Source organism: Pinus tabuliformis, chromosome 5_1, assembly GCF_031772625.1.
Source record: "Pinus tabuliformis cultivar Carrire ecotype Pingquan chromosome 5_1, CPIR1, whole genome shotgun sequence".
NCBI classification, from domain to species: domain Eukaryota; kingdom Viridiplantae; phylum Streptophyta; class Pinopsida; order Pinales; family Pinaceae; genus Pinus; species Pinus tabuliformis.
Window position 1 is genome coordinate 124,212,547 of NC_142305.1, and position 72,089 is coordinate 124,284,635.

General features: G+C 38.8%; 1 protein-coding gene across 1 annotated transcript; it reads right to left on the reverse strand.

The window, feature by feature from the left end:
• Window positions 1–24,589: 24,589 nt before the first annotated feature.
• On the reverse strand, window positions 24,590–25,261 carry LOC149163724 (uncharacterized). The gene has a single exon (XM_089429241.1). The coding sequence runs from the start codon at window positions 25,259–25,261 to the stop codon at window positions 24,590–24,592; it is 672 nt and encodes a 223-aa protein (XP_089285367.1).
• Window positions 25,262–72,089: the final 46,828 nt, after the last annotated feature.

Sequence of the window (72,089 nt, forward strand, 5' to 3'; positions counted from 1 at the left end):
AATAAAACATTGAAACAAAATTTGTTTCTTTTAAAATCCTTATACTCCCCTTTTAAAGGCCATGAACAAGAATTTTCAATACAACCTCTATAACACAAGGTCTCTTAAAAATGTTTGAAACAACAGATGATTTTCCCTTTGTTTAAAATGAGACTTGCCAATGAGTTGTCTAGGAATGAGCCACGAAGTATTTGCTTTTACTTCTTTTTTTAATCTTGTACCTTAAAACATATTTCTAGCTTTGTCGTTTTGTCGAATGGAGAGAAATTGTGGAGCCCTCTTTTCCTTTTTTTTAAATGGCTTCCTTGTTTAACGCACTTCATGATAGCTCAGATGAGCTGCATTGAGGCGCTTTTTTTAGTTGTTCTTTAATTTTTCTAAAGTCAACACACATGCTCCTCTAACCATGGTGTGTTGGGGCGCTCCAAAAATTTTACCTTTTTTTGGCTTTCTCAGACACATCTGACAATGAATTTTCTTGGCCCTCAATAGTTGGGTAGCATCGAGCTTCTTGGTAGTTAGCTTTTATTCATTCTTGATTTGTTTTGCTGCTCTCATGGAGTCTTATGCACACTGTGCTCTGATACCATGACAAAGAATGAAAATGAAAGGTAGAGCAGAGATTTCTCTTATCAATATTCAAAATATCTAAATAGTTTACGTTGAAAGCATCAACAATAAATGTTTGGAGTAGAGCTTGACTAAACTGAAATAAAATTGAACTATCTCTGACACCTAGCAAACAACAAAATCAAATGTTATGACACCTCGCAGACAATGAGATTAATATCTCAACATGTTATAGGAGATTTGCAGCTAGCAAGTAAATCATCGATCCAAGTGTGATAAAACAATGATGATGGGAAATCACTATCCCAAACTTTTCCAAAAATATAGCAGAAGTGTTGAGAGGTAAAATGGTTAGAACATTAACATTAGCCAAAATTCTGGATTTCAATTTTTGAATGCACTACGGACTTTATTTCTTGGAGATTCTAGATGACTTTGGTAACCTTGCAATTTTAATATTGAATTGATTTCTAGAAAGTGTGGACAATTTTTTTTTTGTCTTTTGTTAAACATTTAAAAATGATGGATAAAATCGATATTGGAAAAGTTGTTGAACCATAAGGCAATAATATTATGTTGAACATTGGTGACAGGTTATGTTATGACTCCAGCTTTTAGATTGGGATAATTCCAATGGAAAAGCATTGTCGAATGGAAATGTTATGTTGGGAGCAAGTTAATGGAGATTCTCTAGATTAAGGATAATAAATGTTTGGACCATAAGGTTTACTAACCCTACATTAAATGTGCATTCGTTCTTAACTATCTGATGTGTTGTGGAATGGGGAATTTGTACTGTCACTCAGAACTTCTTTTAATCCATGTCCTTTAGCCTGCAAACAAAATTTGCAACCTGCAATAAAAATCTACTTGCTTGATTTACTCATGTACGACAAGTATGGTTGTTGTCAGTGTAATAATTTTAGTGAATAGTGTAAACTTTGAAACAAGAACTGATATTGTTGCACGTTTCGTAGAGATAGCAAAAAAGTGACATGATTTTGAAAAAGGGTGATGCAGAACACGCATGTTTTTTTTAGAGCATAGTTTTTGGCACTTTATTTTTTTTTATGTACATTACGTTTTAGAATGGTAATGATTTTCATGCTGATTTTAAAAAGTGAGTATTCTGCATCACACCCTTTTTTTAAAAGATCTATTTTTTGAATTTAAATTTTCTAATGTATGAAATGTAAATAATTATTTTTTAAATTTGATAGTTTTTGAAGTGGTCGTTTTCTTCATATTTTTTTTTTTTTTTTTTTGTAGTGAGGTTTTTATTGTATTGCATTTTTAAATTAGAAAGTCGATATTTTGAATTTTCGATAATCTACATATTTATACATCCTTAATTAATTTTTCAATCCACATGAAATAATTGTTTCTAAAAAACAATTTTTTTTAACAATGGACATAAAAATAACCATTTTTAACATAAATATAACAAAAAAACTACACATTTTGATAATATTTTGCTAGAATTGACATGTCAAAATCACAATTTCTATACGAAAATTTTAACTAAAAATGGTTAAATAATAGTTTTTTTTATGAATTTCATGTCAAAAAATAATAATAATCACTTTTTTTTTCAAAAAATAATGATTAACTTAAAAATCAATGCGAAAATCACATATTACAAATATTGAACGCATAACAACCTTAATTGATTGATTATTCTTCTCATAAAATGTCAAAGTCAAAACGTTGCAAAGCTTGATTTCCAAGCATAACTTAAATTTAATCAACAATGTCACGTAATCCAAACTTTTCGTCCTCTAGAGTTTCATCATTGCCTTCTTCCACAATATTTTTTGCTTCCTTTTGCTCATTTTCCTCTTTTAATGGATCTTTGATGTATGCGAATCTCCCAATGTATGTCTTTCCAAACATTCCATGTAATGGTGGTTGGGGTTCCTTTGCCTTTTTTGCCACACATGATTCACTAAAGTCCCCTTTCTTCAACCCAATTTCTTGCATTACATCTAGAAGAAATTGAAGAGCATTAATTCTTTGCTGAATGAAATTGCACTGTAATGGATCTTTCTCAATTGCAATGCAATTTCTTCATTTTTGAAGGCAGCATGCTAGTGTTGTATCTAATTATCAAGCACAAAAGAAATAATGAAGTAAATTAGTACAATGACATATTAATTAAAAAAATAACATATTGAAATTCAATTCCATATAATAAAACTTACCTGAGCCAGAAAATAAATCCAGAACCCAATCTCCTTTATTTGAACATATGTCTATAAGATAGTTAATCAATAATTGTGGTTTTTGATAAATGTTAACTATCTCTCATTTTGTTTCTTTGTCTTCATATGTTAGTTTTCTCACAACAGCATCATAAGTCAGTATTTGGCTGTGACTCTTTCCGTCCACCCGATTAAAAATCATAGACATATGGCTATCATCTTTTGCCCAACTATCAATATGAATGAACTCACAGTCATTTATAAATTGTTGATCTTCATTGTTAAGAATATTTGACTTTTGCCTATAACATGAAATAGTAAAAGTTCAATTAACTTGTACATAAATGAATTTTTCAACATTAATCAAATATAAATTTTAAACGTCTTACCATGTAAGCTGCATCCTTGAATTTGTTTTCCCCTTGAAGCTTGACAATATCATTGCCAACTGTGTGTCTGAATGAAATGTCACAAATCTCCATAATGGTGATGACATCACTTCTACAAATCCCGCAACCACTTTATTAAAAGCTTGATAAGTATAAGGGTCACTATCATAGTAAATGTTTGGAATATTGAAACCATGGGGAATATCTCCAATAACTAGGGCATAATCCCTTTTTAGTATGAGTTTAGCAATGTCTTCACAGTCACTTTGTATTACTTAATATTGAACAGTGTCTAGCCCATTCCAAATGAAATGATTAAGAGTTGGATCAAGTTCAACATTCTTAATACGTTGCTTCCTCAGTCTTTCGATCTTTATTTTTTCAATAAAAGTCTTGAAACTGTCTGGTGCTCCATTATCTTCCTTCCTCATCTTTTATAAAATAAACAAATATATGTGTAAGCTATAAATTAAAAATAGTACACAGATGAATAAAAATGAATGTATAAATCAAGATACCTTTTTAAATGCAAGATAAAAAACTTTTAATGTTGATGTAGAACTTGAATATGGATAGTTACGTACAACATCATCCCAACTATCTTCATTCAACAATCTAACCATTTGTTCTTGAATTTTCATGTAAACTTTGTGACTGCATAGATAAAGTAAGAAAAAGTTAATATAATGATATTATAACAAATACTACCAAGAACAACATGTTTTATTTAAAAGATAACTATAATCTAGAAATAAATAAAAATAATTCAACAAATTTACTTTTGAAATTCTTCAAACATTTCCTCCAATGATAATTCCACTGACCTCACACGAGATAATATTGTTTTGACAATTTTTTCATCTTTCACTCCTTGCATCACCCTCTAAGGCGTGATAGTCATATCGTCTGGAAGTTGTTTTAGTTCAGGAGCTGATTTACTGTTGCTACATATCAATGGCTTAGACCTTTTGACCCTCTGATTTTTAATGTCAATGTCTTCCCACATGCTAAAAATCTCATCAATCAACTTCCAAACATCTCCAGTTATAAATACCAATTGGAAAATGTTATAAAAACCTCTGAATAAATCACTATTTTTGTTGCCTTTTCCACCTTTTGAATTGGGTTTCTCTTCAATTTGATAGCCTATTTCCATACAACACTCCTTTCGGAAATCTGCAGTAACATTTATCCTATCCCCACCACATTTTTCTTGAAATTCACTATGAATAAATCCAACCCTTTGGATGAAAGTCATAGACATCCTATATTCATTATCTAAATTATGATCCCATGCCACTAACTTTGCTTCTGTTTCATTTAAACCAACATAAATGATACATTTCATTGTTTCAAAACGTGAGTTATTAGGATATTCCTCGATCAATTGTCTTTGAGCTTCTACAGAATGGTTCCCCCAAGCATATAATAATTGTATTCAAAACATTTTGACTTATCACATCCTTCTTTGTTGGGAACTTGAAGTGGATCAACAAGAAGCACATAACTAACCACATGAGCATATGGATTGTACCTCATCAATGTCTTCAAGTTTTGAACATGCAGATGATGTAGCTTTCTGACTTGATATTGACATCGTCCTTCACTTGCCTTATAGGTTTGTCTGACATTAAGCTTAAATGTACGGCAACCATAAATTAAGTTTCTCTTTGTGAAATTCTGTCGAATGGCATTTTATTTTGTTTTGATAGTGCCATCATCTAAATTAGCTCCTGGTGTAATGATTTATCTGCTTTCTTTTGAAGTTTCACTAGGTTCTTGACTACTGGTAATGACTACTTCAAAATATTCAACTTTACTTTTCTTTTTCATAACATTCTCAACAAATTTATTCTTGGGCATTGTTACTTTTGGTCTTTTACGACTTTTCTCAGTTCCAATATCATTTTCAATAATGGCAACATATGCTTCACTGTCAGTTTCAACTTCATCGTCCTCAAAAGTAACTTGTTTACCCTTGCTAGATTTATCCACCAGAGGCATTTTTTTTTTATTCTTTGGATGTAGTTTTGTAGCATCATCAATTACTACATTTTTCTTGTTTTCCATATCTTCTTCTGACACTGAGTAAAAACTGTTGACAACTTTCATGATATCATGCTCCATGAAATGAATGCCTCCCAACCTAATTGAACAACTTTCAACAAAATTCTGCCAAACAAAATATCATATGTCAATAAAAACAAAGTTAAAAAAATATAGCGAGGCACTTTCAAGAACGTAAAATACAAATATAAATAACAATACTTATGATGTTTTGTGTCATCTCATTTACGATTTGTTTACACAACTTTGTAGATACCTCTCTCATGTCATACAATGAATATGATAGTTGGTATTTAATCATTTCATGTGACTTGGGAGCTTTTGTAAGTACGTAAACAACTTCAATGTTCGGTACCGAACACATATCTATGACTCTTCCCATCACCTCAAAATTTCCATTATCATTCAGTATATCAATATATAGATATATATTCATATTTGTGCTTTCTTTTTCTTTCACATACTAGACTCTTGATGTAAATTTCACCTCTTTTGAATTCTTCCAGTCTGAAATTATCTTCTTATCACTTGAGGCACTTGAAAGATTTGTAGCCATGAGCTCAGGTGGAGTTCGTTCACCAATGTTTTTTAAAGATGCACCTTTAAGAGTATTTGGTCTAGAAAGATTCACAAAAATTTTCTTTGATGCCATTTTCCTGAAAAACAGAAACACATAAATCAGTAAATAACAAAAATATATTAACTTAAATTAACAACGAAAATATATCATAATTTTTTTTATTTGTATAATCAGAATCGCCCAGCCACCCATAACGGGCAGGCGAGCGAGTCGGTGGGCGGGCGAGTGGTCAGGTGAGGGACAGTGGGGCGAGGTGGACAGTCGGGCCGGGTCGGCAGGCCGGCCAGGTGGGTGTGGGCGAGAGGGGTGCACGGGTGTGGGTGGGGGCGAGTGTGCGGGGGCGCCACACCCGGCCCCCTTCCACCCCCACATGCCCACGCCAACCCTCTTCCCTCACACCCACCTGCCTCTCCCCCATCCCTCTCGCCCCCCCTCACCTGCACGCCCTCCTCTCCACCCTCTCCACCCACGTGCCCCCACCTCTCCCCAAACGCGCGCTCCCCTCACCCATCCCCTCATGCCTTGCCCCTCCCTCTGACTCCCCCCTCACCCACACCCACCCCCGTGCCCTCACCCTCTCCACCCACACCCTCGCCCTAACCCCCTCTCCCCCGCCCACGACCCTTCCCCTCCCGCTCCGCACACCCTCCACCCCCCGCCCACAACCCTTACCCTCCCCCCACTCCCCCCACGCCCCCCCTCACACTCCCCATCCTGACCCTCCCCTCGCCCACGACCCTTCCCCTCCCCCCACGCCCCCCTTCACACTCCTCACCCACACCCTACCCCCGCCCACGACCCCTCCACACCCCCTACCCCTTCCCCCTCACCCACGACCCTTCCCCTCCCCCTACCCCCCACTCACACTCCCGCCCCCGCCCCCCCTCACACTCCCCCTCCCTCACCTCGCCCCACTCCGCACCCCCTCTCCCCCCTCCCCCTCACACTCCCCCTCCCCCTCACACTCCCCCTCCCTCGCCTCGCCCCACTCCCCGCCTCCTCTCCCCCCTCCCTCACACTCTCCACCCCCCATCCCTCCCTCACTCCCCACCCTGACCTCCCCCTTGCCCATGACCCTTCCCCTCCCCCTACCCCCGCCCTCACACTCCCCACCCCCTCTCCCCCCTCACACTCCCCCCCACACCTTGCCCACCCCCTCTCCACCCACACCTTACCCCCCCTCACACTCCCCCCCACACCCTCCCTGCCCCCCCTCACACTCCCCCTCCCTCGCCTCGCCCCACTCTCCACCCCCTCTCCCCCCTCCGCTCCCCTCCCTCCCCTCTCACGGCCTCCCTCCCCCCGCCACACACGGCCCCTCCCCACCCCTTCTCCCGCCTCCCCTCCCGCCGCCGGCCCCTCCCCACCCCCTCCCTGCCCTCCCCTACCACCCACGGCCCCTCCCCTCCCCCTCTGCACCACCCCCCCCCCACCCCTCCCCCCTCTACGCCCCCCCTCCCCTCCCTACCTCCCCTCTCACGGCCTCCCCCGCCCCCCCGCCCGACTAGCGGTCGGGCGATTTCGGGGTGGCACGGCCGAGGCTTGCGCCACCCCGGCGACCTGCCCCCCCGCCCCGCCCAACTGGCGGCCGAGGCCTCCACCACCCTGGCGGCCCGCCCCCCCGCCCGGCCGCCGGTCGGGCGGGGGGTCGAGCTGCCCAGGTGGTGCAGGTCTCGGCCGCCCCACCCCGGTGGTCCGCCCACCCGCCCGACCGTCGGTCGAGTGGGGGGGTGGGCCGCCAGGGTGCCGCAAGCCTCGGTCGCACCACCTCGGCATCCTGCCCCCTCGCCCGACCGGCGGCCGAGCGATTCATGGAATCGCCCGACCTGCAACAGGGCGATTCCAAGAATCACCCGGCCGCCGATCAGGCGGGGGGGGGGGGGGGCGGGTCACCGACGAGGGCGGGGGAGGCCATGGGAGGGGGGGGGGGGGGGGGCGAAGAGGGGGTGGGGAGGGGCCGGGGAGGGGCAGAGAGGGGGTGGGGAGGAGGGGAGGGAGGGGGAGGAGGGCGGAGAGGGGGTGGGCAAGGGCCATGGGTGGTAGGGAGAGGGAGGGGCGGCAGAGGCTGTGGGAGGGGAGGGGAGGGGAGGGGGGGGAGGGGGAAGTGTGAGGGGGAGGAAGTGTGTGGGGGGGGCGGGGAGGCGTGTGGGGAGTGAGGGGTCGTGGGCGAGGGGGGGGGGAGGGGAGAGTGTGAGGGGGGGCGTGGGGGCAGTGTGCAGGGGGAGGGGTAGGGGGAGGACTAGGGGAAGGAGTGTGCAGGGGGGTAGGGGGAGTGGGAGGCGGAGGGGAGGGAGTGTGCGGGAGCGGGTCATGGGCGGGAGGGGGATGGAGGGGGGAGAGGGTGTGGGGAGTGTGAGGGGTTGTGGGCGGGGAGGCCAGGTAGGGGGAGGGTGTGGGTGGAGAGGGGGAGGAGAGGGAGGGCAGGGGTTGTGGGAGGGTGTGTAGGGGGAGGGTGTGGGTGGAGAGGGCGAGGAGGGTGCGGGGAGGGAGGGGGGCCTGGCGGGGAGGGGTGTGGGGAGGCCGTAGGAGGGGGTAAGGAGTGGGCTGGGGGTGGTGCAGGGTGGGCACGGGGGGAAGGGGTGGGGTGAGGAGAGCGCGGGGGGGAGGGGGGGGGGGCTAGTGAGATGGGCGGGAGGGCGAGTGTGAGGGGGGTGGGGACAGTGGCCGCATGGGGAGGGCGTTTGAGGTGAGGGGGTGGATGACGGGGAGGGCGTGTGGGTGAAGGAGAAGGTGCGGGTAGGGATGGGATTGTTGACGAGTCATGTGGGGATGTGCAGGGGGGGTAAGGAGGCAGAGGCACGGGGTGTGGTTGAAGGGGGTCAGAGTGTCGAGAGTGGGGGGTTGGTGATAGGGAGTGAGTCGGTCTGTGGCGTCCACCTCGGCAGCTTGCCCGCCTGCCGCGGGGATTGGACGATTCTAAGAATCACCCAACCCCCGCGATAGGCGGGCGAGCGGCCAGGGTGGGAGCCACAGCCCTCACACCCCACCCCCCCGTGCCCTCACACCCCACCCGACCTCCCCACCCACCGCGTGACACCACGACGGCCCACCCACTGCTATTGGGCGATTGAGTTTGATCGGGCCCACCATGCTCACGATGGACGTAATTGTTATTTTGGCTCAGAAAAATTATTAATTTAAAAAAAAATTCTTCTTCATTAAATTAATTTAATATGAAAATTTTCAAGGAAAAAAATTTAACTTACCTTTCAATTGCAAGAATTCTTCGTTGAATATGTTTTTGGTAGCAATATAGTTGCTCCACAAATTCACGAGTCTTTCAACGAACTTCAAAAAACTTGGATGTGACGTGAGTAATAGTGATAATGAAATTGAATATATAAGTGAAATTATGGAGATGTTTTACCATACGGTTAATGTGGGATAATTTGTTTTAAAATATTATAAAGTGAATATTGTAGAATTGTTTTACAACGGGTTGAATGTGGGATTAATTTGTTTTAGAATATATTATTAAAAAAAAAAAAAAAAAAAATTCAATTGTTTAGTAAATATTATATAGTTTAACTATTAAAATAATTAATGTAGAAGTTGTAGTTTACAATTTTAATTTTAGTGGTTTATTTCATAAAAAAAATTAGTTTACATTTTTCAATAAAGTATAGAATAAAATAATGAAGGTAAATAAATCTAACAAACTTTTGTTTTAGAATATATTATAAAAATTAAAAAAAAAAATTCAATTGTTTAGTAAATATTATATAGTTTAACTATTAAAATAATTAATGTAGAAGTTGTAGTTTACAATTTTAATTTTAGTGGTTTATTTCATAAAAAAATTTAGTTTACATTTTTCAATAAATTATAGAATAAAATAATGAAGGTAAATAAATCTAACAAAATTTTTGGAGGGAAATATTTTCGCGAAACTTTTTGGAGGGAAATTTTCATTCTTTAAGCTATATAATATCCTTAAGAGACTCTCCATTTGTATCATTCAACATCTTCTATTTGAAAGGGATGGATTTTTCTGATAGTGAAGTTTCGATTTATACACCATCAACATCTTCATCGCGTAACAACTTTATTCATATTGATGAATATAGCGGGAATTCTTCCACTATGAATAGAAAGTCAATTCTTCCACTTAGTCCTGATTCTAAGGACTATGAGAGCAGCACTGATGAAAGAGGGGATGGAGAATTTCAAATAAATAAAGAGTCACATATTCCACTTAGTCCTAATTCTAAGGACCATGAAAGCAGCGGTGATGAAGAGCATGATGGTGAAGTTCAAAAGAATGGAGTGTCACGATGTCCACTTAGTCCTAATTCTGAGGACTATGAGAATAGCAGTTTTGAAGAGCATGATGGTGAAGTTCAAAAGAATGGAGTGTCACAGTGTTCACTTAGTCCAATACCCGAAGACTATTAGAGCAGCAGTTTTGAATAGCATGATGGTGAATTTCAAAAGAATGGAGTGTCACGGTGTCCACTTAGTCCTAATTCTAAGGACTATGAGAGCAACAGTGATGAAGAGTGTGATAACGAATTTCAAAAGAATGGAGTGTCAAAGTGTCCACATAGTCCTAATTCTAAGGACTATGAGAGCAGCAGTGATGAAGAGCATGATGATGAATTTCAAAGTATGGAGTGTCACGGTGTCTAGTTAGTCCTAATTCTAAGGACTATGAGAGCAGCAGTGATGAAGAGCGAGATGGTGAATTTCAAAAGATTGGAGTGTCATGTTGTCCACTTAGTCCTAATTCTAAGGACTATGAAAGCAACAGTTATGAAGAGTGTGATGATGAATTTCAAAATAATGGAGTGTCACAGTGTCCTCTTAGTCCTAATTCTAAGGACTATGAGAGCAACAATGATGAAGGACAGGATGATGCACTTATTTCTAATTCTAATGAGTATAAAGGTAGCAGTGACAAAGGACAGGATGTAGCATCTTCAATAAGTAAACAGTCACATTTTTGACGTAGTCCTAATTCTATGGACTATGAGAGTAGCACTGACAATGCACATGAGGAAGAATATCCATTAAACATCGAGTCAAATTTTCCATTCAGTCCGAATTCTAAGGACTATGACAGTAGCACTAAAGAAGGGGAAGATGAAGAATATCCTCCAAGTCAATATTTGAAAAGCAGAGCTGATCATAGTGTGGATAACATTCCTCTTAATGATCATGAAAATCCTTATACAAATGATGATCCAATGATGGAGATCTTGCCAAGAAATATTATATCGAGGAGTAGGAGCAGACCTTTTCGTATCAATGCAAGCTATTCTAGTTATACAATGGGTATAGTAGAATATCTGACGAGAAGAAGTTCTATCAGCGCTCTCATTTCAAGTGAATGTTGCCAAAAAAATTGCTTGAAACATATGGATTTCACATTTGCATTAGAAAGCAGGAAGAGATATTTGTCAATGAATAAAAGCATGCAAAATTCATATTTAGTTGGGTGCATGCAATCTACTTTGTCAAGTTATGATTATCATATTAGGAATTTATTTATGTGTAGAAAAACTTTCAAAATGTTTCATTCGATTGGGAATTTTCGTCTCTCGAGAATTCAAGAAAATTTGGAAAAGGATCCCACATTTTATTCAGAAGTACATCATAAAAGACAGTTTGTTCCATTATCAAATATTGCAATGTCATGGATGAAAGATTTATTTTCAAAGCATGGAGAGTGTATGCCAAATAGAGAGACAATACATATTCCAGATAATTTTTCAAGACACGAAATCTACAACTTATACAAAGAATATGCAGAAGGTGCTGAGGGACATGGCCGGTTTATTACATATCAATATTTTGTGAAGATATGGAACAAAGAATTCAACAATGTCCGTATTCCTAAGAAGACAAGGATGGGGATTTGCAGTACATGTGCTTCTCTTAAATAAAAAAGGGACAAATGTGAAGGCTCAGAAAGAGGTAAGCATTCATAAAATTGTATAGTCATCGACTATGAAAAAATATTTCTTAATGAATTTCTTTTATGTTGTGTAGATTTAATTGTCAAAGAACTTCAGGAGCATTGCGAAAAACAAACAAACGAAAAGAAGAAGTTGTACAAGCATTGAAAGAAGTATTATGATAATCCGAATAAATATTTGGGTTTGATAATTGATGGTATAGACCAGAAGAAAACACTTTTACCACATTTTGTTCGCACACCCAAAAATTTACAAGAGGAAAATTTTATTCAATTTCACATGGTCAGTTGTATAGTCTTTAATGGCAAAATATTGCCAAGGGTGTACTTCACAACTCCAAATATTCATAATGATGCAAATCTGACCATAACCATAATTCATGATGTGATTTCTCATTGGTCTGGTAATATTCCTGAAGTTTTGAATCTACAATTGGACAACACTTGCCGTGAAAACAAAAATCAGGTTGTTTTTGGATATCTAAACATGCTTGTTGAATTGAGAATTTTTCAAAAGGTAAAGGTTGGTTTCCTTCTTGTTGGGCACACTCATGACCATATTGATCAGATGTTCAGTCATATTTCAGTCACATTGAGGAGGAAGGAAGTTGGGAGCTTGCCATCACTAATTGAATGTATTAAGAAATCATACATGCCAGAGCCTAGTTTTGATGTGTTAGAAGAAACTGTTGACATGCGAAGGTTTATTCTGGGATCATATGGTGAGAGGAAATGCATTGAACAACTTAATGACATTAGCTTCCAACATCAATTTCGTATCAAAAAAATTGATGGGAAAACACTAATATGGGGCAAGAAGTATTCAACTACTACATAATGGGCACCGTCATCAGGTTTGCAATTTTTGAAGTTCATTCCAGATCATCCAATATTTGCATCAAAAATATTGTTATTACAATCAGTTGGTGAAGTTCAGAATGCACGCAGACAGAATAGACATATAAATTATTCTGATTGCCTGGAAGAAATTAAAAAATGTATTAGATATACATATGAGTACTTTGACATTGCTGATTTAGTTTGGTGGGAGTCATTTTTCAATAATCAAAGTGATATTATTTCAACAACAAAAAATGAAGATATATCTTTAAAAAATCCATTTATTTGGCCACAAAATGTGTCGAATGAAGATAAGGAAGTAAACATTTTTGAACAACAACAATCTCAAGGTATTATTAATTCTTCACAGGCAGCGGAAAGAGAGATGTATATTGGTTCCAGAAGATCTCGTGCACAACGTGAAGCCATGGAAGACCTTTATAGGGGTTCAGTACAGGATATTAAGGAGGGTTGCATGATTGCAATGCTAGCAGATGGAGATCCCAATGGCTATCCATTTTGGGTTGCTAAAGTTATAAAGGTCTTTACAGAAAATGAGGATGTTACAAGTGTTGAAGTACATTGGTATGCCACAAATACACACCCATTCAATGGTGTGTATAAGCCAGAGATGGTAGTTGACAAAAAAATGGCGGAAAGAGAAAAAGAAAGGGTACAAATATAAATCGCCGCCGCACAGACGTATTAAAATTGGAGGATGTTGACATACTTGTTTTAAGCTGATAGAGATTCTGAAAAGGTTGTTACCAGAAGGAACAGTGTTGACATGGGAGTCTGCTGAAACCAGTCGTAGATCTAGAAGAATTTTGAAACTTGAAATGTTGGGCATGCATGTGGACTCAGATGGGGCACTAGTTGATGAAAGAGAAGAATATGGAACATCTTCGTCAGCATCCAGTCACTCATCTGAAGATGTGAATTCTGATGGTGTGCAAGAAAATATGAGTGATTTTGAATAATTGTTTAAGATAGTTTATATAACTGATGTATGCATCGTATCTTCAAATAAAATTAATGTTTTCCATATGGTGTTAAATGAGAAGTTATGAGGCATTTTTATGTTGTTGGATCATATGTCTTAATTATGATAAATTTTACTGTTTAAAATATCTACAATGTAATATTAAATTAGAGATATAATGTATGTTTTATTCAATATACAAATAATGACTTTTGAATTCATTTAGTGATGTAATTTGTTCATAATGTCATGGTTTTTTAATTTTATAGTTGAAAAAATTTCAATTTCTTTTGTATCTAGCATGTTATGGTTGAAATCATGTTGAATTTATACTTAGGAAAGAAAAATGATATTCTACCAAAAACATTAGTGTGTTTTTTTCCTTATAAACAACTTTGTTTGACACATAAAAATTTGGTTTTACTAGCATTTTTTAAAAAATTTGAAAATTGACCCTAAAAAAAAATCATTGTTCCAGTGTCATCACTTTCGTTTTGAAGCTATATTTTGCACGAAAATTTCATAGTAAATTTCGTAGTCACTGCCATTTTTAAAACATGTTCAAAATTGACACCTAAAAAATAAAAACATCGTTCCAGTATACAAACTTTTCGTTTTTAGCACTGTTTTTGATGTTTTTTGGGGGTTTTTTTGGCCAGAGTTCCCGTTTTGAGTTTATAGTTCCCGTTTCAAAGTTTACATTGTTAGTGGTTGAGATTAATTTTTCCAACACTCCCTCTTAATCACAATTTCTACCATTGACAATTCCCAAACAGCCTCTTAGATGGACAAAACTTTCACGCGCCAATGACTTCATGAATATATCAGCGAACTAATCTTGCGACTTGCAGTGTTGCAACTCAATTTCACCATTGTTAATCAATTCCCTAATAAAATGATATTTATTGTCAATGTGCTTGCTCCTCTTGTGAAAAGCATAATTCTTTGATAATGTGATTGTGGAATTGTTGTCGCGGAAAATAGTTTTTATTCCCTCTTGTTCATGGAATAAATATCTTAGCAGTCTTCTCAACCAAACTTCTTCACACGTTGTTGTTGTTGCAACGACGTATTAGCTTCTGTTTTTGACAATGACACTATCGGCTGCTTCTTGTAGGCCCATGAAATGGCTCCCAAACCCAAATGAATAACATATCATGACAGGCTCTTTCTATCATCAACACTTCCTGCCCAATCATTGTCATTGTAACCAACAAGCTTAAAATCATTTGTTGCAGTGTACAAAATACCATACTACTGTGTTCCATTGACATATCTTAAAATACTTTTGGTTGCTTGCCAATGTGTCTCCTTGGGTGTCTGCATGAGCCCTGACACCAAACTCACTATATACATTATATCAGGCCTATATGTTGTCAAATACCTCAAGCTTCCAACCATACTTTTTTATAATGTTAGACTGACATTGCTTCCGCAATCTTCTTTACTCAATTTTAGCCCCATGACAGTTGGCGTTGGTGTGGGCTTGCTATTATGCATATTAAACCTCCCCAAAATGTATGCTACATACTTTGCTTGAGAAATAAAAATACCATTTTTTGTTTGCTTCATTTCTTTGCCCAAAAAATACCTTAACAAATCCAAGTCTGTCATTTCAAACTCACTTTTCATAACTTATTTGAAATAAACAATAAGGAGATCATCGCTCCTTGTAAAAATCAAATCATCTACATGTAAAACAACAATTATAAGCTTACCGCCACTTTCTTCGATGTAGAAAGTAGGCCTGCCATCAATTTTTTCAAAGCCATTGTTTGTCAATTAAGCATTTGTCCTGCTATACCATGCACGTGGTGCTTGATTCAACCCATATAGATATTTTTTCAACCTATACACCTTGTCTTCTTGGCCTTTTACCTCATAACCAGGTGGTTGCGCAACATATAATTCATGTTTCGTCACTCCATTCAAGAATGTTGACTTCATGTCCATTTGATACACTTTCCATTTATGTTTTGCAGCAATTGACAGTACCGTGTGCACTATCTCCACCCTTGCGACTAGCGCAAACGTCTCTGCATAATCTTTTCGATGTTGCTACTTGTATCCTTTGAAAAATAGTCTTGCTTTATGTCTTTCAATCTTTCCTTCAACTTTTCTCCTGGTCTTATACACCCACTTCACTCCAATGACTTATTTTCCTTGTAGAAGGTCCGCTAACTCATATGTGTCATTTTTTTCTATTGCGCCTATTTCTTCATCCATTGTTGCTACCAATTTTTCTTCTTTGACCGCATCCTCAAAATAGATTGGGTCATCAACATGACAAAATAATTCAACTAAGGAAATCAGACATGCACTACTATCAACTTCATTTTGCTCATAAATTTCACATAATTTCTGAATTTTTGTCTTCTTATGCTTGCGGAATATGGAATTGATATGTCACTTGATGTTGTGATTGCAGTAGATGACATTGCAGGTCTTTGCGGTGTACTTGAGCAATATTTTCTTGACTGCGTGTCACTATCCTATTATTTGTTGACAGTGTCACTTGTTGACTACTTTATTGAGCTTGAATAGCAGTAGGAGGATTCACCATTGAGGAGTTACTTGATACGGTCAATTCCTCTTTGTCTACATGTGGTATACATGTTTTCAAATTGATTTTATTCTCCAAACTTCCATCCCATGCTTCATCTTCTATGAACTACACATCTCTGTTGATTATGATCTTCTTTGTTAATGGATTATAGAGCTTGTATGCCTTGGATTCATCACTATATCCAACCAAATATCCATTTCTCCCCCTTGTTATCAGACTTCTTATTTAATTCATCTGGGACATGTGCATATGACACACATCCAAACACTCTCATGTGAGTGACACTACTCTTTCTTCCACTCCATGCCTTTTTCAGGAACCATATTCTTGACACTTTTGGTTGGACACCTATTAATGATATATGTTGTGCAAGAGAAAACTTCATCCCAATGGTCATTTGGCAAATGCTTTTCCTTTAACATACTCCTTTCCATTTCCATAATGGTCCTATTTTTCCTTTCCACGCACCATTTTTCTAAGGTGTATACCTTGTTGTAAATTTCTTTTGAATTCCAAGCTCCCGACATAAAACGTAGGAAGTCATTTGAGTTGTATTGCCACCTTTGTCAATCCTCAAAACTTTGATGTAGTGTCCACTTTTCTTCTCAACAAGAGCTTTGTATTGGCATAAGCGCTCAAACACTTCAATTTTATGTTTTAGGAAGTAGACCCATGTCTTCCTCGTGTAGTCATCTATGAAAGTTAAAAAATAATAGTTGCCACCAATTGATGGCGTTTGCATTGGTCCACATAAATATGAATGGAAAATCTCCAAAGTTTCCTTTGCCCTTATTGACTTTCCTGCTGGGAATGTCTCTCTATGTTGTTTGCCCAAGATGCATCCTTCACATAATTTGTCTAGTTTTTCTATGAGTGGCAACCCCTTCACCACACCTTTCCTATGCAATAAATTCAAGCCTCCAAAATTGATATATCCAAATCTCAAATGCCATAACTAGTTTACATTCTTGACCTCTACCCGAAAGTTTATTTGTGTGTTAGCAACAACTTTTCTTCCGTCTTCTTATGAATTCATTGATAGTTGTGCTTGCACACTTTCTTCCTTCAAATCTGGTTTTATCTTTAATGGAAGCATTCTATTGCTTGTCATTTGAACTTTTGCAATTAGTTGTTTGCTTGGAGACTTATCCAATATTATGCATTCTCCATTTTTTTAAAATACATTGCATCCTATTTGCATGAGTTTCCCAATGATTACGAGGTTATTCTTCAAACCGTGGACAAAATAAACATCTAAAATGTACTTTTTCTCCCCCTTCTTTTTTAGAATGTTGACTCTTCCTTTTCCCATGACAAAGACTTTATTATCAGTACGTAATGTCACTTCATATTTCACACTTTCATCTATATTGGAAAACATTTCTATGTTCCCTGTCATATGGTTGCTACACCCTGAATCTAGAAACCATACATCATTTTTTTTTCTAGTGCTACATTACAAGCTAAAAACATGTTATCTTGGTTCTAATTTTCCTTTGTGAAATTTTCACTTGGTTGTTTACTTATATCATGTTGTTTCTTTCTACATTCATTTGCATAATGACCATACTTCTTACAATAATGACATTGAACTTGAGATTTATCATACCTCTGACCTTCTACTTGATTTTGGCTTGAGCAATGACTTGGATTTTGATTGTTGCCCCTTCCACTTGAGCTTAAAGGGCTCCCTCTTCCTCCTCTATGCGGGCTTATGCCTCTTCCTCTAGAATTTGACCTTCCTCTATCTCTACCTTGACCAAATGACACTTGTGTTACCTTGACCAAATGAAACTTGTGTCTTGAAGGCATGCTTCAATGAGGAGTTTGTTGATCTATTCAGTGTATGCTCATGAGAAATTAGTGATGCATGAAGCTCATCCACTGAAAATTGTGATAGATCCTTTGTCTCTTCTATGGCCAAAATAATGGCATCAAATCTTGACCGTAGACTTCTCAAAAATTTCTCAATTATTCTCCTTTCCTCAAGTGTCTCACCATGAGACCTGATTCAAGTAACCAATCCAATTACTTGTGTAAAATATGAGTCTATATTGTTGGACTCTTTCATACAAATTGTGTCAAAATCTCTCCTTAGCATTTGTAGCTTTGTTGTCTTTACTTTTTCAATTCCTTAGTAGGATAGCTGGAGGATATCCCATGCTTTCTTGGACTTTGTTGTTGTTGCAATCCTTGGGAAAATGCTTTCATGAAATGCTTGAAAAATGTAGAAGATGGATTTTGAATCCTTCTTCCTATTGTCCCTCAACAAATCCTTTTTTGCTTGTGTCAAAGCATTGTATGTTGTTTCATCTGCTAGTTCTTAGAACCCATTCTCCACCAAATCTCAAATATCTTGAGAAGAAAACATAGCCTTCATTGTTATAACCCAATAATCATAATTTTTTTCCATTAAATTAAGGTATTTGAGGATTATTCAAGATTGTGCTTGATGTTACAATTTTCATATTGTAAAACAAACTTTCTCCCTGCTTGTAAATAAGCTCCAAAAAAAATGCCTTCAAAACAACCTTTAACTCCCAGTAAAAACACTTGCACTTACACTAATAAAATTTTACAGCTACTATGATGCCACATGTAAGTTTAGATAGAGGATTCTTCCTCAAGACAAGAGTCATGGAGGTTAATTCATAGTCTTACTTGCACAACTAAGACAGGGTTAAAATCTCAAAATTTTATGCATAGCAGAACATAGTAAAAACAAAGTGATTGCGCAGTAAAAACCAGACTTGAAATTTCCAAAAAGGTATCACAACATACTATACTTTAGATTATAATTTCAAAAACACAAGAAAATACATCCATATGAAAAATATGGAGGTTGCAACTCCTTCACCAAGTAAAACAAGAGTTCTTGTTGAGATTTACACTTCACTAGGTGTTGTGGAGTAAGTCACTGTAAAATCCTGTAACTAAATTGTTTTACATGCCCACCAAAAATTGCTCTGCAATTTTCTTCCCTTGACCTCTAAGACTTACATCCGCCACTTAGCAAAAGACTTCTATATACATGTGTATTCAAAACATACATTTTTTTAATATATTAATTCATGAAAATCAAAGTACTAAAACCTAGGATGGGTGTTTGTACTAAAACATAATATTCTGAACTTGCAGATGTTGCGGAGTACATATATTAGTTGCAGAATAAATGTCTGGACCATATGTTTTACCAACCCTGCATTAATTTCACCTTCGTTCTTAATTATCTGATGTGTTTCGGAATGGGGAATTTGTACTCCTCACAACTTCTTTTAGTCCATGTCCTTCAGCGTGCAAACAAAATCCGCAACCTACAATAAAAATCTACTTGGTTGATTTACTCGTGTACCACAAGTATGGATGTTGTCAGTTTAATAACTGCAGTGGTTGAGATTAAGTTTTCCAACAATCTGAAGACTTTTATGGTCTTGCGAAAACTTCCTTCAACAATAGGGCACAATCTAAGCACTTCTATGTAACTCTCCAAGATTATTTCATCCTTTGGAGGTCCTGCCATTCTAGAAGTTGCCCTGCCTCCTTTGAACCCGCTATATCAAATCCTCCTCCTACTTTCTCTAACATAACTCCCGAGTGCTTTCACTTCTAGATAAGGGAGGTCCCCTACTCGAAAACATAATAGATGCTACAATATATCGATCTCTAATTCTAATATTAGAGGATAATGGAATAATTAGTGTACATATATATTGTATTTTCGCTATATGTTTCACTTTTATCATGAGCTCTCTATCCATCTTTCTTCATGTTCGTTGTAAAGCTTGAAATCGTTGATCCATGCCCAACCATTATAATGAAGTATACCTACCTTTTAATGGTGAACGCCTTTGTATTCCTAAATGATCGTTCAATGATTTGAGAAATTGTATAAATTCTTAGTTTGTTTACTATAATAACAATACAATACTTACCATAATATTCACAGTTGTACATCATTAATAAAATACAAGGACATATCATCATAAACATTTCGTGCAAAGTTGGCTGACTACCAATTTAAATCAAATAATTTGAATGAAGAAGTTATATGACTTGTTTCTCCAATGGGTCCAGGCATCCTTTAAAGTAGCTCGTAGATGTGTCAGCTTCAAAATTGGTATCGTAGATGTTTGTATCGTAATTTGAGAGAAGCGTAATGAGTATTAATAAAATTTTAAGACATAATAACAAGATTCTAAGTCTTCATAATTTTAACAAATTGCATTATAGATTCAATTTAAATGAAAAAGATAACGACATTTCTTCCCACCTTTTTTCTACATCCAATTAACTCTCATTATATTTTTACCTTTACATTATAATAAATTTAAAAAGCAAATTACAAACAATAGAGTATTTAACTCTGCCATGAGTGGCATTGGATTTTATTCGTTTTCAAATCCAATCTTCGGTATACCACCAACAACATTCAATATTACTTAGCGAAGATGGTATTAACCACGTGGTAATGACATGTACACATCAATCGATATATAAAACGTCCAGAAATATTTACCTCAATGTAAATTTCATAAGCTTTTAACGTGCAGCATGGAGCAATGTAGGTCACCGCAAGGTTGATAAACTTTGCAGTGCCATACAAAATGTGGATGTTTAGAGGTGGTGATATACAAGTGCGAGACTTTATTCTACCGCAGTGCCATATTGGAAAATATGGAAAAAATGTGGAGACTTTATTGTACCATTCGATTGGCATTAGATGTCACTTCGTTGTCATTGATTATTTGTCGCGTTTCATTGAGTACAATTTCTCGTTGCACGCTGCTACTTCCATCAGTTTATGCGGTTTCTAAATTCCTGTTAGAGTCCATCCGTCTTGGATGCAGGGAAATGGTAATCACTTTTGTGAAGAAAAATGAGGGTTCCTAATATTGTTATCCATATGACTAATATAATATGAGAAATTTGTAAAATGTTTTTGATTAATTGTGGTTAAATATATTGTTAGTATATTTTTGAAGCAGAGGAAAGAGAATGTTCGAAGTGAATTGGATTGATTATGTTGTTTAGAATTTTTTTTGAATTGGAAAATGAGTGCGTTAATTTTTGTGCCATATCTTGTGAAATATTTTAACAATTCTATAACTTCTAAATAAAATGTGAACAGAATTGAAAAAGAAGGAGATGTAGCTCACAGGTGAGGCCTGCACCTAGAGACTACACTCAGAAGAGAGAGATCACTCTCGTACACTCTACATTCATGAATGAAAGATTACATCATTAAGTACAACACCAGGAATTAGGAAGTTGCAACCAAACCCCTAAACTCTAGGAACTAATCCTAAACTAGGGAGATCCGTTACAACTTGTGTAACCATTTTTTCCATTAATACAAAATAATATAATTATTTTCAACTCCCCCCCTTAATGGAGAAAGGGTTATCCTGGACTCCTAGCATCCTTCTAAATAATTCAAACTTCACATGTGCAAGAGGCTTTGTAAAAATGTCAGCCATATTGTCACAAGTTTTACAATATTCAACAGTAATTTCTTTTGACTGCATTTTCTCTCTGACAAAATGGAACTGAGTGTCTATATGTTTGGTGTTTTTGTGAAACACTCGATTGTATGCCAATTTAATGGTGCTCTGGTTGTCGATTTTAATGGAAGTGGAATTCTTCTGTTCTTTTCCTGCATCATTGAGAAGCCTTCTCAAACAGATCGCTTCACACGTTGCTGCACACAATGCTTGATACTCAGCGTCACACGAAGACAAGGCTACAATACTCTGCTTCTTGTTGCTCCATGCTATGACCCCGGATACTATGTTGAATGCATAACCTCAATCATCCAAGTTACCTGCCCAGTCTGAATCTGAAAAACCTGCTAGAATAACATCAGATGCGTCAGTGTATAAAATGCCATAGTTAACAGTACCACAGAGATACCTCAACATACTTTTTGCTTCTACCCAGTGACTTTCAAGCGGTTTTTACATGAATTGGCTCAACACACTAACAGAGTATGCTAAGTCAGGTCTGGTTGTTGTGAGATATATCAAGCTGCCAACCAGCTGTCTGTACATTGTAGCATCAACCTCTTTAGTGCCATCGTCACTACTCAACTTTAGATTCTGCTGCAAAGGTGTCGTTGATGATCTACATTGATCCATACCAAACTTTTCTAATAGATTTCTGGCATACTTCCCTTGGGTAAGAAAAGCTTGCCCAGTATCTCTGCATACTTCTAGTCCCAGACAGTAATGAAGGCTTCCGAGATCTTTCATCTCAAAAACTTGTGCCATAAGCCTTTTGATTCCTCTAATTAAATCATCTGCATCTCCTGTTATAATCATGTCATCTACATACAAAGAAATCAGAATAATCTGCCCCTACTTATTGTACTTGGTATACAAATTTGGGTCATTTAAACTTCTATGAAAGCCATACTCTAAAAAGAAAGAATCAACCTTTTCGTACCAAGACCTGGGTGCTTGCTTTAAGCCATATAAATCCTTTTTCAATATGCAAACAAGATGTTCCTGCCCCTGCTTTACAAACCCTTCTGGCTGTACTAAATAAATTTCCTCTTTTAACTCACCATTTAAAAATGCAGATTTAACATCAAGCTAGTGTAGCTCCCTATTATATTTAGTAGCTAAAGCAATAAGCATTCTGATTGTATTTAACTTTGTTACAGGTGCAAAAGTATCATCAAAGTCTATACCTTCTTGCTGTGAATATCCTTTTACAACCAGCCTAGCTTTTAATTTCTCTATACTTCCATCTACATTCATTTTTGGTTTAAACAGCCATTTACATCCTATGGGTGTTTTATTCTTAGGCAGTTCAACTAAATCCCAAGTGTCATTTCTAAGAATAGATTCTATCTCTTCATTCATTGCAGCCCTCCACTCCTTAAATTGACTAGCTTCTTTGTAATTAGTGGGCTCTACAATGTTTAAAACATTTGACATCAAAGCATAGTCTCTCAATTTTAATGGTTTTTTAGTCTTCCTACCAGATCTCCTTGGTAGGGGACTTACCTCAAATTTGTTTTCTTCAGCTCTAAATGGGCTTGCATTATCACCTTCTTCCTGTTCTTCTTTTTTCTCTTCTTTCTTCTCTTGCTCTCTTTCATCCTTGCTATTTTCATCCATCAACAATGGAATGTGCCAATCATCTCCAATGTCATCTTTCCCTTCCTGTACTTGTTCATGAAACACTACATCCCTGCTTGCAAATATCTTATGAGACTTAGGATTGAACAATTTATATGCTTTAAATTCTGTGCCATAACCAACAAACATGCATTTAACTGCTTTAGGATCTAATTTCTTCCTATCAGCTTTGGGTATATGGGCAAATGCTTTTGACCCAAATACTCTTAGATGATTTACTGCTGGTTTGAATCCATATAGAGCTTCAAAAGGAGTTTTGAAGCCAAGATACCTGGTAGGACTTCCGTTCTTCAAATCTACAGCAGTATTAATAGCCTCTGCCCAAAAACTATTAGACAGATCCTTACCTTGTAACATGCTCCTTGCGCACTCCACTAAGGTTCTGTTTTTGCGTTCTGCAACTCCATTCTACTGTGGTGTGTGTGGCACTGTAAACTGCTGAAGAATCCCATGAGATTTGCAGAACTTCATGAATTCCCCTAACTTGTATTCTCCCCCTTGATCTGATCGGAGAATTTTTATACTCTTACCAAACTGTTTTTCCACCAAGGTTTTAAATTCTATAAAGCGCTGGAAAGTCTGACTTTTCTTACTCAAAAAATAAACCCATGAGTATCCAGTGCAGTCATCAGTAAATAGCAAAAAATAATATGCTCCACCTAGCGACCTTGTCTGCATAGGTCCGCATATATCAGTGTGCACTAGTTCTAAAATATTTGTTTCCTTCCTCCTATCATGCACAGGAAACTGTTCTCTATGCATTTTACCTAAGGCACAACCATCACAATTTAACTGGATATTACGAAAGATAGGGAGCCCCTCAACCATACCTTTTCTCTGCAATAGCATGAGGTCCTGCAAATTCAAGTGACCGAATCTCTGATGCCAGAGTTGTTCGGCTGTCGATCCTCCTGCAACCATGGCTCGCTTTGATATACTCTTTACATCTAGTCTGTATAGGCTTCCAACACGCATGCCTGTTGCAACTATTTCTTTCCTGCAATCCTTTATCACACAATGAGTCTTGAAGAACTCGACTTGCATATCTTGATCAGTTATCATGGATACAAATATCAGATTTTTCTTAATTCCAGGTACATATAAAACATTTTTAAGGTGACTAATTTTTCCATTTGGTAACTTGACTGGAATAACCCCATAACCTTTAATCTCGTATCCACTATCATCTCCTAAATAGATTTTTGATCCGTATGTACTTTCTTCAAGACTATCAAAAAATTCTTTTTTACCTGTCATGTGAGAGGATGCTCCAGAATCGACATACCAGATATTTTCCTCATTGGATGCTGAAGGGGCACAGTCCACTATGAACAGTCAAAATTCCTGACTGAAATCTTTATCTTCTTCAACATCTTCTTCAACAAAGTATCCTATGTGCTTTTCACTTGCCTGCTTCCTCTTTGCATCATCAGCATGCTTCTTAAAGCATACATTCTGTACATGGCCCTTCTTTCCACAATAATAACATTTCTTTACAGGATTATTTTCAATCATACCTTTATATGGACTCTTCTGCGATGTTCCTCCTTTCTGTTGTGATCGCTGTTGTGGCTGCTTCCCTCTGAATGATCGTCGTTTCTCCATCAGCACAAGATCATCACTCTGGGGGTTCAAGTTCAGCCGCCGCTCCTCCTCTTGCAGCAAGATCCCTGTCAGATCTTCAAATGTGGGCGCTTTCTCCCTTTCCGCCAATCCAGTGATGGACATTTGAAATTCATCTCGCATCCCGTTCAGTGTGATTGAGACAAGATCAAAGTTAGACACCGCCTCTCCGATGTTCCCCAATGCGTCTTTCATCTCTTTAATTCGCGCAACAAATGCAGTAGCAGTCTCACTTTTGTTCATCCTCATTGAAAATAGCTTGCTTTTAAGCGCCATAACTCGGCTTGTGTTCTGGGTTTGATACAAATTTTTAATGGTCGTCCAGATTTCCGCGAACGTTTTACAGTCTCTGATGTGCGGGATAATGTTGTCCTTCACAGACATTTTCCGCAAAACTTTCGCCTTATTCTCTCATTTATCCCAGTCTTGCTCCTGTGTCGATGCATTCACCCTCTGCTCATCACCTGTAACTATGGACCAAGTATTCGCACCCTCAAGCAAGGTCTGGATCTTAAACTTCTAGTTCGTGAAGTTAGATCCATCGAGTTTGCCACACTCGTGGAGATAAGATTCCATCGTATTACTCATTCTGATCAGATCTACAAAAATGAATCTACCCAATCAGTAAAAAAAATTGATACCTGTCAAATCGATCTGTCACTTTTCTATCACTGATCTGCTGATCTCATGATCTACCCACTGATTAAGATCTGGCAATATCTGACAAATCAGTAAAATCAATCCCGCTTCGATGAGAAAATTCGTCGTTTTTCAATACAACCGAAAAATCGATCTAATCAAAACTGATCTGATCTACCTCTCCCGGATAGATCTGCAACTTCTCCGATCTGCTCCCTTCGCAAATCGTCAAACAAAGATGAGGCTTCCTGCAGATCCCCTTGAAGGTGGATTGGCGCGTTCCTGATCGAAAAAACTGCGCCCAAATAAAATCGGTGCGAGTAAAATTTCTTGGTGCGAGAGATCCGTGATATTCCGCGCCAATCTGGTATTTTGGCACTGTGGCACGACTAATGGACGAACAGATGCGCTAAAAGCACTTCCTGGCGCCGGTGTCAGCGCGAAAAGCGTGCCAATCCCCTTCTATTCAGAAAAATTAAAAAACATCCGAGTCTGAGCCAGGTGTTCTGTAGTCCACCTGCTCAATTGAGCACAAAGCTCTTTGTGTACACGCGGCCACAGAGGCACCTCAAGCAAAACAGGCAATTTTGCCACAAGGGCAAGCTGGCCACAAAGGCACTTCAGTCACAAGAGGTGATACAATATCAGGCTCGCCCAATCTGAGCTCTGATACCAAGATAAAATGTGAACAGAATTGAAAAAGAAGGAGTTGTAGCTCACAGGTGAGACCTGAACCTGGAGACTACACTCAGAACAGAGAGATCACTCTCGTACACTCTACATTCATGAATGAAAGATTACATCATTAAGTACAACACCAGGAATTAGGAAGTTGCAACCAAACCCCTAAACTCTAGGAACTAATCCTAAACTAGGGAGATCCGTTACAACTTGTGTAACCATTTTCTCCATTAATACAAAATAATATAATTATTTGCAACTATGCTTGCAATAATTCTCTAGAGACAAATAAATAAGGAAGAAGATACAACAATTACGAGGGTGAGGAGAGGATGATACAAAAAATAATAATAATAATAATAATAATAAAAATAAAATTGACATTGTTTAATGAACAAACGAAGATGAAGAGGGTATGCAAGGGCTGTTGGGCACGATGGATAGGTGGAGTAATTTGTAGAATGGAACATGGGCCAATAAGAAAATCATACATGGTAGTTTGTATGATAGAACATAAATCAAACATCAAATGTCATCAAATGTCATGTCTTGACACATTTGAGAGGTTATAGAGTGATGGTAAAACTTATCAACCACAAATGTTGTTTAGAATGGTTTCAATAATTGTGCATAAGTAATATAAAAAGAGATTTTCCAAGGTTTATTTGATTTCAAGGATAGAGAGGGTTGCCCCTATGTATCATAAAATTTTCATGGGTAACAATAGAGTTTCGTTAGACATTGGAAACTGATGCACGGTCATCAACCCTGGGCAATGCATTATTGATTTGACCCAAGGAGGTCATGAGATTTCCAAAGAGAGAAATCTCCCTCAATTATAATTTGTATAGATTAGGTTTTTAGTGTCATTACATGTATCTTGATTCTACAAAGAATCTAGGTTGTTAGGTTGTTTCGATGAGCTCGCATTACGGCCAAGCGGGCCTTTGTAAAAATGGCAAGTGTTTGAGTTCAGGTGTTAGTAGTTTTAGGATAAATGTTTGAACAATTTAGCTCTGTTAAGATATATTATGGCATGTATAAAGTTTACATGTTATGATATTTTATGGCCTGTTTGAAGTTTACATGTGTAGTAGCAGAAAAGGTTTTGGAGAGAAAAGCTCGAGAGAGACAGCTTGAGAAGAAAGGTTTCCTATGTTCTCTGTACATACACTATGTTTAGAGAAATACAATATGTTTTTGTGAATATGTGTTTGTACATGTGTGGTGTATACCATGATTCCTGATGGATCACATATTAATGCTCGGTCTAGAGAAGCTTGAATTTCCTTAGCATAGTTCTACAGTGAGTATATGACAGTAATAGTCAATTATTGATGTAGCACAGACCTATCAATTTGCACCATATCAAGTTATAGGGCGAGTTTGATTTCTTGAGGAGAGAACCTGAGTAGAGACCCCTGAGTTCGGGGTTGGCTCAGATGGAGTGAAGTTGATTGAAATCAAGACTGAGTGTGACACCAATTCGATTTGTGTTTAGAGCCTGGCATCAAAGCCATGCAATTGTGTTCCCTAGACCATGAACAAAGTGGGAGCATGAATAGAAGTTTACCCATTTTACGCTGGAAGGAAATTAGTCGTTAATACAAATATTTGATCAAGTATCACGAGAAAAAGAAGAGAAAGATCGAGTTGGTCAGCTACGGAGCTTACCGCTTTAATGCAACTTATTTCCTTTCACGGAGGCATAGTTGAATCCCTTGTAACAATCATTCTCTATAATTCTTTCAAGGTCTTTTTACAGGTTCTATAAGATTGTTTTTTGCTCCCAAGATGTCAACTGAAGGTTTGAAGTCAGTGTATAAGATTTTTTTTTGCTCCCAATATGTCAACTGAAGGTTTGAAGTCAGCGTAACAATGAAGAAGGACTCCCAAAAAAATTAGGATTTGGCCTAGATTATAAATTAGCCTCTGCAGTCTGCGAGACCCCTGCACTAGGGAGGGTTGGATCTTGGTGGGGTTGTTTAGCCGATAAGCATGATGGAATTCCTAGTAGGGTGTGGAGGCTGGGAAAATAGAAACCTTGGGCTGACTGCATCATGTGGCATTAGAGCTCGTATTTTCGAGCTCATGGTTGTAGGATCCTACCATTTGCATTGCGTGAATTTTTATCGGACTGCAGCAACGCTCTTTGGGATTAAGAAAGGTAAATGAAGTATTGTTTTATAGAATATTTGCAGCTACCAAGTAAATAATTGATCCAAGTGCAATCAAACAATGATGATGGGAAATCACTCTCCAAAACTTTGTGAGAAATCTAGAGAAGTGTTGAGAGGTAAAATGGTTAGAACATTAGCATTAGCCAAAATTATGGATGTCAATTTGTGAATGCATTGGGGACTTGATTTCTTAAAGAATCTAGACGACTATGGTAAATGTTATGACTCCAACGTTTAGATTGCGGTAATTGCAACAGCAATTGGAATTACAACTCCAAAACCATGGTTGACATTCTAGTGGAAAAGTGTTGTGGAATGGAAATGTTATGTTGAGAGAAACTTAATGGAGATTCTCTAAATTAAGCATAATAATTATGCCCAAACCGAAGTCAATCATGAATTGCACTAATGTTTAAGTGTAGGGTATTAAATTTGTGGACCGATTTGTTTGGTAATATGCCCACTATCACAGCGAATTTTAAGAACCACCCTAAATTTATATGTATAATAAATGGGCGAATCCCCATGATACATAGGAAAAATGGGAGGCGATTTTATCACTAATATAATATGTATATATTTTTTTTTGGCGAATCTCTCACCAGATTATATTATCTTGTAAAGTCATGGCAAATCTTTCACTTAATTATAAAATCTTCTAAGACCTTGGAAAATCTTTCACTGAATAATAAAACATTGTGAAGTCTTGGCGAATGTTTTGTTAAAGTATAAAACCATATATGATAATAATAAAACATATTCATTAAACTGTAATATACTAACATGCATGTTTGGAAAAAAGAAACATAATTTTCACTTTCTACAAACATTGTTGTAAGTTTTAGTGGCCATGTCTGTCATGGTAGGAGAGATTAATGTTTTCTCTACCACTTTTGTCAAGCTACCACTTTTGCCAAGCTATCAAATTTCTTTCTTATTCCATAGACTCCAACTGCGAAATAAATAAAAAAACACATCAAGTTTGTTTACCCCAACACGCCAACAAGTAGCAAACCCCAACTATGTAATATAATGAAGTAGTAGGTATCCCAAAGGCCTGAAGGGGATCTAATGGAAAGAAGTGACCATTGTCAGAAGCCTTCCAATCAATATATAAATATATAAATGTAGATTTATTATTATTTTAATTGGAAATTTTCAATTAAATAATAAAATTTAATTACGTCTCTCCCAATCTAAATTTCTTATTAGCATAATTCACTACCTTCATACCATTTTTAACAGCCTTGTAACATGTGGATTAATTTCCTTTTTGGTGCACAATCTCTGCCATTTAGGACAATATGGTGCAGTGAATCCCACCCCTACAGATCATTACGACAAACTAAGAATAGTAGAGAAGATTAAAGGTTGTACAAACCAGCATATTTTTCAAACAACTAATCCAAGATCAGTACCTTAACTTTTTCATGAAGATATCATATTGAGAATGTTTGAAAAATGGTGGGAAATCTGGGCAGCGACTATCTCTCTTCTGCGAGGGTGATGCGGAAAGAGTTAATATTTCATTGTTTTGAATTTTTTTTGTTAAATAAAAAAAACCAATATTAATGGAGATATCGGTATTTTTTACTAAATTTTGTGAAGTGACTAAATGTAGCTTTAACCATTCACCTTAAGATTTTTTTTACAATATAATTTCCTAAGTCTATTTAATATCTTCATTATCATAAAAAATAACATATATCCATCTTAACTCCACATCTACCACTCTTAGAGGGATGAAATCTATTTATCCCTCCCAACACTTAGTAGACCCAGAATTAAGATGGATCTAAGCTGATAGAATTTCCCCTTTAAATAGTCTATGCTCAAATGAATACCATGGTATTACCAGGGGTCAATACCATGGGTTATGAGCTTAAAAACTACTAGTAGTAATTTATAAAAACTAATAAAATTAATAATTGATTTTTATTTTATTTTTTTATTTTAACCAAGTTAAAATGTTTAAGTGACATTAAATTACAAGATGCATTTTTACTCTTGATCTACCAAGCCCCAAGAGGGATCAAATATTTTTTCACTCTATGTTAGTTTGCATATCACGATATTTGATCCAGAGTAAAGATGGATCTATGCTAGTTCAATTCCCCCCTTTAAATAGGTTGCATTCCATGTGAATACCATGGGTCAATACCATGTTGCATTTTTATTTTTATTAATATTAATATTAGGGTTAATGATGTTTTTTTGCATGGTATTAATAATAATTTGGCCCATGGTATTTGGGCCATAGGCTTCACCTAAATATAACACATTTTTTGAGTGTTTGTAAATATAAGGTGGCTTATGAAATAAATATACAAAAAGTTTTATTTATTTACCATACCTCTCGTTTATTTATATTTTTATTAATTTACCATAGCTCTTTTATAAAAATGGTATTTGGCCCATAGGATTCAATTAAATAAAACGTCTTTTTTGAGCCTTCTTAAATAGAAAGAGGGTTATAGACTAAATATAGAAATATTGAGGTTTTCTTTATTTACCATACCTCCACTTTATTTATATTTTTATTTATTTACATGATTGCGTGTTCATAAATATAAGGTGACATGTGGAGTAAATATAACAAATGTTTTATTTATTTACCATACCTCTCGTTTATTTATATTTTTATTAATTTACCATACCTATTTTATAAATATGGTATTTGGCCCATAGGATTCACTTAAATGAAATCTCGGTTTTTAGCCTTCTTACATAGAAAGAGGGTTATCGACTAAATATAAAAAGAGGTTTTATTTATTTACCATACCTCTAGTTTATTTGTATTTTTATTTATTTACCATACCTTTGGAGTAAGTATAAAAAGAGCTTTTATTTATTTACCATACCTCCACCGTATTTATGTTTTTATTTATATCTATCATAAATACATTTTCTTCAAAATGAGGGCGAATGGAAGATTGTAACTCCTAATTTCAAAGGCTAAATTTACTTTTTCTACCCTCTCCCTTAAAATAAGGTGGGCTAACCTCCATACTTAATTTTTTTATAAAATAAATTTGAGGCGATTTGTAACAATGTACTATGATACAAAATATTCACCCAATAAAAATATTAAACCCCTTAATTTAGCCCAAGGGCGAAAATTCGCCCCTAAAATTTTCCATGCGCACTATACAATGTATTCAGATAAATAATTATGCCTAGCTCCGAGTTAGAGTAATACATTAGTACACTCATGGTTATGTCGAATTCTTCATTACTTATGTGCATAGTTATCCATTGTGGATGAATAATTGTAGTATGCAAGTGCATAAAAAAAGTGGAATGAACATGTCTAGGTTGATATTGTGAACCTAAAGCATTTATTGTAACAAATGTGACCTTGAAAATTAAACGATATGTTAGTAATCTACAGAGGAACTTTAGATTTAGTAAGGTGGTAGAGAAATATGAAAACGTGATAGTATTTCAGTGATCATTGCTTGACCCCTGCAATGTTATGCAACCATGGTCTGAGTTGTAATGACAGACCTCTATGATGTTATTTTGATTAATACAAATTCTGATCTTCTAGGCATTTTATAGTTCTTGATCTTGCCGCAACCCTGATCAGAGAGTTGGGCCCACTCTCCTGAGCAGGCGTTGTTGGATTAGTTGTGTGCATAGGTTTATTTATGTTGTGTTATTTCCTTGTTGTGCAATGATTTTAGTGTGTGGATGTGAGTCTTAACTTGTTGTTAATCTAATTGTTGTTATAGTTATTACTTGTTGTTACACATTCTTATGTTATGATTGAATGTTCAATATTGGGTAGGGAAATTGTGGTCTGCATATAACTTGCATGATAGCCTTGAAATAATCAGCTAAGCCCCGGGTTGAAAAATAATGTGGAATTGGGTGAATTGTATGATTTATATATGAACACCAACATTGTGGCCCCGTTGTCAGGGAGGCTATCGAAGGCACGCAAGTATAACTAGTATTGACCATAAGATCACTCTCTTGTTCTGGGGAGGGAATTTTTACACCCTACCCCATGTCCTAAGTATTAGATTTATTTTTTTCTTTCATAGGAACCGCTCACTCGCCCTCGGAATGGAATTTGTTTTACACCCTGTTTTTGGTCTTGAGCATAGATTTTGTGGTTGGTTTGTTTTGCTTATTTTGCTTTCTTTTTAGGGGTCACTCTCTCATACTGGTGAAGGAATTTTTCACCCTACTTCAGGTCCTGAGCTCTCAATTTGCTTGAATGTTTTCCTTTTATTTTTTGATTGCATGAACAGAGATACAAATAAAAGGGGTAGAGGAAGACCCCCAAAAAGAGGAAGGAAAGATGTATGCAGAATTACCTATATCCAAGAAATCATTTAAAAAGCTAATTCAGGAGCATCGTCACGAGTTTCTGTTAGGGTGAGATCTCATACGAGATTTGGAGCGAAGTCAATTTCACAACTAGAACCTCCCCTAATAATAGAAGCACAATTCAGGGAAGAAGAAGTAGAAAGTAGAGGATCAAGGGAGCTAAACATTGTGAGTTCAAAAGAAGAAGAAGACTTGAGGGAATTCATTGCACCATTTGATTGAGGAAGTCCTATTCAACATACTCAACCACACATTACAGAACAACCAGAACCTGTTGAGATTCCAAGTGAATATTGGAAGATATTCATGGCTCCTGCAAATTCTTCGATCGAGTTCCAAATTGGCGATAGCAGGGGTGATGCGCCTATGAAGCCTATTCCTCTGACGACATTACCTAACTTTCATGGTGTTTCTTATGAAGATCCGAGCACATTCCTATTTGAATTTGATGTTGTCTGTTGGGGGTATGACTACATATCTGATGCCCAGAAATTGAAGATATTCCCTGCCACTTTGAAGGGAACAACTTTGAGATGGTTCATGGGTTTAGGGGGGGAATCTATTACTACATGGGATGATATGAGGATGATTTTCCTCGAAAGGTATCAAGACTACTACAAATCCCGAGATGTTAAGGAATAAATCTTTAATATTATGTAGAAAGATGATGAGAACATGGAGGACTTTGTGGAACATTTCAAATACAGTTTGCAGAGATCAAGCTATAATGATATGGATAAGGAAATCTTGAAGATAATTTTCTTCGGACACTAAGGGAAGAATCTTTGGAAATTTTGAACGTAGTAGGAAAGGGAGATATATCAAGGGAAGAATTCGACACCATGTGTGAATTGTGCATTAAGTGTTCGTGTTGAGCTGTGAGGCATAGTCAGGGGATTTGAACCCTCAAGACATCCAATGGTTTAGTTATGAAAGAAGAAATTGGAGACTTGTTGGACAACTTGAAGACCGATATCTTGAGCACATTGTCCTCAGAACTGGATATTTTACAGGTGAAACAGAAGTAGATGGAAGCAAAGAATGCTATGTCCATTTTTTACCCTCAATGTAGGAAGAAGAACCTGCTGAAGGAATGTCCACTGAATACTATCGAGACCTGTGTGATATGTGAACAATGTCATTCCACTAACACGTGTCCATCTCTTCCTTGGCTGAAGGTAGTTTTTCAGGGAGAAAATGAAGAGGTAGGTCAGTCTTACTTTGTGGGATCAAGGAAACCATGAAAACTAAAAACACAGAACATGAATAAAGGTATGCCTCAAGAACCCTCTTAATATTTTAATAATTTGAATTTTGGGCCTCAAACTGTACCTTTTTCACCTTCATGGTCGCAGTCCTGTCAATGTTATGAAACCAACTCACAAAAAGATAGAAAATATAGATGAACACCTTAGAAATAAGCGTCTTCGAGGGGGAAACCTTCTTTACATTACACAAATGAACAATTCTTCGATGATTCAAATGACAAAACCTCCTTTCTATATATAGGAGTCTAAGGGGTCATAATATAACCAAGCCAACCTAACAATAATAATATAAAGGCACAAAAATAATAACAGTGGGATTCTATGGGGCACAATAATAACAATAGTTGGATTCTATGGGGCACAATAATAACAATATATTCAAATAATGAATTATGCCTAGCTCCCAGTTAGAGTAATACATTAGCACACTCATGGTTATGTCGGATTCTTCATTACTTATGTGCATAGTTATCCATTGTCGATGAATAATTGTAGTATGCAAGTGCATAAAAAAAATGGAATGAACATGTCTAGGTTGATATTGTGAACCTAGAGCATTTATTGTAACAAATGTGACCTTGAAAATTAAACGATATGGTAGTAATCTACAGACGAACTTCAGATTTAGTAAGATGGTACAGAATTATGAAAACGTGATAATATTTTAGTGATCATTGCTTGACCCCTGCAATGTTATGCAACCATGGTTTGAGTTGTAATGATAGACCTCTATGATGTTATTTTGATTAATACAAATTCTGATCTTCTGGGAATTGTATAGTTCTTGATCTTGCTGCAACCCTGATCATGGAGTTGGGCCCACTCTCCTGACCAAGAATTGTTGGATTAGTTGTGTGCATAGGTTTATTTATGTTGTGTTATTTCCTTGTTGTGGAATGATTTTAGTGTGTTGTTGTGAGTCTTAACTTGTTGTTAATATGATTGTTGTTATAGTTATTACTTGTTATTACACATTGTTATGTTATGATTGAATGTTCAATATTGGGTAGGGAAATTGTGGCCTGCATATAACTTGCATGATAGCCTTGAAATAACTAGTCAAGCCTCGGGTTGACAATTAATGTGGAATTGGGTGAATTGTATGATTCATATATGAACACCAACATTTTGGCACCATTGTCGGGGAGGCTATCGAAGGCACGCAACTATGACTAGTATTGACCATAGGATCAGTCTCTTGTTCTGGGGAGGGAACTTTTACACCCTGCCCCATGTCCTGAGCATTAGATTTTTTTTTTCTTTCATAGGAACTGCTCACTCGTCCTCAGAAGGGAAGTTTCTTTACACCATGTTTCTGGTCTTGAGCATAGATTTTGTGGTTGGTTTGTTTTCCTTCTTTTGCTTTCTTTTTAGGGGCCACTCTCTCGTCCTGGGGAGGGAATTTTTCACCCTACTTCAGGTCCTGAGATTTCAATTTTCTTGAATGTTTTCCTTTTATTTTCTGATTGCATGAACAGAGATACAAATAAAAGGGGCAGAGGAATACCCCCAAAAAAAGGAAAGAAAGATGTAGGCAGAATTACCTATATCCAAGAAATCATTTAAAAAGCTAATTCAGGAGGATCGTCATGATTTTATGTTAGGGTGAGATCTCATACGAGATCTGGAGGGAAGTCAGTTTCAAAACTAGAACCTCCCCTAATAATAGAAGCACAATTCAGGGAAGAAGAAGTAGCAAGTAGAGGATCGAGGGAACTAAACATTGTGAGTTAAAAAGAAGAAGAAGACTTGAGGGAATTCACTGCACCATTTGATCGAGGAAGTCCTGTTCAACAGACTCAACCATGCATTATAGAACAACTAGAACATGTTGAGATTCCAAGTGAATATTGAAAGATATTCATGGCTCCTGCAATTTCTTCGATCGAGTTCCAAATAAGAGATAGCAAGGATGATGCGCCTATGAAGCCTATTCCTTTGACGGCATTACCTAACTTTCATGGTCTTTCTTATAAAGATCCAGACACATTCTTGTTTGAATTTGACGTTGTCTGTCGGGGGTATGACTATATTTCTGATGCCCAGAAATTGAAGATATTCCCTGCCACTTTGAAGGGAACAACTTTGAGATGGTTCATGGGTTTAGGGGGGGAATCTATTACTACATGGGATGATATGAAGATGATTTTCCTCGAAAAGTATCAAGACTACTACAAATCCTGAGATGTTAAGGAATAAATCTTTAAGATTATGCAGAAAGAGGATGAGAACATGGAGGACTTTGTGGAACATTTCAAATACAGTTTGCAGAGATCAAGCCATAGTGATTTGGATAAGGACATCTTGAAGATAATTTTTCTTCGGGCACTAAGGGAGGAATCTTTGGAACTTTTGAACGTAGTAGGAAAGGGAGATATATCAAAGGAAGAATTCGACACCATGTGAAAATTGTGCATTAAGTGTTCATGTTGAGCTGCGAGGCATAGTCAGGGGATTTGAACCCTCCAGACATCCAACGGTAGAGTTACGAAAGAAGAAATTGGAGACTTGTTGGACAACTTGAACACTCGTATCTTGAGAACATTGTCCTCACAACTGGACATTTTACAGGTGAAATAGAAGCAGAGAATGTTATGCCCATTTTTTACCCTCAATGAAGGAAGAAGAACCTGTTGAAGGAATGTCCACTGAATACTATCGAGACCTATGTGATATGTGAACAACGTCATTTCACTAACACATGTCCATCTCTTCCTCGGCTGAAGGTAGCTTTTCAGGGAGAAAATGAAGAGGTAGATCAGTCTTACTTCATGGGATCAAGGAAACCATGGAAACCACGACCACATAACATGAATAAAGGTATGCCTCAAGAACCCTCATAGTATTTTAATAATTTCAATTTTGGGCCTCAATATGTACCTTTTTCACCTTCATGATCACAGTCCTATCAATGTTATGAAACCAGCTCACAAAAAGATAGAAAATATAGATGAACGCCTTAGAAATAAGCCTCTTCGAGAGGGCAACCTCCTTTACATTACACAAATGAACAATTCTTCAATGATTCAAATGACAAAACCTCCTTTCTATATATAAGAGTCTAAGGGGTCACAATATAACCAAGCTGACCTAACAATAATAATATAAAGGCACAAAAATAACAATAGTGAGATTCTATGGGGCACAATAATAAGAATATGGGGACAAAAGGGACATGACAATAATAATAAGGGATACAATGACAATAGTAATGGGGGAATCACTAGTATTATAGGGCCCTAACATGCCCCTCTCCTTCAAAAAAGTGTTGTCCTCAATGTTTGAGTAGTTCTGGGTGCTTCTGTATAAAATTCTCATCCTCCCATGTGGAATCTTCAACGGGTAAGTTCTTCCACTTGATGAGATACTCTAAAATTGATCGATTTTGTAGATGTCGAGTTCTTATTTCTTTGACTACTTCAGGTTCCAATATTATTTTTCCTTCCTCATCAAGTTCTGGTAGTATTGTTTGAACTAGAATCTTGTCACCTATAACCTTCTTTAAGCATGAAACATGGAAAACTGGGTGCACTCGGGAAGCTGTAGGAAGCTCCAATTTGTATGCCATAGTACCTATCTTTTGCAACACCTTGTACGGACCATAATACTTTGGTGATAATTTATTATCCTTCTTAGCTTTCTTGAGGGAAATTTGTTTATATGGTTGTAGCCGTAGGAATACCCAATCATCTACATCAAAACTTCTTTCGCTGCGATGTTGATCTGCCTGCTGTTTCATTCTATTATGCGCCAAGGTGAGGTTATCCTTTAGGAGTTGGATAACTTGTTACTGATGCTCAATGTGATCTTCCACTGCTTGAACCTTATAATTTTCTCTTAAATATGATGTGATGGATGGTGGATAATATCCATAAAGTGCCATAAATGGGGTCATTTTTGTTGCAGTATGGAAGGAAGTGTTATACCACCATTCAGCCAGAGGCAACCATTCGACCCATTGTGTTTGTTTATCAGATACAAAGCAACAAAGATATCCTTCCAAACATTTGTTTACTATCTCCATTTTCCCATCAGATTGAGGATGATAAGATGAGCTATGAGCTAACTGAGTACCAAGACAAGAAAATAATTCTGTAAAAAAATTTCCAGTGAAAATGGGATCTCTGTCGCTTACAATAATCTTTGGGTTTCCATGTAGCTTTTGAATTGTTTCCATAAATGCAGTAGAAACTGTACTCTCTTTAAATGGATGAGATAATGCACAAAAGTGTGCATACTTGGTAAGTCTGTCAACTACCACCATGATAACACTCTTTCCTTCGGACTTGGGTAAACCTGTGATAAAATCCATTGAAACCTCCTCCCAACATTGGCTTGGAATGGATAAAGGGAATGGATAAAGGTTGTAATAGTCATGGGGTCTTAATTGTTTCAACTTTATTTTGTTAGCAAACCAAACATTTCGCGACAAACTTTTGAATATCTGATTTAAGGCCATCCTAAAAAAAAATCCTTCTTAACCCTGTGGTAGGTTTTTAGAAATCCTGAGTGCCCTCCTAAGGCAGAGGCGTGCAATTCCCTAAGAATATTTTGTTTGAGTTGGGAATTATTACATAGGTATAACCAATATTTGTACCACAATGAATCATTTTTCCAGCTAAATGTATTAGATGTATTGGGATCTTGTTGTATCTTTTGAATGAGTGCCCACACTTCCTCGTCATTCTTCTATTCATCCCTTGCTTCGTTTATCCAATCTGGTTGGGTAATAGAAATGGCGCAAAGAAATGCTTCCACATCCTCATCTTTTCTTGAGAGTGCATCTGCCACAACATTTTGCTTCCCTTTTTTGTAGATGATTTCAAAGTCATAGCCCAACATCTTTGTGACCCATTTTTGCTGCTCTTCTGAAGATAATCTTTGTTCTAAAAAGTATTTAAGACTATCATGATCCGTTTTTACCTTGAAGTGTCTTCCCATTAGGTAGGGTTGCCATTTTTTAAGTGCATGTAGTATTGCCAACATTTCCTTCTCAGAAATAGCTTTGTGTAAATAGTTTCCTTTGATTGGCCGACTTTCGAAAGCAAAGGGTCTTTCTTCTTGCATTAAAACCACACCAATTCCATTTCCTGAGGCATCACATTCCATAATAAAGGTTTTGTGAAGTCCGATGTAGCTAAGACTAGTGCTTGGAACATTGCCTCTTTAAGATGTTCAAAGGCCTTTGTTGCTTCTAGAGTCCATGAGAATGCATCTTTCTTCAATAATGTTGTTAGAGGTGCTGCTATTCTCTCATAATTCTTAACAAACTTGCGATAATACCCTATCAACTCGAGAAATCCTCGTAGATGCTTTATGGATGTGGGGATTTTCCATTCCTTATTGGTTTTAATTTTGCTAGGGTCTACCTTAACACCTTCACGAGATACAATAGGACCCATATATTCCACCTCTTGTACTCCAAAGAAACATTTAGAGATTTTTGCATATAATTGTTTCTCCTCCAAGAGTTTGAGCACCATGTCAACATGTTGGACATGACCCTTCCAAGACTTGTTGTAGATTAGTATATCATCAAAAAATACTAACACAAATTTTCTAAAGAAGGATTTGAAAATGGAATTCATCAAACCTTGAAACGTAGAAGGTGCATTAGTAAGGCCAAAAGGCATGACCAAAAATTCATAATGACCCTCATGAGTTCTAAATGTTGTTTTTGGAATGTCTTCAGTCTTCATTCTGATTTGATGATATCCTGAATGAAGATCCAACTTGGTGAAGTAAATTGATCCATGCAATTCATCAAATAATTCATCAATGACATGAATGGGAAATTTATCTTTAATAGTGAGCCTGTTGAGCTCCCTATAATCTGGAAACATGCATCATGATCCAACCTTCTTGTGAACCAATACTACTGGAGTAGAGAAAGAACTTTGACTAGGTTGAATTATACCAGCCTATAGCATTTCTGCAACCATACATTCAATTTAACTCTTTTGGACATAGGGATATCTGTAAGGCCTGATGTTTGGAGGAACACTTCTTGGAGTCAAATTGATAGCATGATCATGATTAGGAATAGGTGGGAGGCATTTGAGAGTCTCAAATACCTTGGAATGGTTGTCCAAGAATTTTTGGAGATCTGGAGACATGGATGATTTTGATGTGGGAACCTCTAGTGAACATAATTGTGCAATTATGCTTCGTTGTTGTTTCTTTAGAAGCTTTGTCATTTTGTTAGAGCTAATTAGCTTTCCTGGTTTCCCTGCGATACCCCTTAATTCAACTTCCTTTCCTTCTGAAGAGAATTCCATGAAACGTTCTTGAAAATTAAAAGCTATTGTACCCAAGGATTGTAGCCATTGGACTCCTAGTACAACATCAGCACCACCCATTGCAATGGAAAGCATTGGGCTATTTAATACATATTCTCATGTGGATAGCTTGATATTATGGCACTTTCCTGAGCAATTTATGGTTCCTCCACTTGGAACCATCACTTGACACTCTAGTGCTGGATATATGAAGCAATTCAATTCCTTGGATATCTTACAATGAATAAAATTATGGGTACTTCCCGAATCAATCAACACTATTACCTTTTTCTTCTTGATATGCCCTTCTATATTAATAGTTTGACGAGTGGTAATTCTAGCCAATGCATTACAAGATATGGTCGGATTCATTTCTTCTTTTTGTAGGGTTTGTTCCCGGTGTATATCCTCTTCTTTTGACATTTCTTGTTCCTTTTCTTCCTCCTCTTCACAATCTATGTAAAACAATTTCTTCAAGGCACACTTATGACCTTAAGTGTATTTGCTATCACAACTGTAACAAAGCCCTTTTTCTCTTTTTTCTTCCAATTATTGTGGTGTCAACCTTGTAGGTTGTGGATGGCTAAGGACAGCAACACTTCCATCTTTATGATTGTGAGTGATAGGATTCCTTGTTGCCATAATTTTACTTTCCATTTTTCTTGCCAACCTGAATGCCTTCTCCAATGAATCTGGTTCCCCAACGTGAACCTCATGTTGGATGTTATCTTTTAAAGTCCCTATGAACACATCAATCCTATGCTCCTCTAGAATATCTTTTACCCTTATATTCAATTTTTGGAAGTCCTCAATGTGCTCCATCATTGAACCCTTTTGTTTGATATTTATCAATTGGCTAAAAAAAGTGTTGCTTTTTGTATCCTCATAATGTGCTATCATTTCATCCATAAAAATAGCCCAAGTTACAATTTTTTTACGAGTGAAAAGCCATCGATACCATACAAACTGATTTGGTTCGAAATATAAAGATGCAATGTGTACCTTTTGTGTGTTTTGCACATTATGGAGATTGAAAAATTGCTCCATCTGTAGTATCCATGTCTCGGGATCCTTGCCATCGAACTTCCTCATATCGATCTTTGGAACATGGTGGTTCTTCGATCCAACATTAGAGTCTATGAAATCATGATTAACATTTATTTTGTTCTCATCGTGAGTTTCCTTTACTACCCTTTCGCCATTACTAAGAATTTCTTGTAGAAACTTTGTCAAATCTATCTTCAAATATTCCATGCATGTCTTCAAATCTGTCTTCAAATCTATCTTCAAATCATCCATCTTAGCTTCCACATCGTCCATCTTAGCTTCTACGCCTTTCTTTAAACCATCCATCTTAGCTTCCATGCATTTCTTTAAACCATCCATCTTAGCTTCCACGTCATACATCTTAGCTTCTACGTATTTCTTTAAACCGTCCATCTTAGATTATGATACTTTTTGTGCAAGTGACATTTGTTGCACTTGGTCTTGTAATTTTTATATATCATGTTGCATTTCTTCCTCTTCTTCATGAGTCATGCTAGAGCTTTCAGGTTGCTTACTAGGTGTTTCCATTTTCTTTCTTTGGGGCATCAATTACTGATAATAATTCTTCACTATGCCCTTTGAATTCCTTCAAACTAATTTTTCAAACCAAGCTTATGCAAAAATTTAAAAAAAACTACACACCTTTTTTTTTTCCACTTTGTAGGAGCTTGATGTTGAATATGATGTATTTCGGTAATTTTGGATCTCCATGGTCTAAAATTTCTTCTTGCAGTAACCCTCTAAGTAATATTTCTAACTCTACAAGTATGATCAAGATTGGATTCTCCAAGGAAGAGTTATGCCAAACCTCCCACGATGATCTGAGTATAGACATTTTCAGTAGAGGGAACTTGTATGACGTGCCACAGGTCCCTGTTTCAACCTTAGGTTCTGAAAATGGTACCCAAACAACTGCAGTCCGTCCTCTTTCTGCAACTTCTTACGACAATTCAATCTGATGCTCTAAGAGAAAGTTATGATGCTTTTCCCAAGGTAACCTATTTGGCATGTAATTCGAGGGTTTGCAAAAACCCTAACTTTCGCAGATTATATCTCCTAAAATATACGAGACAAGATCTGAAATTTGGAGCCGATGTTCATAATGATTTCTTCTTAAATGGTTTTTTTTTTTAGCTTCTAAAACTTCATAGCGAAAGAGTTATAGTGAAAATCCCACGATGACTTGTTTTAGATGAAATTCTGGAGCTTGCAAAAACCCTAACTTCCTCATATCATATCCCCGAAAATATAGCAAGATAAGATATGAAATTTGGAACCGAGGTTCAACAAGATTTCCTCTCAAATGGGTTCTTTTTTTCTCTTATGAAACGTCGCAGAAAAAAGTTATAGCAAAAATTCCATGATGGCCTATTTGGAGCAGCCAAACCCTAGAATCCAAGGCTCTGATACCAAATGTTATAAAACCAACTCACAAAAAGATAGAAAAGATAGATGAATGCCTTAGAAATAAGCGTCTTCGAGGGGGCAACCTCCTTTACATTACACAAATGAACAATTCTTCGATGATTCAAATGACAAAACCTCCTTTCTATATATAGGAGTATAAGGGGTCACAATATAAACAAGTTGACCTAACAATAATAATATAAAGGAACAAAAATAACAATAGTGGGATTCTATGGGGCACAATAATAACAATATGGGGACAATAGGGACACAACAATAATAATAAGGGATACAATGACAATAGTAATGGCGGAATCACTAGCATTATAAGGCCCTAACAGTCAATATCCAATGCCCTGGAAAACATGGTTCCCTCAATCTGGTCCAACTCCTTCATGGTCCTAGAATTGGCATGGACCTCCTCCTCCTTCGGGATAGTTGTCCCAGCCTATGCCACAACAACAGTTACAACTTCCCTATAATGCCTCCACCAGTAATTGATGAGCCTCATAAATGGGTAATTATATGGGCTCATTTTACCTCCTAACCGAGTCAAATCAACCATTCTCTTAGCTTATTGTATGATTTTCTGATTATATTTATGCTTATGGAGTGAGTTGAGTTAGTTATGATGCCATGTGGTCTAACATGTGTTTAATGCAGATTATTGATGAATTTTGAAGTCAAAGTCAAGGATCCGGTGGAAAAATGGCAGCAATAACTTGAAGTGGACAAAGGAGAGGACTTATAGGAGGGAATCCCCCTCATTTATTACTCCTCACTTCGAATTCCCCTTGATTCAGCTCAGAGTACAAGCAGCCAAGTCATGCACTAGAAGGCAGTCGAGCAAGTGGAGGATGACTAATGATTATCTCGAGTTTTGGGATCCAAGCCTCCCAGATTTTAAGGAATTTGTTGGTAGCTTCATTTGTATAAGTAGAGAGGCCTAGGGCCTCACTAGGGTTGGATTTTTGTCGGATTTTTGTTGTATTTTTTCTTATGTAAACTCTGCTCCAACTTCAAGCTTATTATTTTGGGACAGTTTCATGTAATCTTGTTATTGTTTTGGAAATAAAGATGGAATCATTTTTGAGCTAGCACTGAGTTACCTCAAAGGGCTAAAGCTCTTGGGTTAGGGCCCAATCCAAGTAGCCAAGCTCCTCTTTACTTGTATTTGTATGTTTTATTTCAGTTTGTAGATTAGGTTGCTGTTAGATGTATTTCTTTTATGGTTAAGAATAGGTTGCTTTTGATGATTCAGTAGTTTGCTTCCATTTGTGCTTTTTATAGAAAGTTAAGCAGTGATAAAGAGAAGATTCAAAAGGCTAGAAATAGTTCCTTGGCCTCTCTTCCTCCCTTTGGGACCATGATTTTAGGCAAAGACCCTCTTGCTGCCCCAAAAACACAGAGTTTCCTCATTCATAGGACTTCTAGTGTTTCCAGCTTTTTAGTGGTTAATAGTCTAGTTTTGATTTGGTTCAGAACTTCTTCATGATGCTCACTTCTTTATTTACAATAGTATTCTTTCATGCTTTCCTTTCTTGCAGCAGTTATTAGCATTTCCTTCCATAGATCATAGTTTAGACTATTTTGATGCAAAACTTTGTTTTCCTAGATGCACTCATTTCATTGCTTGCTTGATTTCCTTGGTTGACTGTCAGTTTTGTTATGCAACAGATCTCTTCTAGCAGTAGGCCAGCCTATCAACCATCCCATCCTCCATCTGATCCATGCCCTACAGGTCGCCCAAGTCTCCCCTCAATTCTGCCTTAGTTTCCTACATTTTCCATAGAACTTCTTCCTCTCTCCTTGAGCAAATCCAATCATATTTCTCTCTCCTGATGATTCTTGGTAGACCCTAGGCACCCTAACACCTCATTCCAACCTTCATCCACCTTTTCCACCCACTCTCACACCCTCAAAATAGTGAAAACTGCTCTCGGCCTCCTCCTGTAGGCCTCCTGTAGAACGTTGTTTTTCCTCCTGTAGATTTCTTGTGTCCTCCTGTAGATTTTCCTGTAGGCTTTCTTTTGAAGGCTGAGTGTCGAAAAAGCCTTCATAAGGCCACCTGAGACCTCCTAGTACCCATCCAACCCATCCTACATCCTCTCAAGTCCCAAAACCACCCTCCAATGCCACCTATTCGCTGCCACATTCACAAACAATAAATTACATGCATGTCAAATTCACATAAAAATCCAAAAAGATGTTTTTTGCTCATTTACTTCCAGAAATAGCTTAGTTAGATGTTGTTTACTTCCTTGAGTAGGTAATGGAATTCTTTTCATGGCTTTCATAGTGCTTTCTGCAAAAGTTGGATTAGTTGGTTAATTTGGGTTTACTAGTTTTGCTTTACATTTCAAATTTTCTCCTTTCTACAACTAGAGTAGCATCCGTAGAGTAATTTTTCTCTCCTTTCATCACATATAGAGCTTCTTCTAGAATCCATAGAAGTTGGCTTGAGCTCCTAGTGATCTTGCGCTGGCTGACCAAGTGACAACCTGCAATAAGAACTAGTACTTTTGCATACAGTGTCGTCGCTTCCAAGTTTGTTACGAACTACCGGGTTGATAAGAGTAAAGTAGGCAACCCAGTAGTTGCAACATTATTGTTGCAATACTGGTGCTCACCATCTTTTTGGCACCGTTGCCGAGGAAGCATCAGAGTATTCTAGGATTACTACTTTCTTCTATTTTCTATTGCAACATTCTGCTTATAGTTTATTTCAATAAAAGTAGACTAGTCATTTCCTTTCCTTTCAAGTTCTGCATTTCCTTGGTTTCCTTTTCAATTCTGAAAATTTCGTTTCAGCAAGTTCATTTCAGTTAGTTGCAATTTGTTTTGTTCAATCAATTTTAGTTTTGGAATTACTATTAGTGTGGGGAAAAAGAAACTAAGACCAACAAAAATATTTCCTTTCATGCCTCGTAGGAATATATATAACTCAGGAAAATTTTTGCCCAACACCCCCACTACTTCACACAGCCAACCTTCTCTCTTCTTCGGTGGCAGGAATCAAGAAGAACCCTTAGGTGGATAGCCAGACATATTTGAAGAACATATAGGGGAAGAAGAAGAATAAAACATTCCTTTGAAGCCAATGGCTGAACACAGAAATGCTAGGGGGAATGGAGAGAGAATAGAGGGTACCTTTCCCATTCGAGAGACCAATGGGGACACCAAAAGGAAGAATATAAGGCCTTCCACCCTACCTCATTTCCATGGTCTGACTACAGAAGATCCTGACGCCTTTTTGTTTGAGTTTGTTGTTATCTGTCGAACATATGACTATGTAGAGGATGAGCAAAAGTTGAAGTTGTTCCCTTCTACTCTCAAGGATGCAACACTACACTGGTTCATGGGATTACCTGGCAATAGCATCACAACTTGGGCTCAGATGTAGCAAGCCTTTAACAATAAGTATCGAGACTATTGTAGGTCAAAAGATACTAATGAAGAAATTTTCCAAATGACTATAGGAAGCGATGAGTCCCTAGAAGATTATGAAGAGAGGTTCCAACTCAGTTATAAAAGGGTCGGGTGTACACTTGACCCTGAGTCTCTGAAGCTGGTCCTACTTAGGGGAATTCGGGAAGATCTTTTAGACACCCTCCATCTACCGACCATGGGAGACATCTACCAACTGTCCTATGAGGACATAAATACTGTTTTTAGAAACTATTCTAGAGCAACCAGAAAGAAAGGTAGGGGGAGTCAACCCATAGCTAGTACCTCTTCCTCTAACTCATCCATTAAAGGAGAAATTGGAAACATGCTGGAAGACTTCAAGAGTGAGATGCTGCAGACTCTTGCCATGAAAATGGATACCTTACATATCAAAAGTAAATAAGAGGAAGCAGAGAGGGCTTTGGCCATTTTTTTCCCTAGATGCACCAAGAGGCATCCTAGGAATGAACACCCATTGAACTCTATAGAGGTTTGTTCACTCTGTGAAGAGAATCATTCTATAGATAAGTGCCCTTCCTTGCCGAGACTTAAAGCTGTATATCAAGGGGCTGAGGGAGTCACTGAACAACTCTATTACATAAACCGAAGGAGGCCGCATGGACCTAGACCATATCAGCAGGGGATGCAAGGGACATCTTAGGCATACTACAACCCCAACCAAGTCACTTCCATACCTTCTTGGGGCCCCCCTGCTCATCCTTCCTAGTCCACACCTCCTCCTTGGTACTTCACAGCTCAATATCATGCCCAACCAGCCAACCATTCATTTCAATCCTATGCTCAACCACCACCTCAATGGAATGCACCTCATCAGGGATGGAGGCCCCAATACAACTCTTCTCCCGCTCTTTTGCCTCCACCACCTACCCAACCACAACTCTTACCTCCTGCTCCACCAAAGCAACCCCAAATGTCTGCCCAGCCAAATCCGAACCTGAACAACAGACAGGCTCAACAAGTGCATAGTGGGGAACCATCATGCCCAACTTATGCTATGAAGATTTAGGAAATTAACTTGTGATCTGGGAAAGTTCTCTCATATAGCTAGCCTCCACCCAGGGAGGTTGAGGAAGATAAAGAGGAAAGCAAACCTAAATCAAATCCACCCTTTCCTGAGAGACTATCTGCGACAGTCCAGCCTACCCTAGAAGAAACTAAACTCCTGGGAGAATTGAAACATTTATGTGTGAAGATACCACTTCTCCAAGCCATAAAAGATGTGCCTATCTACAATAGGTTGATCAAAGAGAAGTGCTTTAGGCATTCAGGAAGGCACAAGAGAGATTCCCTAACCATTAATGTGATAGGGAATTGCCCGACCTGATGTTAGGGCAGGAAATCTGTCCAAAATATATGGACCCTAGAAGCCCAATAGTTGATGTCCACATCAATGACACCATGATCCCACACACCTTGATTGATTTGGGAGCTGCCATTAATGTGATGAAAAAGGACACAATGCTCAAACTCAACCTCCAGGGCTCCTTGAGGAAGATCACAACTATGCTACAGCTTGCAGACTGCTCCACCATGACCCCTGAGGGGATTGTGGAAGATGTGATGGTCTCCATTGCTTCTTGGGAGTACCCTACTGATTTCTTAGTTCTCCAGCCATAGGCAAAGCTCACTGGGTATCCTCTCATTCTGGAAAGACTTTGGTTGGCTATTGCCGATGCCTACATTAGCTGTCGAGCTGGGAACATGACCATAAAGAACAGGCATATGTCGAAGCAATTAATCCTATATCCACTTGCCCAACCCTTGCTAGAACATGATCTACCTCTCTGGTTGGATAAGGAAGATGAGGATGAAGTTTATTCTACACCGCTTTGTGCATTAGAAATCGCCATGGGGGGGAAACCGCAAGATGAGGATGATATGATTGAAAATCTGATTCAGAATCCACATCCCAGTGTATCACCATTAGAGGACATAGTAAGAGAAACTCAAAACAACCCCTCAGCTGCTCTCTGTGCGACCAACTCCACTCCTCTCCGTGTTAATAATATAGAGTTCGGCCCAGAAAGAACCTTGAAAATCAATCCATCCCTATCCACTTTCCAGGAGAAGCAACTGTGTAGCCTGCTAAGAAAACACCTAGATGCCTTCGCCTGGAGTTATAAGGAGATGAAGGGAGTGCACCCTTCAGTATGCCCTCATCTTATATACATCAAGGAGGATTGCAAGCTAGTTAGGCAACCTCAAATGAGGATGAATCCAGCACTTGAAGATATTGTTAAGGAAGAACTGCAGAAATTGCTTGATGCAGGATTCATCTATCCCATCTCTAACAGTGAATGGGTCTCTCCTTTGGTGCTAGAGAAAAATGGTGTGTCTACTATCAGGAATTGAACAAAGCCACTAAAAAGGACCATTTTCCTTTACCTTTCATATATCAAGCGTTAGACGGTTTGGCAAGGAAAAAGTTTTTCTCTTCCCTAGATGGGTTTAGTGGGTACAATCAGATTCAAATCAGCCCGAAGACCAAGATAAGACCACTTTCACTTGTCCTTGGGGTACCTTTGCATAACGAGTCCTTCCTTTGGTTTTTGTAATGCTCCAGCCACTTTCCAAAGAGCGGTACTGAGTATATTTTCGAAATTAGTTCATGATGCAGTAGAGATATACATGGATGACTTTACTACTTATGGTTCTGACTTTCAGGAAGCTTTATCTAATCTAGGAAAAGTTCTAGACAAGTGTATTGAGATGAACCTGTCCCTCAGTCCGGAAAAATGTGAATTTTTGATGACTGAAGGGACCGTGATAGGTCGTGCAATATCTCAACAAGGACTGCAGGTGGACCCCAACAAAATTGCCATCATCCAAAGGGTCCCACCTCCTCAAAAAGTGAGAGATGTCAAAAGTTTCCTAGGCTTAGCTGGATATTACCAGAGATTCATTAAATATTTCAGCAAGCTAGCCTCTCATTTGTTTGGCCTCTTAGGTAAAGATGTCGAATTCATATGGTCGGAAAACTGTCAAGAAGCCCTAGATACCTTGAAGAGAAAGCTTGTGATTGCCCCAATTCTGAGAGGCCCAAACTGGGCCCTACCTTTCCACATTCAAACAGATGCCTCGAATAAAGCAATAGGGGTAGCCTTAGGACAAATTGATGAAAAGTTATCATATGCCATATACTTTATAAGCAAAAACTTGTCAAAGGCAGAGTTAAACTATACGGTGACCGAGAAGGAACTCCTAGCTGTCGTGCATCCCTTAAACAAATTCATACATTATATCACAGGCTATCAAATTTTTGTGTACATTGATCATGCTGCAATTAGATATTTAATGAACAAACTGGATGTAAATGCTCACATTATTAGATGGGTGCTTTTACTGCAGCAGTTTGATTTGACCATTATTGATAAGCCTGGTAAAGAAAATGTTGCCGCTGACTTTTTGTCTAGAGTAAATTTGCCTGCAGGTGAAGAAGGAATGGTGGATGACCAAATGCCAGATGAACATCTGTTTGCTATCTTAGTACTCTCTCCATGGTTTGCCGATATAGCAAACTACTTGGTTTCACCACAGTTCCCACCACACCTGTCCTCAAAAGAGAAGAGCAAGATAGTACGGAAAAGCACCCCTTTCACCTGGATTGGGGGCAATCTCTTAAAACTTGGCTTAGATCAGATCTTGAGAAGATGTGTCAGGGAGGAGGAAGTCTTTGACATCCTCTTGACCTGTCATGATGGGCCTTGTGGAGGTCATTTCGTAGCAAAAAGAATTGCCTTCAAGATATTGCAAGCAAGCCACTACTGGCCCACTCTTCATCAGGATGTGAGGAGATATACCAACTAGTGTGATCGGCGTCAGAGGATGGGGAAACCTACTCCAAAGAATGAGATGTCCATGCAAACTCAAGTGACCTTTGAGCCATTTGAGAAGTGGGGCATGGACTTTGTGGGGCCTATCATCCCTCCTTCAAAGCAGAAATAATACATCATTGTGTGCACCGATAACCTGACAAAGTGGGCAGAGACAAAAGAAATCAAAGCAGCGACAGAGGAAAAAGTAGCTAAATTTTTGAGAGAGAACATATTCTACAAGTTTGGGTATCCAAGAGAGTTGGTCACAGATCAAGGTAGTCAGTTCACTTCCAATTTGATTGAAGACCTGCTCACACATCATAGAATCAAGCATAGGACTTCGACCCCTTACCATCCACAAGCCAATGGGCAGGTGGAGGTCACTAACAGAGCATTGGAAGGGATCTTGACAAAGGTAGTGAGCAGTAGCAGAAAAGACTGGGCAGACAGATTAGTTGAGGCCACTTGGGCCTACAACACAACATGGAAGACCACCACAGGGTTCACACCCTATGAGCTGGTCTATGGGAAGAAGGCTTTGCTGTCAATAGAATTTGAATTCAATACCCTAAGGATGGTAGCTCAGCTGGACCTAGACCTCAGCCATGCACAGAAAGAAAGATTACTTCAGCTCAATGGATTGGATGAACATAGAATGCAGGCCCTTCTCCATAGAGAGGTAGTTCAGCTTCAAAGAAAGATATGGCATGACAAAAAAATCAAGCAGAAGCAATTCCAAGAGGGAGATTGGGCACTACTCTATGATTCAAGATACAAAGATTTCAAGGGCAAGCTAAAGACAAGATGGTTTGGATCCTACACTATGGAGAAATGCAATGACAATGGTTCAGTTCTTATCAGAACCATTGATGATGAAAGCATCCCCATGCTTGTCAATGGACACTGGTTGAAATTCTACAAGAAACCCCTCTCCAAGCGAGAGTTCATTGAAGATTTGAATAAGATAGTGATAGTAGTGGAGCATGTCTTAGCCTCCACTTCACCTACTTACTTAAGAATAATAAAAAATAAAAAAAATAAGGACTCATGTGAAAACCTCCATGAGGTGCTTGAGTCCCATCATTGGGTTGAAAACCTCTTCTGAGGCGGCCCAGATGTAAAAAAAAGAGAGAGAAAAATAAGATCCCTTGGAGGTGCCGAGGGCAGGCAATTAGGGTGAAAACCTCCCTAAGGTGCCCTAGTTGTTTAAAAAAAAAAAGAGAAGAAGAAGAATGAATTTTCATTTGCATTGTAGGTTTGCAGGAGGACTACAGGAAGCTACAGAAGGTGCTAACGGAGCCCTGAAACCAACACTAGCACCTATCCTACCTTCCCACACCTTTCTCCATCATTCTTGGAATTTATTTCACCTCACTGTGCTTCTTTTTCAAAAACTGTGTTTTCTACAGGAGACTTTGTGTTTTCTACAGGAGGCTCTTGTAGGAAATATAGAGAGCCAGAAATGGGTATAAAAGGCAGTTTGAGAGAAAGGGAAGCTTCATAAAAAACCTATACCCCTCCTACAATCTTCAAACCTCCTTGCCATCATTTCTGAGCTTGCATCACACCCCAAGCATCATTCTTCTTCCTATCCAAGAAAAACACAGAAAAAAACAGTTTTTCAGGAAAAGAAAAAAACAAAAAATAAGAAAGGAAACAACACCATCCACCTCACCTGAATCCTACCTATTACCTCTCCATCTCTATCTACATCTCTGGCATCATCCTCATAGCTCCAGGCATAGAAAGAAGGTGAAGTTTCAAGGGGAGAAGCAGCTACAGGAGCTCCTGTAGGAATTCGTGTAGCAACCGATCCCATTAAAATCCAGCATCACCAGCAAGAGAGTGCAAACATGAAGGTTGAAGAAGACACCTGAAGCTTAGCCAGAGAAGAACCTGCACAAGGCAAAACCACACATTAGCAAGCAGACAGTATGCATCAAAAGAAACAAATGCATACAATAGAGAGAGAGAGAGCCACAACACCTCACAACAAATACATTCGGATCTCAGGTAAGTAACTAACCCGCTCCTCTGTTTACATTTATGTAATTAGAAGGCATGAAAAAGTAACGAGATGGTTGAGGTTGAATGAGGGATAGGTGGCTAGTTAACTTGGCCACCTTCATCTAATTGACTCCACTCATCCAAAGATGTCACCCACACATGCACACAGTCAACTCAAGAAAGATGTCAAGGACAGGTAGTGGAGGAAGTGTGAACTCTGATGCAATCATAAGGGATGATTACGAGGAGGGGCCATGATGACAAGGAAGGTGGGGATCAATGGTCCAAATATAGCCAACGTATACTCTGCCATCTCACCCTCCATCACCGAAAATATCCATAAAGGGCAATAAGTACTCCTCTCCGAGCACTCTCACCACCTTTTCCTTCATTCTCTCCTCGAAACTCAGCTACAATAGTTTCTTTGTGCCCCCACAGCCTCGTAACCATCGTTCTCCATTGATCTCTCCCATATTCCTACTCTCGGTGTTTTCTACAGGAGCACTTACAGGTTCTATAGGAGCACCTACAGGAATTCTACAGGAGGGACAACAGGCTTCTACAGGAGGGGCAGTGAGTTGTTTGAAGGGAGAAAACACAGGTTTTAGCACGATTTTCAATCTGAGGAGGTAGGTTCCATGCATGCCCCCATTGAATATCAATATATGCAAGTAGTGGTTTCAATTTGAGGAGAAGATAAACCCTTTAGGAGGAGAAAATACATAAAGGAATTTCTACTTATTTAAAAAAAAAAAAAAGTCTCCTTTGTTTCTCTTTTTTTCTCAAAAATTGTTGTCTCCATTTCCACATTTGGTTTCCCAAAAGAATATAAACAAAATGATAAGAAGATTTATGAGGAAGGAGCCTACCAACTCCTCCAGCCTCCATGCACATTCCCAAGTAGTGGACATCTTCACAAGGGAAAATTGGATGAACGTTTTTGAGAAATTGTGAGGGTTTGATGAGGATATTGCCCAAGAATTTGCCCAATTTTTGGTCCCTCACTCAAGGACACATGCCACTGTCACCTTTAGAGGTCTTTCCATGGAGATAACCCCTGAATTAATCAGTAGGGTCACTACCCTTCCTCTTGGGCTACCTTGGAGTAAGGATGAGAAACCAATTGGTTAGGCTACTAAGAAATACTTTTTCCAAAACAATGAAACCCCTGTAGAGGATAAAAATGGCATTAGAAGGGCTAGCATACCATATCCTTGGAATGAGGTTAGCTACCAAATAATCAAATATATTTCCTGTGAGGTGAGGTACAACATTGTCTATGGTTACCACTTTAGAATCCTTCATGAATTAAGGTATGGCATGGACACTCCAGCCCCTCAGAAGCTCAGCATACCGTACTTTGTCCTGCAGTCCCTCATTGAATCCAGCACTAAGGTTCAAGCAGGAAATTCAAAGCCTCTAGATCACCATGGGTTAATTAAAACTTTAGTGGAATAAGATCTCCATACATTTACACTCCCTATAGCATGGGAAATCTTCCGAAACATGACACCTGAGGATGACATAAAGACCCTAACCTATGATATTTGTCCTACTAGCAGTGAGGAGCAAGAAGGTGAAGCAACTGGTGACTTATCAAAACAAGAATGGAAGGAGGGAGAAACTAAGATAGAGGAGGAGAAAGCTGAAGAAACAGAGTAGGAAGGAACAAAGACAGAAGGAGGAGAGAGAGGCAGAAAAGACAGAACAAGGAGAAGTGTCCCCTGAGACTCTAGAAAGAGAGGTAACAACTACTCTCACTGCCCTCAGTACACTAATAAAGCCAAAATAAAAGAGGAAAAGGCATGCCTCCATGTATTTCAGGGCTAGGAAGAGCACAAGAATCAAAATAGGGAAACCTCAACCCTCTTCAAAAGTACCAATTACAATTGAAGATTCACCCTTTTCCCAAGTAAAGAATCCCCTTCCAAGGCACCTATCACATATGAAAGGGGGACTCCTAGATCTCCCACATGGAAAGAAAAGTTATAACTACAGGACCCAAAAATAGTCCTACAAGAGGCTCAAATAGTTCTACAAGAGACACTATCAAAACTACAGGAGACCCAAGAGCTTGAGAAAGAAATGGAAGGACAGCCACAGGTAAAGGAGGAAGAAACAAAGATACAAGAACCTGATCCCCAGCCCAGTCTTGCCTCCTACTACAACCTTTTGGAGGGAGGAAGAATAATTCCACAAAAAATTGTAATTCCACTATTCTTTGAATTAGAGAAAGAGAGAATAAGAACACAGGTGGATGCAAATAGCCAAATCCAAAGGAGTTGTAGATATTGGCCATATGGAGAACAAACTCAGAGAAATGGGTAGAGAGTTGAGTGCTATCAGAGACAGGGAAGAAATTACAAGAAGCCACCTTGAAACTGAAAATGAATTGCTAAGGAGGCAGTTGCAAGAGAAAGAGACCCAACTGGCATGCATGGCCAGCTTATCCATGGAGGCATTGCAATGTAGAACACCAACAAAATCCTATGGCCTATATCTCAAGGACCAATGGTTGCAATTTCAGATAAAGACTTTGGCACAAAGAGGCACAATGCCTTTCCAAGATTACAGACAGTTTATGGACCTGTGTGACCAAAGCACATCAGAAGATAAGGCAAAGATGGCAGAATTATACCTACGTAACATGGCTCTAATAGACATGAATGTGTGGGATCCCAATTCCATGCTAGGGGGCTTGCAACTAATGGCCATGGCCTAATGGATGAACCATGAAGAGTTGAAGGAAGCATAAATAAGAAGGTTGATGATAAAAGAGCAGAATGAGCCATTAATGATCAGAGTTGAGCCATCAGATTCCATGGCACTCATCAACACACATAACCTGCTTGCCAATAATCCTCATATTTCCCCTAGATATATAAGTGATCAGGCACAAGCCATTGCACACTTTGAGGATATGCAAAGGCTACTTAGGGATGATTGTGTGCATGCATGCATGAGGAGATGGAACACCTTACCACACAGTCTGCAGATCAGGGAATATCATTCCCCCATGAGGATGAAGGAGGCATTAAGAAGAGTGCCACTGTACAAGAGCTCCCATAAGAGGCTTGGGATGCTAGGGAGGCCACCAAGGCCATAAAATATGAGGAGATGGACTAAGTTGCTTAGAGGATGAGCAACACTTTTAGTAGGGGGTGATGATGAGCCTCATAAATGGGTAATTATATGGGCTCATTTTACCTCCTAACCGAGTCAAATCAACCATTCTCTTAGCTTATTGTATGATTTTCTAATTATATTTATGCTTATGGAGTGAGTTGAGTTAGTTATGATGCCACATGGTCTAACATGTGTTTAATGCAAATTATTGATGAATTTTTAGGTCAAAGTCAAGGATCTAGTGGAAAAATGGTAGCAATAACTCGAAGTGGAAAAAGGAGAGGAATTATAGGAGGGAATCCCTTTCATTTATTACTCCTCACTTTTAATTCCCCTTCATTCAACTTGGAGTACAAGCAGCCAAGTCATGCACTAGAAGGCAGTCGAGCAAGTGGAGGATGACTGATGATTATCTCGAGTTTTGGGAGACAAGACTCCCTGATTTTAAGGAAGTTGTTGGTAGCTTCATTTGTATAAGTAGAGAGGCCAAGGCCTCACTAGGGTTGGATTTTTGTCAGATTTTTGTTGTATTTTTGCTTATGTAAACTCTGCTCCAACTTCAAGCTTATTATTTTGTGACAGTTTCATCTAATCTTGTTATTGTTTTGGAAATAAAGATGGAATACATTTTGAGCTAGCACTGAGTTACCTCAAAGGGCTGAAGCTCTTGGGTTAGGGCCCAATCTAAGCAGCCAAGCTCCTCTTTAATTGTATTTGTACGTTTTATTATATTTTTTAGATTAGGTTACTGTTAGATGTATTTCTTTTATGGTTAAGAATAGGTTGATTTTGATGATTCAGTAGTTTGCTTCCATTTGTGCTTTCTATAGAAGGTTAAGCAGTGACAAAGAGAAGATTAAAAAGGCTAGAAATAGTGCCTTGGCCTCTCTTCCTCCCTTTGGGACCATGATTTGAGGAAAATACCCTCTTGCTGCCCCAAAAACACAGATTTTCCTCATTCATATGACTTCTAGTGTTTGCAGCTTTTTAGTGGCTAATAGTCTAGTTTTGCTTTGCTCTAGAACTTCTTCATCATGCTCACTTCTTTATTTACAATAGTCTTCTTTCATGCTTTCCTTTCTTGCAGCAGTTATCAGCATTTCCTTCCATAGATCATAGTTTAGACTATTTTGATGCAAAACTATGTTTTCCTAGATGCACTCATTTCATTGCTTGCTTGATTTCCTTGGTTGACTGTCAGTTTTGTTATGTAGCAAATATCTTCTAGCAGTAGGCCAGCCTATCAGCCATCCCATCCTCCATCTAATCCATGCCCTACAGGTCACCCAAGTCTCTCCTCAATTCTACCTTAGTTTCTTACATTTTCCATAGAACTTCTTCCTCTCTCCTTGAGAAAATCCAATCATATTTCTCTCTCCTGATGATTCTTGGTAGAACCTAGGTGCCCTAACACCTAATTACAACCTTCATCCACCTTTTCCACCCACTCTTACACCCTCAAAATAGTGAAAACTGCTCTCGGCCTCCTCCTGTAGGCCTCCTGTAGAACGTATTTTTTCCTCCTATAGATTTCCTGTGTCCTCCTATAGATTTTCCTGTAGGCTTTCTTTTGAAGGCCGAGTGTGGGAAAAGCCTCCAAAAGGCCACCTGAGACTTCCTAGGATCCATCCACACCATCCTACATCTTCTCAAGTCCAAAACCACCCTCCAACACCACTTATTCGCTGCCACATTCACAAACAATAAATTACATGCATGCCAAATTCACATAAAAATCCAAAAAGATGTTTTTTTCTCATTTACTTCCAGAAATAGCTTAGTTATATGTTGTTTACTTCCTTGAGTAGGTAATGGCATTCTTTTCATGGCTTTCATAGTGTTTTATGCAAAAGTTGGATTAGTTGGTTAATTTGGGTTTACTAGTTTTGCTTTACATTTCAAATTTTCTCCTTTCTGCAACTAGAGTAGCATCTGTAGAGTAATCTTTCTCTCCTTTCATCACATATAGAGATTCTTTTGGAATCCATAGAAGTTGGCTTGAGCTCCTAGTGATCTTGCGCCGGCTGACCAAGTGACAACCTACAGTAAGAACTAGTACTTGTGCATACAACGTCGTCGCTTCCAAGTTTGTTACGAACTACCAGGTTGATAAGAGTAAAGTGGAAGCCCAGGAGTTGCAGCAATATTGTTGCAATACTATTGCTCACCAGCAATCCTCCTCTTTGTCCACAACTGCCCTATAATTCCTCCACCAGTAATCCTCCTCTTCATCCACAACTGCCTATTCAATCCAACTCAAATCTAAACAATAGGGGGGCTCAACAGGTTGAGACACTCAACCTTCATGCATACAGTATTGCCACTGCGAAATGTAATGAATTAAATCTCTGATCTAGTTGGGTGGTAAATGCTCAGACTTTACCAATAATTGTTGAACATACTGATGATGAAGTCTCAGAACCAAAACCTAGGAATTCTGCTAGAACAACTGGGGATGAATCAATGCAAACTCCTATGGAACAACAACCCCCTTCTCAAACAATTATTACTAGAGGATGTGAGACTGGTCCACCTTATCCTTAGAGACTATCCTTGAGAAAACAAAGTCCTCGTCTTGAATTTGACTTTTTAGGAGAATTGAAAATTTTATTTGTCAAAATCCCATTACTTCAATCTACGAGAGACGTACCGATTTATGCCAAAACGATCAAAGAATATTGCTCGAAGGAACTTGGAATAAAACCAAAGGATCCACTCACTATTCATGTTATGGGAAAAATATCAGACATAATGTTGGGGAAGTCTACACCTGTTAAGTACGAGGATCTAGGGAACTTGATTATTATAGTACAGATTAATGGGGTTTATATTCCAAATGTGTTAGTAGACTTGGGGGTAGCAATTAATGTCATAAATTATGTAACTGTGATTACCTTGGGCCTGCGAAACCTTAAACCAACTCCCATCATCCTATAATTTCTGGATCAGTCTACTATAAGATTGGTAGGGAAGTTTGAAGAGATAATCATTTCAGTAGACTCATGGCAATACCATGCTTATCTTTTGGTATTACACACCCAATCCCCAGTCAGTGGGCATCCTTTGATTTTAGGAAATATGGTAATATCCAATGGGGAAATTAAAGAATCTTATCCTTTATGCCCCTATAGAACCGAGTTCACCAGATAAACCAGGATTTACCTTAATACAAAAATCTCTACCTGCGGAAGGGCTTGAACCTGAAAATGAAGAAGATAGACCGATTCTTACTATTGGTGAGGCCCTCATTTTTAAGGATGAAACATAATATCATGCCATTAGTACCTTTATCAGCAGCCCCAACTATGTTTCTAATTCAACCCGCTAGTTAGTAGAATCTGTTCTGAGTTGCAATGTTCAGGAAGCTATTGAACAAGAGACTGGAGTTGAAAATGTTCCTGTAATTATACCCCATAATAGTGTTCCTGTAGAAATTGAACCAGGGAAGACATTGAATGTTAATGATGACCTTTCACCTTCCCAGATTGAATGGTTACTGAAATTCCTTTGGGAACATAAAGAAGCCTTCACTTGGGAATATACAGATATGAAAGGAATCCCTACTGATTTATGTACTGATCAAATATATATTAAAGAAGAATGTCGACCTGTTAGGCAACCACAGAGAAGAATAAATCTTGCTTTAAATAACATTGTCAAAGACAAATTACATAAACTATTAGATGTGGGATTCATTTAGCCAATCTCAAACGGTTAATGGATATTTGCACTAGGCATTGTTCCGAAGAAGGATGGAAAGTGACTGATTTTTGTTGATTACAGGGAATTAAATAAAGAAACTAAAAAATGTCATTTTCCCTTACTCTTTATTAACCTGGTCCTTGATACATTAGTCAGGAAGAAGTTGTTCTCCTTTCTGGACGGATTTAGTGGGTACAACCAAATCCAATCATCTCCTGAAGATAAATATAAAACTACCTTCACAATGCCCTTGGGGAACCTTTGCATATCGATTCCTCCCAATCGGTATGTGTAATGCACTCGCTACCTTTCAACAGGAAATATTAGGAATATTTCCTGATCTAGTCAATTATAGTGCTGAAACATACATGGATGACTTCACCCCATATGGGGATTCTTTTGAAGAAGGTATGTAAAAGTTAGAGAAAGTACTTAAAATATGTAAGCGAACACACATTTATCTTAGTACAGTGAAATTCCATATGATGATGAAAGAAGGAATATTGTTGGGATGCCTGCTTTTAGTTGCAGGAATTTGGGTTGATCCTGCCAAGGTAGAGGTAATATTAAATTTTCCTACACCTAAGACACCAACACAGGTGCGTAGTTTAATCAGTTATGCTGGCTATTATAGACGTTTTATAGAAAAAAAATTCTAAGATAGCATTTCCACTTTTTCAATTGTTACCTAAGGATGTAGAGTTTGTGTGGATAGATGAATGTGAAACAACCTTTGTGAAAATCAAAGAACTAGTTTGCAAAGCTTTGATATTACATGGTCTTGACTGGAAGCTCCCGTTTCATATCTCTACAGATGCTTCTCACATAGTAGTAGGGGTAGTCTTGGGACAACAGGAGGACAAGAAACCGTACGTGATCTATTACATCAGCAAGAATCTGACTCATGTTGAATTGAACTATACGGTAATTGAAAAAGAGTTTTTGGATGTTATTTATGCTATTAATAAGTTTTTCCATTACATTACAGGGTATCCTACTTTCGTGCACACTAATCATACAACCATTAGGTATCTTATGAATAAACCAATAACTCCTGGTCGTATTACAAGATGGTTATTAGTAATTCAAGAATTTGATATCACCATTGTAGATAAGCCAGGGAAAGATAATCTAGTTGCATATTTCTTGTCTAGGTTGGATACTAGTAATGAAGGTACACCTGTAGAGGATAGTTTTCTAGATGAACATCTTTTTGCAATTTCTACTCACACTCTGTGGTATGCAGATATTGTTAACTATCTTTCTACAGGAAAAGTACCTCAACACTTGCCATACAAAGAGCAGTGAAAGATTATCCATCATAGTGCCTGCTATTCATGGATAGAGGAGTACCTCTTTTATACATTACCTGATCAACAAATCCAGTGCTGCATAGGTGAAGATGACATCTATGATGTCCTGAAAGTTGTTAATGATGGCCCTTGTGGAGAGCATTTTGCAGATAAGAGGAAAGGTCATAAGGTGTTACAGATGGGGTACTATTGGCCCTCTATTTTTTGTGATGCAAGGAAATATTTTCGAGGGTGCGATAGATTCCAATGGATGGGACAACCTAGTCAGTCATATGAGATGCCATTATAGCCTCAACTAGCTCTTGAGCCCTTTAAGAAACGGGTTATCAATTTCGTTGGGCCATTTGGGCCATTTAATAGACATTCACATTACAAAGTCCACATTCTAGTCTGCACGGATTATGTGACAAAGTGGGTAGAGGCCAAGGCTGTTGCGAAAGCAATAGAACAGGTTGTCTCAGACTACTTAGTCGAAGAAATTTTCACTCAGTACAGAGCTCTTAGAGAGATAGTTTCAGATGGAGGAGAGCAGTTCACATCACATATGATAGCATGACTTATGAAGAAGTATGGAATCAGGCATAGGGTGACATATGCATATCATCCTCAGGCGAATGGTCAAGTCGAGAATACAAATAAAGTGCTGGATAATATCCTTATGAAGATTGTAGAAAACCATCGCCGAAATTGGGCTGAAAGGCTTCTTGAGGCACTTTGGGCATATAGAACAACATGGCATAACACAATAGGATTTCCACCATATGAACTTGTCTATGAGAAATTCCCTTTATTCTTTGTGGAATTCGAAATTAAGACGCTTAGGACAGCCCTTGAAGTAGGTTTGGATCTTTCAGAGGCCCAGAAACATTGACTGGAACAGTTAAATGAGCTGGATCAAATTCGTTTGATAGTTGTCCAGAACAATGTTGCAATTCAACAACAACGAACTAAATGGCATGATAAATTTATGAAGAAAAAGGTGTTTCAAAGAGGAGATTGGACCTTTCTCTATGACTCCCAGTTCAAATATTTTAAAGGAAAACTCTGCTCTAGATGGATGGGACCATATGAGGTTGAAACGATGGTTGATAATGGGACTGTTAGACTCGTAACAATCGATGAGGCACATACTCCCTTGATTGTAAATGGACATTGCCTTAGACATTATTAGCATCTAGTTTCTAAAGAACCTTTATTAAACATCTCTCTGATAATTCTGGTTTTGAAATTATTAGTGTAGGGAACTCTTCCTCTGCACCTCTTACTTAATTCAAAGAATAAAATAAAATAAATACACACATATATATATACATATAAATTTTGTTACTACTCTATCATTATTTTTCTTGCAGGTACTTTGTTGGTGCTCTTATTCCACTGGTGTTGTTACTTATTCAATGTTGTTACTCCTTTCATCGTGATTGTCTAAGTACATTGTGTTGTTACTCCTCAGGTGTTGTTACTCCGTTTATCACAATTTTTTAACTCCTCTGGTGTTGTTACTCCTCTGGCGTTGTTACTCCTCCAGTGTTGTTACTCCATTCATAGCAACTCATTCTACGTACTCATCTAGTGTTGTTACTCCGTCAAGGTAAGTTGCCAGGTCTGTCCCCAACTGACTTCGCGGATTTGATTGATATTTCACCTATGACATGACTAGACATGACCGTGGAAGATCATCCCTTAGTTGGGGGGAGGTATCATATTTAATGTTAAATATGTCGTATTTAATAGCAATGATGATCCATAATTATCACTATTAAACCTCGCGCCAACTCATACGTTCCACGTCATTATTATGATCCCTACAATACCTTGCACATTTATCCGTACGCATTGGAACTTGAACTATGTACAATTACATTGAATTATGGTCCTTCCCAATGTGTTGTAATAATTGTTGTTATTACCACAATCCACCATGGATTTTCCCCATAACATCTGCTCAGATTTTCCTATCACCGCAATCCATGTCATTGCAACTTTACTAGCTAACACTCTCCTCAACGGTTTTGTTGATACTTCGAGTGCTGCTATAGAGAAACTGGAAAAATGGGTGGGAAAGTTGTTAGGCATGGACAAGAAGACACACCGCAGGTCTGATGCCATCCAGATGTATGATAGGTTTTTCAAAATGCAGAATGGCACACCTATTTTGGGAGGTTGCAGGGATTTGATGAAGCTGTTATAATGGAATTTGCATTGAATTTAGACGGGAATTATTCCAGATTCCATGGGTTGGACTTTCCTGTCACTGAAGAAATTATATCAACTATCGGCAGGTTTCCACAAGGAGGGAAGAAATGGTTTGCCCAGAAATCGCCCTTACCAGAATTTTTGGAATTATTCTTGTAGGCAGGAGAAACCATGGTTCAGAAGGGAAGGGGATACGATCAAAAATCCTTGCCACATCCATGGGCTGAGGTCGCATAATTCATTGTGTGATACATTACTTGCAAAGGTTGGCTCTCTACCTTGTTCAAATACCATTTTAAACTTCTTGCATGCCTTCAATTATGTCATGTGCATTCTCTAGATATGCAATATTTCTTATGGAATAACCTTCAATTAATGGCACGGTCTACTCATCGGTCCTGTCAACCGTTGGTGGTCCTCAAAAACCATGGGCTTGTCAGGCTGCTAGTGGTGCATGCCTTGTCACAAACTTCCATGGCTTGGCCACAATTCATTGAATGAGCATAAGAAGAGAAATAATAATTAGTGGCGGATGAAGAAGTCGTAGATGATGTTGCTAAACAAGAACCAGCATCGACTGCTGAACAACTGGAAGAATTGGTGATGGAACAGGCTGTAGTAGAATTTCCAGTAGAGCAAGGGGCCACAGACAATGTTGTTACACCAGAACTAACATTGGCTGCTGATCTGGAAGCAAGAGCAATGGAAGTAGAAGGAAGCACGGGTGATGTTGTTACACAAGAACCAGCGTCAACTACTAAACTAATGGAAGAATTGTTGGGAGTGGAAGAAACTACAGGCAACGTTGTTACATAAGAACCAGTGTCGCCTGTCAAAGTGGTGGATAAACCGATGGAAGAAAAGGAAGTCGCAGTCGACGTTGTTACACAAGAACCAACGTTGACTGCCAAGCAAGCAGCCGAAATGGAGAAACATGTGGCACAAGAAGAAAATGAAAAGAAGAGTGCAGAACAACCAATAGAAAAAGGGGAAGGAGAAAGAATTGAAACAACAGGCGTTGAAAGGATGGAAATCGAGGGGGATATCCCTCATTATCCACTTTTTGCTTCCTTGCCAAGAGAGGTAAGAAAATTCCGCTCCCTTAGACGCTCGATGAAAGAAAATATCTCTCCCCCGATACTAATATTTGTAGGGACAATTATGGACACCATCCTCGACACTGTCACACAAGAACTAGTGTCGACTGATGGAAAAATTGGGAAAATTAAAGAACTGGTGGTTAACTTTGTTACAAAGGAATCAGTGTCAACCGAGGGGAAAGTTGAAGAAACTATGGCTGATTCTATTTGCATAGAGCCATTGGAAGAAATTGTTGTTGTTGGTACCAACCCGCAAGGGCCAGAACCAATCTCTGAGCAAATGGAAGAAGATGACTGGGCAACAAAGCAGCCACAGGAAAAGGGTGTTGAAAATACTACTCTGCAAGGGCTTGCAGTGGCTTCAGAGTCATTCAGGGAAGATATGGAGGTTCCAAGACCTGTAGAAGAAGATGTTGGGGTCATCCCCCGCGTTGTGGAGCAGAGAGAAGAGATAAGGGTGAAACAGGAGCCAGTTGATGAGATTGCTAATGTCAATCTGCCAAATCCAACATCGACCACGAGACCAATGGATGAGGTCGTTATCAAATAGGATTTCATTGAACAGTGTGCAAAGAGAAGGGACCCCATCCAAGAAAGGTACCAATCTCAATTTAACGAGAATATGCAATTAAAAATGGAAATTATTAAGCTAAGGAAGCAGGTGTTACACTTACGGAGATATGTGAGGAAGCATAAGAGGAATGTCAGTTGGGCTACTGTAAATCTTGGAGCCGAAACCACTTCAGTAGCAATACAGACTGAAGACATGCCTACCACTTCAATAGTCACATAGACCGAGTCATTTTTTCACTTGTTTGAGTCACGCGAATTCTTGTTCACCGCAGAAATTCAGAAATGGAAGGCTACTGCATCTTGCTTTCAACGGGGGTTTATCTCTTTGGAAGCCCTCTAGGAAGGATGGAGAGGAATTCAAGAACAAGTTTCAAAATTAGTGACTGATTACATGACCTAGATCGAGAAAGCAAAGAAGAAATAGGAAAAGCAACAAAAACAATTGAGGAATTAGAAGAGAAAGTGCAACTACTAAAGGATGACAAAGACAAAATGTTTGCTATGGAGCAGTAGGCGATGGCATTCCAACCTCCTGCTCATAGTTATGCTTTATTCCTCCATGGAAAATACTTTTCCTTTTGTTTGGAGAGCATACATCAGGAGATAAGCCCTGAAATCCATGATCTGATATAGTTTTTGCGGATCCTGAGGGGTCACAATATCCTAAACCACCACTTAATGTGCAAACTCTACATGCACGATTATTTTCTGGGGACCGGCCAACCATTCAATCCAGTGCCATATGTGGTGGACATTTAGTTGAGAGCCTTCACCTCTTTCACAATTAACCAGGTTAAATGGAAGAAAGCCTTCGACACATTTGAAGAGAACAAAGCGAATAGGCCACTTGTAGTTTAAGCAGAGAATTGTGAGGCTGTGAATATTTTTAACAAACATCGTACCTTCTTGGGAATAGAAGGACGAAAGGGTAATATGCTGGAAACATAGAAGTGGTGCGCTAACATGTGTACAGAGAAAATTTTTACTTCTCAGGAGGAGGCCCGGGCTACTAGTCAGAAATGATGGGTGTTGTCGTCATCCGCAATAAGGATACACGAACCTTTTGGGGCCCCTAATTTTTTTTTGGGCTTTGCACAAAATACCACGATATATCACATGTATTCAAACTTGTGGGACCCGATGGATGGGTTTGAGATTTTAGTTTCCCATTGTTTGGTTGCCAGCTGAGAAATACACACTAGGTTATGTGGTACACAAGGGTTGGTGGAAGGAATTCCTTCGCACATATGGATATATGTTTCTTGAAATAGAAATGGCCTCGAAATATGACCTCACACAACTCCATGCTAACCATAGTAGATCTAAACTAGATCTGTGCAGAAGACGAGTTGCATGAGGGAATGCATAAAGGCTAGTTCAGGGGATATGTTGGTTGCTAAATTTGCCCACTTTTTACCCGCCTTTTTATCCCTTTCATGTACTCATTTCATGTCCTTTTTGGTTGATTTGTATTCTAAACAACAAAGGTATACCTATTGTAATGTCTTTGTGAATTGTTAATCGATGAAGTGTGGTCGTAGGGGATTATTGCCTAAAGAGGCTTGCTAACTTAAGTTTTCTTGCATATTTGAAGGAATGATGATTAAGACCATGATTAAGCATATGATCACTATCGATTTGTGTTAAAATTGGAAACTAGGGCCAAACTCCATGTGGTTCATCTTATTTATGGCAACTGATATTTTTCTTGGATTCCTCTTGTCGAGCGGTGTAGGATTGATATAACGATCATCCGATTCTGACATGTATTCATGGAGATATGAATTTATTTGTATTTCTTGACAATATGTCAAGGTCGGCCAGCAAGATAAAGTGTGTGGCACACCCCCAGCTAAACCTCAATGTTGCATATAAAGGAAGGAGACATTGTGCCTCATTTCACCATCACTCATCTCTTCAGCTTCTCTCTCCTAATCTTATTGGGCAAGTGTAGGAGCAACTGATCTCTCACACCTGCTAGAAGGAGGACGGATTTCTGTTTTTAGGACTGCATTGACTTTTGATGGTTGCGTTGACCAAGGTGAGGGTTGTTGACCGTTGACTAAGTTGGTGGGGGAATGCATTGACCTAGCGTTGACCAAATCTGATCTATGCATTTCTATTTTGGGTGCCATGTTGACCGGCGTTGACGAAACGTTGACTCGTTAAGGTTGACCGTAGGCTGTTGTTCATTGACTGTTGTTTGAATGTTGACCGAGGGTTGTTTTGAGTTGCCTACCTTTGTTGTTGAAGACCAAGTTCTTCAAGGTTGACTTGAGGTCAAATTGGAGCTCTTGACCAGCTTTGACTTTGCTGGTTGGTGTTGTATCGCTGCTGATATAAAATCACAGATTTGTGGTATTATACTATCTCTCTCTCTGCTAAATTATTGAATAATATAGAAGAATTGATGAAAGGGTTTCCCTGCATTGGGGTTTGTCCCTAGCTAGCTGCCTCATCTTATGTCTCTTGCCTTGGCTTGTCTTCTGTCGATTTTATTTATGTTCTATTAGCATTTTACTTATATGTTAATGTAATTGTTATACTGAGAATTCACATTGGGCTAATAAGAAGAAATTGAAGTAAATTTATCTAATCATGGAACATACCATAATTTAACATGGTATCGGAGTTGAGGTGAAGACAAAGCCAAATGTTAATGGGAAAAGTGTCTACTCAGAACGCCCCTATCCCACTAAGGTGTGACAGTACCTTAGAAACAAATAGAGGAAACTACTTTCGTATTCTTCTTTATGAATTATAAACGAAGAGGAATAGGATGAACCAACCTGTGTCTTGCGCTAGTCCTTTGATCCAATCTCTCTCCTCTTTGACAGCTTCCAGCTACCTGCTCCCTTACTTGCCCAGCTTCACCAAGTTCCTGCAAGATCACAGAAGGAGAAAACTACACAAAGACATGGATTTATATTCATAAATAGCTTAGGATCATATTTAAGCTAAACATGCAAATATAACAAAACATCATTGATACACAAGAATGTAGGAGAAACTCAAATAGTTTTATTGATGTAACAAGAAGGTCCAGGAGGAGTTACAACCAATGATTCCTGATCTAGCATCAACCCCCCGGCAAAGGAATCCCCTCTTCACCTCCAACAAAGCATAAATCACCCAATACTCTGATCTCTATCTCAAAACCAACAGCAATTCTCTGCAATGTACAAAATTCCAGCCTCTGGATCTCTGGGATGAGGGATCCATATATAGATGTATGCAAAGAGGATGAGTCAGCTTATGATTTGACTAGTGGCTTCTCTCTGTCAGTTCTTGCTTCCACTTGGAGACTGAGAGCCTCTTACTCATCCTTGGTCGAACTCAGTGAGGCAAGTGTCATTGGGGAAGATTCTGGAAGCTTCCATTGTCTGTCCACCTCACGGAATGACACTGCCATTTGTCATTTCCTTCTCAATGCACCCTGGTAGTTCATTTAGGTGCATTGCAACGCACCTAGCTAGTGTACTTGGGTGCTATGCAACGCAGCTAGCTAGTGGAGCAGTTGAAATGATCCTGATTTGACTGATTCTGAGCAGTTTCTGGTGGAGAACTTCTTGGAAATCTGTAATTTGTTGACCTTGTTCCTTTAGGGGCTGGAACAACACTTTTAGGTACTTAGGATCCCTTGGTTTATGGACATTTCATGCTTAGAGATGTAAGGCACAAAAATGTCTATAACAGTTGCCCCCTAAAGTATGAGGCCGTTTATCGGGTGAAATGCTTTATTAGGAGGATCCGAAGTTCTTTCAATGCTGGGAGGAGACCTGTAATAAGATACAATACAATACATATACTGTTTTCATGATCTAGCTGAGGCGGGCATTCCCATGCTCAGCTTTATAAATTCATTTTCGTGTACATAGGACAGACAATCGTCTGATGGTAGACTGATGATTCTGATAGAGCCATCATCCTTTTGGTAGGATGATTATCTGTGCTGCAACGTTGTACATTTCAATGTCTTTATTCTCCTGAATATATATCGCAGCCCGGATGGATGAAACTAGATCCGGGGTCTTCAATCTCGTCCGATCTTCACTCGAAGTACAAGTCGATCCATGTGAGAAATGTTTTGAAGTCGAACATGGAAAGACATCGCTTGATTACCAGTCAATGATGTAAACTGTTAACAAGTGCGAGAGGAATCACCGATAACGATGATGACCCTCAAGGTACTGCAGTACAATTCACGTGGTGTGAATAAAGGACTTGGTGTCGAACACCATGCAAAATCTTTCAGTCGAAGGTCATTGATGTATACCTGTCGCCGGAAGTGAGAAACTTGCCATTGAGGCATGCAAGCTTCAAAGTACTGAATGGGGTGTTCCTAGATCAACTTCTTGGATAATGAGCTGATGTCGACAAGAAGCGATCTGTCAAAGGAGGGCCTTAATGAATCCCACATCAATGACACGGAACGGAGCAAATGATTTTGATGGAGGTGAAAACGATCTGATGATATATGGTTCAGGATGGCGGTCATGAAAGAATGAAGTATAATGTATGGTAGTGGATGGGACACGGATGACTTCTCTGGATGACTTCTCTTGAACATGTCGGCGACACTTATGTGATGGATTGGTAGCATTTAGCCCATATGTGGATGGTATGGCGTGACCATGGTGATGTGACCGGTGAATGAAACAACCCAACCCGACTCAGGCACGGAGTGGAAGTGTCATGTTCAAGAGCGACTTGCTACCAATAAAGATTCTTTGAGTTTCTTCCCAATTTTTCCCCAGTCATTGCTAACCAGTACCTCTTTATTTTTGTCAAGCTTGAGGAGGATAACATATGCTTGTTATATAATTTGCCCTTCGGGCAAACCCATCGCTATGTTTTAACGAGCCTAGCGATAGTGAAACTCGTTCTCGTCTAAAGACAAGTTTGTCGCTATTAATCTTTTTAACGAGTTTAACGACAATGATAACTCGGTCCTTTTCATTTTTAGAGAGTCTGAAAAGGTACGTAAAGGTAACTCCAAAATTCCTTTTTCGTCATCTAATCCCTTAAGTCCGAAAAAGTATAAAACAATACAGAAGGGATGAATTTTCTATAGTTTTAACGAGCCGAACAAAAAAAGCGCTCGATCTTTTTGTGTAATAATTCCTCAGGTCCAAAAAGATTAAAATCTAGAGGAGGGATAGCGCTTCCGGTCGCTTTAACGAGATGGAAGGCCAAAACTCGGCAATCTTTTCATATTTTACGAGTCAGTTGAAAAGAGCTTAAAGAAGACTCGTCTTTCGAGGAACGAGTGATAAAATGGGTAGCAGCTGATTCCAGGTAAGGTTTGGAATTTTTCAATCACGGCAGTGTCACAAGGATGGCTAGTGAAATCACTCTTCGCAGCTGTTCCTCAAAATGGGTAAACAATGAAATGGAGGTGAATGATCGGCCAATGGAAAAGTGTAGGTGACGGTGCAAACACAACCAAGGCTTTAATGGCTGAAATGCTTCATTCACGGTGGTTATTTACCAGGGAATAGTTCATTTTTTAACGAGCTTAAACGCGGGTGGAAACATTTGCTCATGTCTTATGTTTATTTTTTAACGAGCTTGAACTATGTGCTAAAACTGCTCGATTAGATGGTCTTGTTTTGATTTTTACCATAAATAGCTTCGTCTTTCCAAAGATAGTACTGTATTTTCAACTGCTTCATCAAACTAGTTAGAAATGAACAATATTTGCTTGAAAATGAGATTAAAACGCTAATATTTTACTTTGAACTACGTAAAAGCAATCAAAAAGTGTTTTTTACCTCTCATTTTACCATTTCATTTGAACTTGGTTTGTTGGAGCTTTGGAGGTGCCTTTTCCCCCTCGATTTTCATCAGCTGATTTCGGGAGATTCTGTGGACGATTCTCGGCGCCATCTGGACCAGGTAGGAGCTAAACCCGAGCTCTTTCATTTCATGGTTTCCTTTTTGCATTCTGTGCTTCATTCCCTGCTTTTCTGAGCCCCTGGGATTTGAGGGGTTCGTTCTGCCATCAACGCACCCTTAGTATATCGAAAACTGCGCTGAATGTTGGCCTGTATGAAGGCAGTTTGACATTCAACGCAGCTGGAACACTGCTGCAGGTGCGTTGGGCGCAGAAAGGGAATTTGTTGCACAGTTTTTTATGGAATTTTTGCCTGTTTCTCATCAGAATCAGGATCTAACTCCTCTCTTGTTTGTTTTACAGAGATCTCAGAGCAAGATGACCCTTACATGGCGAGAACGAGAACATGAAGAAGAGGACATGATTTCCCTACATGATCCAGTTACAGTGAACGTGCTGCGGAATTGTGGCTTGCTGAAGTTCTTCCACACCTCTAGCATGAGACAGCAGATCAACTTACTGCAATATTTGCTCGATGCTTGGGATCCTATCAATCAAGTTTTCCAGATTAGGGGAAAATCTATCCCCTTGACTGCAGTAGACATCTACTTCTTGACTGGCTTGTCGAGGAGGGGTGCCCCCATCTCTTTGTTAGGTTCGGCCCGAGGAGGTGACTCTGTGAGAGATTATGTTCACCAGTATTGCAGGGAAGGATCTCAGCCGAGTAAAGACGGCAATATCATCATCCGTGATGTCATTGACAGGTCCCTTAGGACTATCCTGTTTACTTTTGGTAGGATGGTCGGTAGTGCGTCTCTTCATGTAGCCAACAGATCGTATATGCAGCATGCCTTGGAATGCCTCCAACCGAAGGTATTCAACTAGTGCGACGCAGTACTTCTTGTGATGAAAGATCAGTTGACCAAGATAAAGAACGGGAGGTTGAAGAACTTTGGGTTCAATTCTATTTTGACCGCCTTTGCCTTGGAGAAGATACCACTGATGCAGCCGCAGTACATTGCACTCGACTTACCTTCTCCTACTGAACCACGTATGCAGAGATGGGTTGACCATATGTCTAGGCATGCTGGCCAGTCTCAGATTTCATTTTCTGATACCTTCTTCAGGTGGTTTGATCATCAAGAGATGGTTTATGCCGAGTATCCATATGCTGGCATGGACTTCCGGGGTGATCCAGATTTAGTACTGCCAGATGGCGAGCAGTGGGGTGCTATTGGTAAAATCTTTGACCATATCGTTGTTTACTGTTTTTGTTTATAATGTCCTTGTGCTTTATTCTATCAAGACTTTAATCAAACTCATGTGTACATGCAGATGTTGGTCCTGTTCGTCCCGTAGTTCGCCTGAGAATACCAGCTGTTGCCCCAGCAGGAGAGGCCGCCGAGAGAGTTATTCTTCGTGACCTCGATGTGGCCGAGACTCTCACAGCTGTGCAGGAGCAGGTTGAGAGCCTTACTCTCGGTATTCCAGATGTGAGGATCGACGAGCTACCTTTGCAGTTACAGCGGCATACTACTGGTGTGCCTAGACGATGGACTCGTCTCTTACGCATGATCGCACAGGCTGTGACTTGCTATCACGAGCATCATTAGACTAGGGTGCCCCCTAGCATTTTGATTTTTTGGGTCATGTGACCAATTTTGTCTTGGTTACAGAACATTATATGTAAACCATAAACAGCTATATATATTTTGATTTTCGGGGTTTTATTTTGGTTGAGCTATATGATCCACATGTAAAACATTGATGATGCGTTTCTTTTTATAAATGTTGCAAATGTCTATCTAACACATAGTTTGCTAATGAGTCGGTTGATGTGTTTAAGTTTCTGGAAATATGTTAGTATTGAATAAGATCAAATTGTCTTTCCAAAATCTTAACCCTTAGGAACATGCGATAAATAGCTGGCTTTCGGACGGAATATATACCATTGAGTTGTAGTATTACGAGTTGTGAGTCTAGCCTAATAATTAGTCGGCGTATACCATGGGTGATGGAATCAGAGAGAAGTTCTATCAACGCGCTATACTCAGCGATGTTATTCGTTGATTGACCAATACATACACCTCTGAAACTTACTAACTCGCCACTTGGATCAAAAATGGCCCAGGCTGCGGAGGACAGGTTCCGCGAACTACGACTCGCTCCATCGGCATATCCAACACATGGCTCAAAAAGGTTTGACATCTGCAATAAATGTAAAAAGGTGGATTACTC

What these genes read in the sequence shown, in the direction of transcription:
- LOC149163724 (XM_089429241.1), bottom strand. Translation starts at nt 25,261, where the DNA reads ATGTCTGTGAAGGACAACATTATCCCGCACATCAGAGACTGTAAAACG.